At 38.3% G+C, this 71251-nt stretch overlaps 6 protein-coding genes across 15 annotated transcripts; 4 read left to right on the forward strand and 2 right to left on the reverse strand.

Annotated features, from left to right (window-relative positions):
• Positions 1-3216: 3216 nt before the first annotated feature.
• LOC138873985 (uncharacterized) lies at positions 3217-4006 on the forward strand. Its single transcript, XM_070152483.1, has 3 exons — positions 3217-3342; positions 3432-3590; positions 3839-4006. Exons 1-3 carry the CDS (start codon positions 3217-3219, stop codon positions 4004-4006), a joined length of 453 nt encoding a protein of 150 aa, XP_070008584.1.
• A 21361-nt stretch (positions 4007-25367) lies between these two features.
• Positions 25368-35362, reverse strand: LOC104224558 (diaminopimelate epimerase, chloroplastic-like). Of its 2 annotated transcripts, XM_009776238.2 has the most exons (10): positions 35001-35362; positions 34257-34424; positions 30551-30621; positions 28499-28556; positions 28057-28236; positions 26735-26819; positions 25995-26054; positions 25815-25888; positions 25546-25672; positions 25368-25464 (listed from the first exon to the last, which is right to left on the reverse strand). In XM_009776238.2, the coding sequence occupies exons 1-9, from the start codon at positions 35289-35291 to the stop codon at positions 25556-25558; spliced, it is 1104 nt and encodes a 367-aa protein (XP_009774540.1). In that variant the 5' UTR covers positions 35292-35362; the 3' UTR covers positions 25368-25464; positions 25546-25555. The 2 variants fall into 2 exon arrangements, with proteins under 2 accessions (XP_009774540.1, XP_009774539.1); XM_009776237.2 differs by having other exon boundaries at positions 25405-25672.
• Positions 35363-37240: 1878 nt separating this feature from the next.
• LOC104230032 (pentatricopeptide repeat-containing protein At5g42450, mitochondrial-like) lies at positions 37241-37908 on the forward strand. Its single transcript, XM_009782763.1, has 2 exons — positions 37241-37534; positions 37615-37908. The coding sequence occupies exons 1-2, from the start codon at positions 37241-37243 to the stop codon at positions 37906-37908; spliced, it is 588 nt and encodes a 195-aa protein (XP_009781065.1).
• A 7840-nt stretch (positions 37909-45748) lies between these two features.
• LOC138872591 (diaminopimelate epimerase, chloroplastic-like) lies at positions 45749-50027 on the reverse strand. 9 transcript variants are annotated; one of them, XR_011401033.1, is made up of 4 exons: positions 49624-49985; positions 48880-49047; positions 47370-47543; positions 45749-45871 (listed from the first exon to the last, which is right to left on the reverse strand). XR_011401033.1 is itself a non-coding variant. In XM_070150882.1 (3 exons), exons 1-3 carry the CDS (start codon positions 49912-49914, stop codon positions 45854-45856), a joined length of 477 nt encoding a protein of 158 aa, XP_070006983.1. In that variant the 5' UTR covers positions 49915-49985; the 3' UTR covers positions 45749-45853. The 9 variants fall into 9 exon arrangements, 8 of the variants coding, with proteins under 8 accessions (XP_070006983.1, XP_070006982.1, XP_070006984.1 ...); XM_070150882.1 differs by lacking the exon at positions 47370-47543; XM_070150881.1 differs by lacking the exons at positions 45749-45871; positions 47370-47543 and adding an exon at positions 46434-46543.
• Positions 50028-51910: 1883 nt separating this feature from the next.
• LOC138873986 (pentatricopeptide repeat-containing protein At5g42450, mitochondrial-like) lies at positions 51911-52578 on the forward strand. Its single transcript, XM_070152484.1, has 2 exons — positions 51911-52204; positions 52285-52578. The coding sequence occupies exons 1-2, from the start codon at positions 51911-51913 to the stop codon at positions 52576-52578; spliced, it is 588 nt and encodes a 195-aa protein (XP_070008585.1).
• Positions 52579-69223: 16645 nt separating this feature from the next.
• LOC138873987 (uncharacterized) lies at positions 69224-70870 on the forward strand. The gene is made up of 3 exons (XM_070152485.1): positions 69224-69589; positions 69827-70405; positions 70622-70870. Exons 1-3 carry the CDS (start codon positions 69224-69226, stop codon positions 70868-70870), a joined length of 1194 nt encoding a protein of 397 aa, XP_070008586.1.
• Positions 70871-71251: the final 381 nt, after the last annotated feature.

The raw sequence follows: 71251 nt of genomic DNA on the forward strand, positions 1-71251 counted from the left end.
CTATATTATATTTAGAGTTGATTTAGTTTATAAATAATTTAAATGTTAAAATATTTTATTAATTTCTTATAATAGGTTTAGTAGTAATATTTTGGGAAGTAGGCTTGCCTTGTAACACGATAGGCGTCATCACGATCATGATTAGATTTTGGGTCGTGACATATAAGTTGAATCCTTCAAATTTATTTATGAGTCACTGTAAGTTCTTTAAATGATGCAAATATTGATATAGAATCACATTATTAACGTCAAAGTCAGTACCATAAGCTGAAATTCGATTTTCATAATTAAATTGTGGAAACAGGCTGCAGTTAATCTTATAATTCTCTAACTAACAATAGAATATTCCAATCTATGAGGTAAAGAGACCGGCCTATTGTGTTAGGTGAAAAATGAAAATATCTCTTGATTTTTTCTCTAACTTACACCTGTCAAAGGACCTAATAATTCAAGAAAATCAATTACCTCTCCCACATAGGGATGTACAAACCGAACTGAAAAATCACGCCAAATCGAAAAGTCAAACCAAATCAATAAAAAAATCCGACTAGGTTTGGTTTGGTTTGATTTGGTATTGAGTAAAAAAATTCGAACCAAATCGGCATATAAAGATATAATTTTTATATATATTTTTAAGATTTTATATAGAACTTTCTTTAGAAAGTGTCTAGAAATATATGGGATTCTCTTGCGGCATATAATATTTAATAATATATGAAGTGCTCCATATTTATTAACCTTAAATAATGGGTTATATGATCACTTTCTCATCAAGTTGTTTACCTCGAAAATACGAGTAACAATTAAATTTGATCAGTGGTTTTAAAGATATGTGATTTAGTTCAATACCAATTAATGATCAAGAAATGTGAAGTAGAAATGAAAGATAGAAGTGAATCAAACCATCGTTACTCAGCAGCAGTGACCTCGAGCTTAGTGACCTCGAGGTGGCTTAAGGCAGTAAGAACAATTAAGTATGAAAAAGCAAAGTAAGAACAATGAGGCTAAATGATAATTCTGATGAACAGTAGGCAAAAAGTAGAGAGTATATTCTAAGCTCAATGATTAGATGATGTTACAAATGATTGGGGTCCCTTTTATATAATAGGGGAACCCTAAATAGGGAATATTTCTATTTACAGTAAGGAATATTCTTGGTACAACTATCTAACCGCCTAGTATGGAATCGTACAATCCTATTCCGGGATTTGCGCCATGACTTTGGGGACGTGGCAGGAATCTAGCTCATTCTGGTACAAAACCATAACGGTACTATTTCGGGGCCGAGCACACTTGGCCCCGGTATTCCTCGAAGTTCCATTCCAGAGCATTGCACTCTGTCTTCGAGCTCGAGCATGGTCTACTGGTCTCGAACTCGACCACCCCGGACTTGATCTTAGAACGGGCCGTCGAGCCTTAAATCGGAGGTACATGATTTTGACCATATATACATAGTCCCCTCATTTCTTAGAATTATATGATAAGAAATGACTTGAACCTCGATCCTCCGGAGTCTATAACGATGATGTCACTCTCGTGACGTAGGCGCTCGAAGTGACTGAAATGTCTCGTCAATTCGCTTCCCCAAAACATTAAATGCACGCTAGTGTTGGTCGGCCACCAGCGTTGCTGAACCGTCGCCGCACATCTATAAATATAAGGTCCTACCTTTAAGAAAGCTTTACTTCAATTTTCAAGCATCACTGAACCTCATCCATACCCCTCTCTCTTACTCTATTCCCTTGTGTTTTCTGCTACTACCGTCTTCTTAGTACCAGAAACAACCAGGCCTTGCCGTCTTTTGTAACCCAAAACCATGGCGAAACTTCTAAAACAGTCCCTCAAAAGGAAATAGCGTCGTCTTCTTCTACCTCCCGACCAGCCAAACCGGTGGCGCCGCCAACTCTTGAGGAAATCACCTCCGGTCCTTGTATAGTTAAGAAGGGCTTTAGTATTGAAAATATCCCCGACGTCCCAAGCTAATATGAGCATGCATCTCGATATCTTAGCTTGATATCGAAGAAGCACCTTAAGGAAGTGAAGAAGGAATGTGGTTGGGGAGATGAGGTCGTGATTCAGATCCCGAACCCCGAGGAAAACGTTACTACCCACGTGGAGGGATTTTTAAGTGTTTATACTTACCCCTTCACATTGGGTCCTCTTGATCCGGCGGTAATTGATTTATGCAAAACATACGAAATCACCCTCGGCCAGATTCACCCCTCCTTTTGTCACATCGTGATCATGTTGTGCTATTTTTTTGAAAAGCTCGAGTGGTTGGAATTCACCCTCAACCACCTAATTCGATTGTATCGCCCCCAACTGTTTCGAGGGCTTGTCAAGTTGCAACGTCGTACGAATAAAGCCTTCTTTTCCAGCAGCGACGAAGCCAAGGATCGGGGTTGGATGAGCCAGTTCGTTAGGGTAAGGACATCGGATGTCATTCCTCGGGACAAAATGTTGTTCCCGGAGTGATGGAATTACAATCGTAAGTGGAGTCCTTCTTCCTAATATCTTTGGACAACTCTTGCTATCTGCGATCTCAAGGACTGGGTCCAAAAGTTGGCTGCGACCTTCTCATATGATGAGCGCAAATGGCGCAAATTATCGAAGGGCCAGTGGGAGGCCAAGAACCATGGTAAGTGCCTTTCTAACGTTTCAAATACTTTTCATATGTTTGTGGCATCAACTTATCCAAGTTTACTTGTGCAGGCCTCAGAGATGTATCCGAGATGAGGCCGACCCCGCCCGGGAAAGGGACCAAGTTTTCAATCCGGAAGTCTGATAAGGACAACAAAAGAAAAAGGGTTGCGAAGCCTGAAGACCCTCAAGACAAGAAGACCCCTGCTCGAAGGCTGCGGAAAAGAATTGCTCATGCGGGCGCAGATTCGGCCCATGATTCCCCGGATGAAGAAAATAATGGCGAAGAGTCGGCGTTGGTACCTCGAACCAGGAAACCAATCGAGGCTGCCAAGCCTTCCGAACTAGAAACCTCATCCCGTGGTGAGGGAATCTCAAAAAAATGCGGGCAAGGCCCCCGTGGAGGTTGAGATCGTTCCTCCTCCTCCAACAAATATACCTGAAGGGGAAAATGCGGAGACCCCCGAAGCCAATGAGAACGCCCCGAGTGAAGAGCTCGGGGCCGCGACAACGGGTCATTCCCTTCCTTTTCCAACTTATTCTGATGGGGAAATCGAAGAAGCTAACACTCTGCATATGCCCGATCCGAGCAAAGTCCTCGAGGAAGATCCCTTTCAGGGTTGCTTTGCTGGGGTTGAGGATTCCACTGACCTTAACGACGCATCCACCATCTTAGAAGAGGCTCAATATCTCCTATCTCGGGTAAATACTTACTTTTGTTATTGTAATTTTCTCTTTCCTCCTTTTCTTTGACTGATATATCTTCATTTCCTGTATAGGCCATCGTCTAGTTTAGAGCTGAGCTGAGCCAATGTGAGGCCGAGCTTAGGAGAGTTTCAGATGAAGAGAAGGCCCTGAGGCTCCTTTGTAGCAAAAAGGAAGAGGAGCTTAAAGATCTCCGGGCCGAATTGGACAAAGCTCGGAAAAACGAGTCCGAGCTAGATGAGCAGGTAACTGTGATTTTAATAGAGTACAACCTTCTTGGCCCTACTTTAGAGGCTAACACTTCGATATCTCAGCTGCAGCAAAATCTGGATATGATTGGCAGCTCCGAGGCGAGGTTGATCAAGTCAAAACTAATTGTCATCGATGGAAGGAGAATATGGATCAGCTTGCTGCCAATAAGGAAGCCACCACAGCCCAACTGGCCTTGGCAGAAACTCAACTCTAAGGCATTAAAGCGAAGGGTCTGGATCAGTCCAAGAAAATTGAGGAGTTGGAGGTAGAGCTAGCTAGAGCCCGGGCTGAAGCTGTACAGGCTAAGGCTGAAGCTGAGAAGACAAAGGTTGCGGCTGATAAATCCATTGCCATATACTTAAGGGATGTCGCGGCCGTTCAAGGTGAGTTGAGGAAGGCCTCTGACTGATAAAAGCGTAGCAATGATTTGTCCAAGTGCCAGGCCCGGAGGGAGACTCTCGAAGAAATCCAAGCCAGAGGGTTTGACCTTGCCGAGGACATAGCCGAGGCAAAAACGCGAGAAATCGAAGCCAGGTTTCTCGTCTTTTCCGATGATGAGGGTGTAGCGAGTGGATCTGGGGATGGGGAAGGTGAAGAAGATGTTATCTAGGGAGAGGAGGCTCCCGAAGATAGAGCTGCCAAAGATGCAGCTCCCGAGGACGACACTCCCGAGGATATGAACCCAAAAATAGATTAGGTTCTCTTTTCTTTTCTATGCAAGGGCCCCTTGCAGGCATTGTAAATATGTTTTGTAAAACTTTCCTTATGAATATATAGTATTTTTTTCTATCCTTGACTTGTGTTGAATTTTATTTTGTTCTCATTTGTGGAAATCAGCTCGAGTATTGGTTCAGACTCAGAGCGTAATAAACCCTTAGGTTTTTATTTGATCGATATAATACCCCATTAGGGGTTTGTTAATCCTTGAGCTAAATTTAAACCAATTTGATGTGAGCTCAGGACGTCAAAATTCTCGAATCTGAGTTGAGTGAGAACGGGATCTCGACCTCTATATGTTTTGGCCCTTAGGCTTTTTTAAGTTGGCCCTTAGGCTCTTATATATCGGCCCTTAGGATCTTTAAGTTGGGCCGTTTTGGCCTTTAAAATGGCTATAATATTTCCCTCTTTAGGCTAAAAGACTTGGTGAAATTTTAGTTATGCCTTAGCATGTGTTTTTGTACCCGTTGAAATTTTTGAAGGTTCGATGTATCAGAACCTTATTAGTAATTTGTTTGTGTAAACATAATCGAACACCTCTTGACGTTTTTCCGAAAGCTGATGTTATCGAAGCCTTTGGATTATTCGAGGGCTGAATTTATCGAAGCCCTTAGATTTTTCGGGGGGCTGAATTTATCGAAGCCCTTTATATTTTGCTTTTGCCGAGGGTAGCCTGATTTAACCGGATTTTTGATGTTTGAAGGCCTTTAATTTATAGTGGAAGTCGGACGTTTCTAAACCGCATTATTTTGGCCATAGCCTTTAGTTTGGCCATAGCCTTCGGGTTTGTCACTTGGACTTGTTTCCCGATAACTTTCCAAATTTGTTCGAAAAGGTTAGTCCCCGAGTATATTGGCCTTGGTCTTTGTTTAGAAGGGGTGCCTCTTTGAGGTCTTATGAGTCCAAGTTTTTGATGACTCGGATATACTGACTGTCGATGACAGTCCCCGAGTATTCGGGGGTGCTTTTATGCTTTGGCTCTTGAGCCGTTTCCCGTAGGATTATAAGTGTAGAGCTCATATAATAGTAGACTTCTTTGAGACACAAGGTGTTTTTGATATTAATAGAACCCTTATTCAAATAATCGATACATGCATACATGCTTTGCCGTCGGGGCTCGACTATTCTAAATGGACACGGTTCATCTGACCGTTTGGCCCATTATAAAGTTTTCCTATCGAGGCCCTCTTAGGCATGAAGTATTATCCTTGAAAATATAACCTCCGAGGGTGATGCCCCCCAGTATTCGAGGTTGATTAAAAAAAATCCTTGGATACTGTTGAGTTCTCCTATGGTAGCACATAGTTGTTGCCTCATTAAAAACCTTGTCGGTAAAACCCATTTGGGGCAAAATCTGATCTAAGGGAACAAGAGTGCAACACATGCTTTAAAACCTAAGGCCTTCGTATAAAAAGGGTGTCTTCGAGATCGCGTGCCTTCGATAGCTTCGACCGAAAATCTGTAACAAGTTAGTTTTAAACTCAAATGTACAAAAAAATAAAGTCATACCTTAGCAGTAGTATCGTTTGAGCAATGATATGTTCCAATTGTTTGGCAGTTCTTCACCTTCCATCGTGCTAATTTTGTAAGATCCTTTACCGACGACTCCGATGACTCGGTACGGTCCTTCCCGATTCAGGCCTGGTTTCCCTTCATTTGGGTCGCGAGTGTGAGGGATATTTTTCATAGAACTAAGTCCTTGATTCCAAAATGTCGAAGGTTGGTTCTTTATTGTAGTATATTTCGATCCATTGCTTTTGCGAGGCCATCCGAACAAGCATTGCTTATCGCTTTTCATCTAATAACTCGAGGCTAGAATTCATGGCCTCATGATTTGACTTCTCTGATGCATGTCTAAACCTGGCACTGGGTTCTCCAACCTCGATAGGGATGAGTGCCTCAGAGCCATATACTAGAGAAAACGGGGTGGCCCCTGTGCTAGACTTCGATGTCGTCCGATATGCCCAAAGGACCTCGGGTAAAACTTCTCTCCATTTCCCTTTTGCGTCGTCCAGTCTTTTCTTCAAGTTTTGAATGATAGTCTTATTTGTTGACTCGGCCTATCCGTTTCCGATTGGGTAGTATGTTGTCGACAAAATTCTCTTTATTTTATGTGCTTCGAGGAACTCTGTTACCTTGTCGCCGATGAATTACTTTCCATTGTCACATACAATCTCGACGGGTATCCCGAATTAACATATGATGTGGTCCCAGATAAAGTCAATAACTTCTTTTTCTCGGACCTTCTCAAAGGCCTATGCTTCCACCCACTGAGAAAAATAATCAGTCATAAACAAAATGAATTTAGCTTTACCTGGGGCCGTTGGTAGAGGTCCGACTATATCTATTCCCCATTTCATGAAAGGCCATGGGGATAAGACTGAATGGAGTTGTTTTTCGGACTGATGGATCATCGGTGTAAATCGTTGACACTTATCGCATTTTTTTGACAAATTCCTTAGTATCTTTTTCCATGTTATCCCAATAGTATCATGCTCTGATAATTTTGCGGACCAAAGATTCGGCACCAGAATGGTTCCCGCAAGTGCCTTCGTGGATTTCTCGTAGAACATAATCGGTGTCCCTTGGCCCCAAGCATACCGCCAATGGTCCATCGAATTTTTTCGATACAATGTTTCATCTTTATCTAATGCAAACCTAGCAGCCTTGGCTAGTAGGGCCCTCGATTCTTTGTGGTTCGATGGGAGTTTTTCATTCTTCAAATAGTCGATATACTTATTTCTCAAGTCCCATATTAAACTTGTTGAATTTATCTTGGCATGGCCCTCTTCAACCACAGAATTTGATAGTTGGACGATAGTCCCCGAGACGATGTCATCTTCTTCGATCGAAGATCCTAGATTAGCAAGTGCATCAACCTCGCTATTTTTTTCTCGAGGTACGTGATCCAGAGTCCACTCCGTGAAGCGGTGCAAAGTTACCTGTAGCTTATCCAGGTACCGCTGCATTCTATCATCTCGAACCTCGAAACCTCTTATTTACCTCATTTACCACCAACAGAGAATCACACTTGGCCTCGATGACTTCTTCTCCCAAGATTTTGGCTAGCTCGAGACCTGCAATCATGGCCTCATACTCAGCCTCATTGTTAGTTAATCTAGGAGTTTTGATAGATTGCCTAATGGTATCACCCGTGGGCGGTTTTAAAATAATGCCGATCCCGAACCCCTTCACATTCGAGGCGCTATCCATGAACAGGATCATACCCCCGATGTTGTACTCGAGCTTAGCAGGAGTTATTTCTTCACTTTGGGTACAAGGGTCGACATAAAATCGGCCACAAAGTCCGCTAGGATTTGAGACTTGATGGCCATTCGGGGTTGATATTTGATATCGTACCCGCTAAGTTCGATGGCCAATTAGGCCAATAGTCCCGATAGCTCGGGCTTATGCAAAACATTCGAAGGGGGTAGGTGGTTAGTACACATATAGGATGACATTGAAAATATGGTTTTAACTTTCGAGATGCGTTTATCAATGCAAGTGCTAATTTTTCTAAGTGAGGGTACCTAGTTTTAGCATCTCCTAGAGTTCGACTTACATAATAAATAGGAAATTACGTACCTTGCTCTTCTCTAACTAGTACCCTATTTACTGCTATCTCGGACACTACCAAGTATAGATAAAGTTTTTCATCTACCTTGTGGGTGTGAAGCAAATGTGGGCTCGATAGATATCACTTTAATTCTTCTAAGGTTTGTTGACATTCCGGGGTCCATGCGAAATCCTTTTTCTTTTGAGAAAGGAAAAGAACTAGTGACTCTGATATGATGACCTCGAAATGAATCGACCTAGAACAGCTATTCGACCTGTTAACCTTTGCATGTCCTTCACACTATCCACGACTGTGATGTCCTTGATGGCCTTGATTTTATCGGGGTTAATTTCAATGCCCCTATTCGACACCATGAAATCGAGGAACTTACCCGAGCCGAATTTGAAGGAACATTTCTTCGGGTTGAGCTTCATGTTGTATTTTCTCAAGATTTTGAATGTTTCCTGCAAATGAGTCAAATGGTCCTCTGCGTAGGGACTTAACCAATATCTCATCAATGTAAACTTCCATTATTTTACCTATTTGTTCTTCAAACATTTTGTTAACTAGGTGTTGGTATGTGGCTCCTGCATTTTTTAGCCCGAAGGTCATTACATTATAACAATAAGTCCCAAATTTTGTAATAAATAAAGTCTTTTCCTGGCCCTCCGGGTTCATCTGAATCTGATTATACCCGGAGTAGGCGTCGAGAAAAGTTAGGATCTCATGGTCGGCCATGGCATCGATCATACGATCGATGTGGGGCAGTGGAAAAGAATCTTTCGGACATGCTTTGTTCAAGTCCTTATAATCTACGCACATTCTAAGTTTGTTCCCTTTTTAGGAACTACAACTACGTTGGCTAGCAACTCGGGGTACTTTACCTCCCAAATAGATCCTATTTTAAGGAGTTTGGTTACCTCGTCCTTTATGAAAGCATGTTTTACTTCGGACTGAGGCCTCCTTTTTTGCTTTACCGCTTTGAACCTAGGATCGGTGCTTAGCCGATGCGTCGTGATCTCCCATGGAATCTCTGTCATATCTAAATGGGACCAAGCAAAGCAATCCATATTATCAATAAGAAATTGAATGAGTTTTTTTCTGAGTTCAGTCAATCCCGTTCCTAGGTATACATTTTTCTCGGTCATGTATTCAATCAAAATGTCCTGCTCCAGATCCTCGATAGTTGATTCGGTAGCATCATATTCTTCGGGAACGACGAGGGTTCGGGGAGTAAGGAAATCCTCATCTTCGTCTTAGATTACCTGTTGCTTCGATTATGTCGAGGCTGGAGGCGGTAATTGCTATTTGGCCTCCTATTTACCTCCGATGCTCGATTTCTCCGAGGTCGAAGGCTCTAGTATCGGTACCACCTCCTCGATCGTGAACATTTCTTTTGAGGCATGTTGCTTTCTGTAGACTATTTTCACTCCTTCCTCTATTGGGAACTTCATCATTTAGTGAAGAGTTGAAGGAAATGCCCTCATATTGTGTATCCATGGTCTCCCGAGGAGTGCGCTATATGTCATATCACCTTTGATGATATGGAACTTCATATCTTGTATGGTCCCCGCTATGTTTATTGGCAAGATAATCTCTCCCTTTGTTGTTTCGCTTGCCATGTTGAAGCCATTCAAGATCCGGGGCGCAGGTATAATCTAATCTTGTAGGCCGAGTTGTTCCATGACCCTCGATCTAATTATGTTTGCTGAGCTACCTGGATCCACTAAAACACATTTAATTTGAATTTTATTCAAAAGGATAGAGATTACTAGGGCGTCGTTGTGAGGCTGAGATATGCCTTCTACTTCTTCGTCACAGAATGATAAGACGTCCTCAGGCACATAACTCTGAGTCCGTTTTTCCTTGGTGATTGATACCTTGGTGCGCTTGAACACATGTCATTGAGGGACATCAACTCCGCCAATGATCATATGGATTACATGTTGTGGTTCTTCTTGTTCATTTTTCCTCGCATTTCTCTCGTAGGTGATTTTTAGCACGATCACTTAGGAATTCTCGAAGTTGGCCCTCGTTGAATAAACGAGCCACTTTTTCCCTTAGCTGTCTGCAATCTTCTGTTCGATGACCATGTGTTCCATGATACTTGCACATCAAATTCAGGTTCCTTTGAGAAGGATCAGAGTGTATTGGTCTGGGCCACTTGGTGTCTTTGATTCTTCTAATAACCAAGACAATCCTGATGCATCTATGCTAAAGTTGTATTCTGATAACCGAGGGGCCTCGGGCGGGCCGGTGTGCTTATCAAACCCACTTTTATTCTTGAGTCCCCGAGAACTTTGACTTCCATCGATGATCGCTCCGAGGAGTGTTGCTGTTCGAGTCGCTGTTCCTTCGATCGACATATTGCAAATATTGTTCTTTGTTGAATCTCTACTCCCGATCGGTGTCCCTCGGGGGCTTCGCTGCAAACTTGTTAGGATGATTGTACCCGAGGAGGCTCCCAACTGGTTGTCCTCGACCCTAATCTTTGACTGATAACGATTGTGCACATCTGACCATGTCATAACTGGATATTCCATCAAGTTCTGCTTCAACTGTCGAGACGCGACCGAGCTCCTTTCATTCAGACCCTGCATAAAGGCCTGTACTTCCCAGTCATCGGAGACCGGTGGTAATTCCATTCATTCCATCTGAAACTGGGACACGAACTCCCTTAGCACCTCATCGTTCCTTTGCTTTATCTTGAAGACGTCCGATTTTCTTGTGGTTACCTTTATGGCCCCGGCGTGTGCTTTTACGAAGGTATCTGCTACCATAGCAAATGAATCAATAGATTTAGGAGCTAAGTTGTGATACCGAATCATGGCTCCCTTTGATAGTGTTTCCCCAAAAAATTCAACAAAACTGACTCGATTTCATCGTCATTCAAGTCATTTGCTTAGATCCCACAAGTGTATGAAGTTATATGCTCGTTAGGGTCGTTTGTCCCGTTATATTTGGGTATATCGGGCATGCAAAACTTGTTGGGAATGGGCATTGAAGCCGCGCTCGGGGGGAATGTTTTTTCTATGAACTTTTTGGCGTCTAGACCTTTCAAAACTGGAGGTGCCCCCGGTATCTAGTCTACCCAGGAGTTATAAGTTTCTACCTTCTTATCATTGTCTTCAATTTTCTTTTCTCTAGACTCGACCCTCTTAGTTAGTTCCTCGAGCATTCTCATAATCGTGGGGTCAGTCCTCGAGTATTTACTAGTGCAGGTTCAGTACGCCGAGTATTTACTGGTTCAGCTATGTTTGGAGTTCTATTCTGAATCTGAAGTTGAGCGATGGCGATTTGCTGAGCTTGCAGCATCTCGAATATCACTGGGAGACTGACTCCCCCTTCTTCCATTTTTGGTGTCCTTCGGCCGTCGGGCCAGGCTTCCCTGCATATATCTCCTTCTGGATCCGTGCCTAGATCTGCATTTAAAGCAATGTGTGAACTAACATCAACAGGTTCCATATTTGGCACTTCCCCTAGGTTTATCGGTGGTACACCGACTCCTGTGTTGCTATTTTTTCAAGACCTTCATTGTCTTGAATGAGTACGTTTTGTGAGCTAGACATGTTTCAGTCTGAGAATCAAAAAATTTTGACAAGAAAAAGTGTAAAAGCAACGTGTGTAATGAAAATTAGTAAAGAAATAATCATTGTTATCTTTATCCCCACGGTGGGCGCCAAACTGTTTACCTCGAAAATATGAGTAACAATTAAATTTGATCAGTGGTTTTAAAGATATGTGATTTAGTTCAATACCAATTAATGATCAAGAAATGTGAAGTAAAAATGAAAGATATAAGTGAATCAAACAATGTTACTTAGCAGTAGTGACCTCGAGCTTAGTGACCTCGAGTGGCTTAAGGCAGTGAGAACAATTAAGTATAAAAGCAAAGCAAGAACAATGAGGCTAAAGGACAATTCTGATGAACAGTAGGCAAAAAGTAAAGAGTATATTCTATGCTTAATGATTAAATGATGTTACAAATGATTGAGATCCCCTTTATATAATAGGGGAACCCTAAATAAGGAATATTTCTATTTACAGTAAGGAATATTCTTGGTACAGCTATCTAACCGCCTAGTACGGAATCGTACAATCCTATCCTGTGATTTGCGCCATGACTTTAAGGACGTGGCAGGAATCTAGCTCATTCTCGTACAAATTCATAACGGTACTATTTCGGGGTCGAGCATACTTGGCCCCGGTATTCTTCGAACTTCCATTCCAGAGCATTGCACTCTGTCTTCGAGCTCAAGCATGGTCCACTGGTATCGAACTCGACCTCCCCCGGACTTGGGCTTAGAACGGACCGTCGAGCCTTAAATCGGAGGTACATGATGTTGACCGTATACACAAGTGTTACTGAAATGTGTCAATCTTTTTGTTCTTCCATATTCATATCATATGTTAAGATCTATTAAATTCACATATCTTTTTCGAATGTGAAATGTTTATTATATTTAGGTATCATATTGATTTTTATGTTTAATTACTAAATTCGGTTAACCTTGAATATGTACATCAACGAAAAATTATTGTCAGACTGCTAAAAAAAATAACTATTATGTGTTACTAAGAAAATTCTCCCATAAGAATATTTTAATAGATAATATGTTTGTTAATTTTTTATATTTTTACTACACATATATATATATATATATATTTATAAAAAATTTAACAAAGTAAGATTGAAATAATATTTAAGTAACAAAAAAACAGAAAAATTCGAAAAACCCGATAAAACAGAACCAATCCAAACCGATATAGTTTGTTTGGTTTGGTTTTGATAAAAATCGAACTAACTCGGTCCACGTACACCCCTAACCACATTAAATTTTTAATTAAGAGATAGGGTGCAACTTGGGATTTTTTGTGGCGGTCCAAGATAATTAATTATATAATATACTACCATTATATTGTTAAGTACTTGACAAATATCATGAGTTTTAATCGTTACAAAGGATAATTGGTTATGTATATGTATATGATTGCCTGTTGAATTGCACATTGACTTCTGCATTCTTTTACAATTGATAAAGAATGAGGGGGTGCAAATTTTCTAAAAAGTAAGGTACTATATACGTACAATTATCCTATTAAAAGAATTGGCTGAAGTTGAAAAGAGGAGGAATAATTATAATTTCTGATGTACTCTTCCTGAAATATAAGAAAAAAATATTTATAAGCCAAAAAAAAAAGATAAAGATTTGTTTCACCAACGGCCAAATATGTTAAAAGCCCAAAAAAGATGAATACAAAAGATTGGGGGCAAAGATCACTTTTTAACTCGTGGTCTAAACTATTTATATTCGGTAACCGCAAAAGTTTATAAAATTTGTATATTTTTGACATATAACATATAAAAATGTATATTTACACAAAAAATATATATGGTTCAGCTGTTATTTTGAAAACGGCCGTATAATATCATTTTTCCAAAGATCTTCAACGGGGTGATCCACGTCCTTTGTCTCTTTAACATTCTTACTTGATTTTTCGTCATGGTTAAAGTAACTTAATATCATTGTTAACTTCATATATGTTGATGTGAGATATGCACTTTAAGTCGAGGGTCTATCAGAAATAGTTTTTCTATTTCTTCAAAGTTGGAGTAAAGTCCACATAGAAATTATCGTTCCTAGACTCGATTACACTAGATTTATTGTTTTCAGAGGTGATGTTACATGCACTCTAGCTTATGTCAATGAATTATGACTTTTTTTATTCTTATTGCTAGACTTTAATTTACTCATGAGATTGTAATACTAACTCATTGATTTTAATGTTTTAATTTATCTGCCCTATTCTATGTTTGCCACTGACTTGTTTTTACAATTAATTCTCTAGCAATCTCAGTTAGTTGAGCCACCCATTTTGTAGTGATTTGACGGTACTAGGTGATTATTAGTTATTTAAGGGAATTTATTAGATATAGGACAGATTTGTCTACCCTATACTCCTTGATTTAATGCTAACAAGTCTTATCATGGAGTTTGATTATTATCATTTCCCACTTTTTGAAGCAAAACATTCCACGTTCCTTAAGTTGAAGTTTGTGCTTGAAAGTCAAAGCATGAAAGTGACGGTAGAAATTAAGCTAAAACTACATTAACATAATTAGTAGCAGATCCAAGAAAATAATTAGGGATTCAAAAAACACTATACTAAAAGTTTTCTTTGTATATGTATTTACCTTTAAAAATTGGATAACAATTAAACTTATAATGTGGTTTTAAGGATATACGATTTCACCTGATATCAATTGATGAATATGAAGATTAGTAATAGAAATTATTGAATACCCTCGAACTGATTGGTGTAAGAACGATTAAAAATATAAGCAAGCTAATGAACAAGAATATAAATTAAAGAGAGAGTGTTTTATTGCTTTGATATGTCCGAATCTCAGTCCTTTACAAATGATTGTAACTCCTCTTTATATAGTAAAGGAATCCTAATTATGATATAACTCTAATTACAGAAGAAAATCCCATGATTAGCTAATTAACCGTCCTTGATTTGATCCGTTCTGAGATTTCTGCCATGATCTTCGACCAGTCACGGATATCTCGCCTTTATGTTATTATGCTATCTTCGAGTCTCATTTGGTCTCAATCACTACTGGCCTCGATCTTGACAGGTACCTCGATTCTCGAACTCGATACCTTGTCCTCGTGTCTTGGTCCGATCTATTACGGGATCTATCTTCGATCCTTCACACTAACCTCGATAAATCAGTAAAATAAGGTGAGCCTGATTTTAACCGTATACAATATAAAATATTCGACAAGTTTTATGTGTGTATATATATATCAATGCGGGGATTAAACTATTTTTTAAGAGATAAAAATACCCTTAAAATAAGTAGTTCTTTGAGAACAATAATAACTTTATTATTAGTTATTGCGTAATAATCATTGCATATTAATTACTGCATAAGTAATCCGTTCATTACTAATCATCATATAAGTAATTCTTATATTACTAATTTTTATATTATTAATTCATGCATTACTGTTTAAAATCTTTTTGCCAGAGATTAAACCCTCAATAATAGATCTTTTTTTAAAAAAAATTAACATCATGCAACTTCGAGCTTGTTGATTTAAGATTAGTACAGAAAAGAAATTAATTGTTAAACATTAATCATGTAGCACAAATGTTTTCCAAATAGCCATTAAGATAGAAGTGGTCACTCGCTAAGCTTTCACAAAGAATAATAAAATCCCATTTAGAAACATCCACTTGTGCCAAACTAACCATTAATTGCATGCTCTAACCATGTGCTCACATGACATGGCCAAGCAATTTACAAATTTATTTTTCGGCTAAAATAATAAAAAAGAAAATATGGTTAATTGTTTAATATATAAACTGTACCAAAAAACACAAGGTGCCAAGAATTTGGCATGTTAATCTTATTGCACTTATTAATATGCTCCTTTTAGGGTTGTATTGATTCCCAAATGCTACCGTCTTAAGAGTGAGAGGAAGAGCGTGAAGCCTCGATACGGTGGCGGCTGCGGAAGGAATTCAAAGAATCCTATTCATTAAAAAATTATATTGTGTAAATAAGATAAAAATAATTTTCTTATATACGGGACAGGTGCTATATATTATATAAAAGTTCAGACAAACTCAATAATTTTTGCTTATATCTTATATTTGTATTGAATATTGATTAAATATGTATAAATATTTAGTTACCTATGCAGTAACTCAAACGAGCTATGAATTAGTCATGACAAATTTTCCTAATTTTTAAACTTTACCTTTAATAAAATAACTAGACGGGCTATGAGTTCAAAGAAAAATTTTCCTAAATTTAAAACTCTGTCTCTGATTCAATTTGTGTATATATAAACTTGGCATAATAAACTGTAATTCAAAATTTACAGTCACAGCTATAATTAGATCTTCAGTGCTTGGGATTATAAAGTCCAGATCCCCTGAGAACTTAATTAATAATATGTTTGGCCAAGCTTTTGGGAGGTCAAAGATAATTTTTTTTGTCCAAAAAAATACTTTTTTAAAATTAGACGTGTTTGGCCAACACGAAAAAGTATTTTTGAGCAGCAGGAAAAGCAATTATTCTACTTTTGTGAAGAAACTATAAATTCTAGATTTTTCCTAATTTGGCATTCAAAAGTACTTTTAGAAAAATCGGTCAAGCATAATTTGCTTATCAAATACTGCAAAAAGCATATCTCAAATGAAATGGCCAAACAAAAATTGTTACTTTCCAAAATTACTTTTTCGAAAAGTAATTTTTAAACTAAGTAATTTTTGACAACTCGGTCAAACAAGCTCTAAGTCAAGATCACTTTTCATAATTTGGCTAAGTGTAGGAGCGGGCGGAGCCATGGGATGTAACAGGGTTCATCCGAACCCCTTGTGCTGAAAAACTATGTTATATATATAAGATCAAAATTATTATTTATTATACATAGTGGATACGAAACTCATTTTAAGTTGTGCATGTCCATCAATTATTAGAGCTGTACTTGATTTAATGATGAAGTACATGTGACCTAATTATTTGGAAAATGAGTTACTACTACGACAACAACAATAACAACCCAGTATAATCTCATTTAGTGGGGTCTGGGGAGGGTAGTGTGTACGCAGACCTTACCCCTACTCTGGGGTAGAGAGGCTGTTTCCAAATAGGACCCCGGCATTCTTCCCTCCAAGAACATCCCACCTTGCTCTTGGGGAGACTCGAACTCACAACCTCTTGGTTGGAAGTGGAGTTACTACTACGACATTAAGTATAATTATGCCCCAATGAAAAGGAATATTCATCATAATGAGAAAGGGAGAGTACTCTTTCAATTGGAAGAATATCCACCTGAAAAGCCATATATACTTTCATCTCTTAACTATGAGTTGCACATTCATAATTAAATTAAATTTTATTTTTCCACAATATAGCCATATGGGGTTTGAGAGTCGTGTTTAAGAGAAGAACTTTACGGGACAAGTGTTAGCGTGTCACTTGTGTTTGCCTTTTTGTGAGGTTGTTCTCTCGATATTTTGTACACCCTTCATATAGTGGATTGTTCATCTCCGCTATGGATATAGGTCTGTTGACCGAACTATGTTAAATATTTGTGTCTCTTTTGGTATATTTCTCTTTTGTTGTCGGACTTATCGTCGTTCAAGGTTTTCTTTGCTAGATTCCGCATGACACCTGATTTTTTCGGTCCTAACAAAGTTTCCTCTCCTTTTATTCAAGTATATGATGTGTCAGCTTCACGATTTCGATTTTTAATTTTTTTTTTTAAAAAAAAAATTAACGGTTTACTTTGAAGCAGAAAATTGCAAGAATTAGCTAAGCCATGACACTCATAGCACATTTAATTTGCTAAATTCCTTTTATTTGTAGTGGGGTATGAAAACATGTTTCATGTGATCAAACTTCAGTATTTTTATTATGTAACTACAGAATGCACAACTAAAATCTAGTGCAAGTGATTTATTTTCTAATGCTTTGGCTCTAACAAAGCTTTCACAACACTACCAAAAACTTTAAGAAACTTTCATAATTTGTATAATTAATAGGCATTCACTTCTCGTGGTGGTGAGGCGTTTTTGACACGGGGAAGGACATAAAATCTTACCTCCATCATCTGATGAGGATCAATCTAGTCGAGTCTCGCTAAATCCTTGAGCTTTAATACATTATGTTTAAACTTTTAACTAAGTTTTGGAGTGAGACTAGACTTGAGAGTTGAGATTATATTCACCGTATGAAAAAGACAACAAAGTTTTAAATACAAAATGAGTAAAAGAACAGATATTTCTAATTTTTCAATGTAAAGATAATTTAGAAACAGAGTTGGATAAATGTTTTATTTCTTAATTTGACAGATAAAATAAAATAAAAAGGGCCACCATTTAATTATTCTCTTCATGGAAAAATTAAAGGAGTGGTATTATATACAAAACATACCACGTTTAGCGGCAAATTAAAAACTTGGAATAGTCTGGATAGAAGTGCAATTATCGCATCCACTTTCACCCATATACTTCCTCGGTTTCTATTTATGTGATGTATAATTTAATGAATTTTTTTTATAGCCTCCATATTAAGATCACAAATTTAAAAGTTTTTTTTTTTTTCTCAAACTTCATACGAGTCAAATTACATTACATGAATTAAAATAGAGGGAGTCAATGGCCGAGCCATCTTATCCCATTTGTCCGAAAAACACTGTGTAGCCAGGTTAAAAATTATAATGACATATTATTACATATGTTGGTTCTCCTTGATTTCTTCGTAATATTTTGGCATGCCTTAGTAAAAATCACGACTCTAGCACTGAAAGGAGTACTACTTTTAATAACTAGTCCAACTACTTCAAATCGCAGAAAGCATAACAAACTATTCCATTGATCATAGTTTTGCAGATTGCAATCATCGTTCTCAGAATGATTAGATGGAAGAGCCATAATCATTTCTCACAATATTACAAAAAAAGTATAGAAAATGAAGGCTCAAGTACAATATATGTCCTTTCTTTTGTAGCTTAATCTCAACTTGATTTCGAAACAACAATGAGACCACCACCACTACAAAAAAAAAAAAAAAAAAAAAAAAAAAACTGAAATTAGCTACGAAACGTTGTTGCTAATCTGTCGCTAAAATGCTCGTAGCTAGCAGAATATTTTGATAATCCGTCGCTAATCGGATTTTTCTGTTTAGCTACAGAATTTGTTTGTCGTTAAAACCTGATTTTCCCTAAAACTATATGGGCCCTTTTAGAATATGATTGTATAATTTTTGTTCTTTCCTGAAAAGGTTAGTTTGCACTCTGTACAGAAAGAGAAGAAAAAATCATTGAAATATATGAAACATTGTCCTAGCTGCTAGATTTCTTATTCCTTTTAACCGTTTTCTTGTTTATGAATACTTAAACCATATATATTGTAAATGTAATATTGCTACTAAAGGATATTTACAGGTTTCTCTTTTGCGTAAGCGAATCATCTGCAACAACCTGACTCGAATTACTGATCGTTGGTAATCCTCACACAGCGGATAGACACTTTTTTGTTTTCACAACCTAGCTATCCCTAATTAATGATGCAAAAACCAAACCTAATCGTTCTCTCTGTAGTGGTGTTTATATAGACTTCAGGGTTAGACCTAATGGGCCGACTAATAAGCTAGCACCCCTTATGAGTGTATCAGGCTCAGAAAACTATTTTTTTTTTGCTCAAACGGTCATATTAGCATGATATCAGAAAAATATAAAATCTACTTTTTTTAAAAATTCTTTCGGTCCCAAGTAAACTTGTTTTATTTTTCTAATTGATCTGGCTAATTAAAGAGGAAAGTAAATTTGCCAATTATTATTTCTTGCATGAACTTCAGTACTTCACATGTTATCGGTGTGGCTTTGCTGTAGGCTTCAAGTCAAAGACAAGTTGCAATACTCACTAAATACATATATAACCAATAAAATAAAATAAAAAGACATTCATTTACGTTTTTCCCTCTCTCTGTACCCACTTGTACGTGGGATCTTTCATGTTTTTCCACATATAAATAACTAGGTATCAATCAACTAGTCTTTCAATTTACTACGTGAGTGGCTCGACTAATTAACACGGCTGCTAATTAAAGTGTTAAATTTACCATATATAAATTCAACTATGTGTTGAAGTGCACTTCACTATATTTTTCGGTCATTGATATAGAGTGATGCTGATATAATTAACGTTAGCAAATTATCTCGTATTTTTCTTCGATTTGACTTAATGGAGCTAAGTGTAGACTAATGGACTATGAACCAGCTAGGTTGAAATCTTAATAGTAAATCCCACGTGTCAGAATACCTCAAAATTTATTCAAGTTTACCCCTCTAATAATTTTGACTATTATTTTATAATTACCCGAAATACTTCGATTTAAATTTATCTTTTATTTTTTTAAGCTAATTTTGGACCCTAAACTGAGAGCTATATGGTTGGTAATTGACCAATTAGCCTTTGCAATAATTAAAATCCATGACAACTGATAAATCAGCAGCCATAATATAATACTATATATAGATTAATTTGGACTTAGGAATCTAACACTGCAACCGAAATCTTAAGATATATACTCTTTGAAAAACTTATATGTGACAAATGTAACATAAGTTTTCTTGAAATTCTTAGGTTTCGTGACAAATGTACGTAAACAAATAATCACCAGGTATTTTTATTGCTCACCTATAAGAATAGGCCGGTGAACTATAATTGATAATTGAGATATTGTTAATTATAGATTTATAAGATTAACCTTATCCACATGTTAATTAGTCGCATAACACATGCTCCTGTTTCCTCTGATTATAACATCAGATTTCAGTTTGTGATACTGATTCGACATTAATAAATTATTCTATAATCAACAGTTTAAAAAACTTACGGCGACTCATAAATAATTAAATACAGAAATACCTAGTAAAGAAATTACAGAGTCATGGTGCTATGGTATTCTGCCAAAATTATGATGCGGCGGAGGAAAGTATTTAGATAAGCGTTTGGATATAAATCGGATGATATTTGAAAAAATGTAATAATATTTGAAGTTAAGTTGAAAATAGGTATTTAGAAGTTGAAATTCTTATTAATTTGGTTGTTAATATTTATAAATACAAAACTCCAACATTTGAAATACAGATGAAATATTGAAAAACTTATTTGTAGAGTATTTTAAATAAAATTATATTTTTGTTGCAAATTGTAAATTAATATACTATTTTAAAAAAAAAGGACAGTCTATTGCACTAAACTCCCGCTATGTGCGGGTTCCGGGGAAGGGCCGGACCACAAAGGTCTATTGTATGCAGTTTTACCTTATTTCTGCAAAAGGTGTTTCGACGGCTCGAACCCGTGACCTCCTGGTCACATGGCAGCAACTTACCAGTTAATATAACTAACTTTCAAAAAAAATAAAAAATTCAACTTTAAATGCTTTTTTTTCAATATAATAAAATATCGTCCAAAACCCTATTACTGGGAACTTGGAAACAAGACAAGATTGAGAAACATTGACAGGAATATATAGCAGAGCCAATAGTCTGTCCCCAAAAAGTTGACAATAAATAGAATTTCCAATAAACTCTCACCTAAAATGGATTTTAGTTCTTTGTCAAAGACAGAAACATGTGGTTTAGATCATTCTAAATAGTTGACCTTTCCCCTATTGGCAAATAATTAGAGACAATCAATATTGTGGCCATCGTAATACATAAATTCAGAAATATGACTTATATTATGAGCAACGTTGGTCTTTTGCATGTCACAGAATTCAACGTTCACTATTATGCATGGAACACAAATAATTATTTCTTTAATTTAGAAATACCTTATAAAAAGGAAAGAAAAAAATACAGATTATATTATACATATACTATTATATATTTGTCTATTAGTTTTAGTTTAAGCAGTTAAAAAAGCGACTATTTAAGTTAATTCTTTTTTTAAATACCAGATGACTAAACAAACAAAAAAAATAAGTGGGATTGAGAAAAAGAGTAGAATGTATATTCACGGATTCATGAGAAAACGTGATGGGGATTAACTGTTGTGTTATTTAATTAACCGGAAGACACTTGTTAAGATTACTGATTAAACGTTAATTTAAATTGAAAAAGTGCTATGAGTGATCAGAATGATAATGAACCCTTGCAGTAATCAAGTTAAACATATAGTAATAATTAAAATTAAAAGACACTTTCGAGCTTGTCCAATTGACCATCTAATTGAACGTGGCATATATATAGAACTAACGCACCGTTGAATTTTAATCAGGATAAATTTAACTATTAAAAGAGCTAGAAGTGATTAAGCTAATGACAACTACATTGTTAATCTCCAGCTTACGTTTAATAAAATTAGTAACGTGCAACTATTTTCTATGTGGCAACTGTCAAGACATTATTTTTGTTTAATACTTAATTCTTTTTACATTTTTAGGTAGAATGTCTTAATTAATTTCGTAGTCTTAGAATTCTCGTAAACTAATCCATATGATATCAAAATGTACATGTGTTAGATTTTGAAATGTTTTGGTGGAAGTGTAGATTTGTTTCAGTTTACTATCTCTTGGTTCCTTTAAGGATACACTTATGTCATGTCTCATACTCCAAGTACAAGAAAAGCAATTTATATATCAAATAAGAAAAGGAATGTGACAACCCAAAATGACTTATTTTTTGAGTAATTTGACTATATATATATAGTTATTTATTTGAACTCATAATATTGTGATTCAAATAGTGATGTCTTTACCACTAAATTGTCATCGCGAAGAGACCACATATATATGGTTGAATATGTCAAATTATGGAGAAAATGATCTGGCCATTTATAATTTGAATAGAAAAAAATGACCTTTTCAGATCTCTTGTGTGTTACTTTTAGATCTCTTATATGTAAAAATAAAGATCTCTTATATAATAAAAAAATATTAAACTATAAAGGATTACAAAATCAATTATTTTGATTCAAGTTACGGATAAGATTAGCAAATGGCTTGTTCCCAATGAGCTGACAATTAATATTTCTTTTTTCTTTTTTTAAAGAAATGGGCTGACATTTTAAGAGTTACCTAAAATGAATTTTGGTTTGAGTCAAAACTCAAAAGACAGAAACATGTGGTTTAGATCATTCTAAATAGTTGACCTTTCCTCTAATGGAGACAGTCACTGTGGCAATCTTAACTTAACGCATTAAGTCAGAGCCGTTTGACTTTAATTTATTATGAGCAAATTAATTTTAGTCATTTGCATGTCCTAGCAGATCAAATAATTCTGCCATTTTCGAAGTAAAAGTCAAGAAAAGATTAATACACTATATCCCCCATTCAGATGTGGAAACAACAAATACTACAACTACTTAGTATTAGTTATTCCTGTTCAGATCTATATGCAATATATCTATTTATTAGTTTTTAACTTTTATTTTTTATTTATATTGTTATCTGTTTTTGGCCAAAAAGGAACTAGAGAGACTAAAAGCCGAGAGTGGTTATTCGATATATTATTATATTTATTAGGTTAGATAAGGACGCAAATAAATAGAAAAATATATAATTACTACTGCATGGCTTATTATTAAAGTGGAGAAATCATTATGCTTTGAGTTGGCCACCTTCCAAGCATTTGGATGCACACACTCACAAAGTGCATTAATTTATCTTTTTGAATAAGTAAAGGTTTGTTTAAGTAGCTGCATGTCCATAATTCATTAGAACTATATTGACATATTGGCGTTAATGATTGAATTAATCATGTGAATAAGAGTGTTCCAAGTTGAATACAGTCAGGCCCAGATAAAAGGAAGGAATATGATTAAAGTACATACCCTGAATATAGTATTCTTTTCTTTTTTTACATAAATATTTCAGCGATTAGCGATCTTGGTCTTAAAAATCTGTCTTCAGATGATCATGAAGTTACTCCGTGCCTTTACTTTTAATACAATAACAACTACGTCTCAATCTCAAACAAGTTTGGAGAACTAACAAGTTTTATGTTGGTTGACAACTTACCACGACGACTTTCTTCTTTTATTCGAACTTGAAACCGGTAATATAAGCAAGCTCCCACCGGCAGAGTTGCCTTTACTTATAAATAAAAGCCATATTCTCATCTTAATCTCTTAGTTGCCCATTAATAATCAGAGCGAGGGAGAACATATTAAAATGCTTCATGCATGTCTTCGCCACTACAAATTGAAATCATAAGCATGAAAAGTTCCTTCTCCTTTTAGTGTTGTTTGATCTGTCAACTTCACAGTTTTAAATAGAAAACTGAAAGAACTAGCTAAACAATGACGCAGATCAGACCTCATTAATTAGATTCCTTTATATTCCCCAATGTAGTATGAAAATAATATGTTCCATATGATCAAGCTCGAAATTTTTTGTTTAATGGAAGTGATTTATTTGTCAAATGTAATGTAGCTATTCTGCTTTGACTCTAACTCAGCTTTAACAGATCTACTAAAAACAAGTTTCACAAACTTTTTTTTTCAACATCCGCCGAACCATTGTCCAAATGCCTACAAAGATAATTGGTTACACTCCAAATTAAATGAAGTCAAGCGTTTGACTAAAAAAAACAGGATCCAGAAAAGCCTTCCCAATTTATTTGACAAGATGAGAAAGGAATCTTCAATCTGCTTCAATAATTTTCTCTTGTTCTTTGTTTTTAATGAGAAAAATAAGAACTTTATCATATGCAATATAGAGTTGCTCTAAACAACCAATTCAAAAGTAAAACCTTAGTCAATTGATGCACAATCGGGTAAGTCTTACTGAGAGCTACATTTTAATTTACACAAAAAAATTGAAGAACCCATCTTCAAGACTTGAGAATGAGATAAAACTCCAAACTCGAAGAGATCATTGAACCATGAATGCTCTGGTATAGAGTTGATTACTTGTTCAGTAATCAATCGTGACTCTGAAGTGAACCATCATCTAAATTAAAGTCCTTCCACCAATAATATATTTGAATCACATATTAGACAACTTTGGTAAGTTACTAGAATGTTAATCCGATTGCTACTTCTTGAATTTGAGATATACCTTCAGTCTCTTCTATTTTTTATTCTCTCTTCAATCGATTGAAGTTGTAATCACTGCCAGCACTCAAGTGCGTAGCTTAAACTAAGTACCATACGAAGTATATGGCAAAGTGCACTTTCTAAAAAGTTATGGATGACAAAGCTTAAGGATATAGCAAAATGCACTTTCTAAAAAGATATATGGATGAAAAAACTTTGAAAGAGGTCTTGTTTCCCTCAAGTCTCTATTTTCCTCTTTTTTTCCAGAAGAACATTTGTCCTTTGAGCTTTGAAACTATCAGTTATAGGACTCAAAAATGAAAACCACCCACAACCAAAAATTTAAAGCTCTTACTTAGTCCCTAAACATATGCTGATTGTTGGTACTTTTAACAAGTCTGAAAAAATATAAAGCTCTTACACAAATTACATTTTATTTTTACTAATAGAGTGAAAAAAATTGTACGGGTATGAACATATGTAATGTATCTGAAATTTTCATTATTAGGAAGGTGAACACTATTTCAACACAAAATCACAAACTAAAAACTAAAGGTAAGATATTCATTATCTACACATAGCCCTTATGTCTATATATTTCCATCAACATGTACTCTCTGTGCTCTGTGGAACACCGAATAATTACATAATATAAAAAGCCTCTTAATTCAACTAATTACTTTACACGTTAGCACTTGATGGCGTAAACTAGGTATGTCAATGGCTCGGGTAGATCTTGTACATGGTATGTACAGGTCTATGCCTAATGTAATTTCTCTAAGCTCAACACAACCCATTAATTCTATGAGCGATAGTGTGAGCAGCCTGCTCCTTCACTAATGATACTTATACAACTTCGAGAAGTCAATACGAAACTAACACAAAGAGTAACAGTTTACATCTTTGAGAAATCGCCGCAAAAGGAGATAGGAAAGAAGAAAAAGCTCAATTTAAGGCAACAATTAAAGTAATCTGGTTATCCAAGATCCATTCTTCTGCATTTCTTTCATCTTCTAACAAAACTGGCAAACATTTGGAGCTTACTTATGAATTCTAAAAGATTTAAATAGCTTACAGAATGTATGAAGTTAAAATAAACTTACATTCAAGGGCTTAAAGAGGAACTGACCCATAGAAAACTACCTCTGCTGGCCCCGTCATGTAGATATGGTTGTCTTTCTCACTCCACTCAATATCCAGAGGCCCGCCAGGCAAATCAACAGTACACCGCTGTTACCAGAATGGGAAAGGGCAATGATCAAAAAGGAGTAATCAATAACGAAAATAAATATATGGGACAGACACAGATAGACATACTTGACATGATTTTCGTTTTTACAACATTAACCTATAAAGGTTATCAACTTCTTACCCTTGCAGCACGATCCTCGAGCACTGCTGCAACAACAACGGCACAAGCTCCTGTCCCACAGGCTAGTGTCGCACCTATACTCGTCAAGGTTAAATATAAAGTTATATTTCATAGATAACTTGGCCTATCTAATACATCAAATATTTGTGGGTTAAAGTTATTTGTGTTCAGAAAACAAACCTGCACCACGCTCCCAGACACGCATCTTAAGGTGTGTTGGGGAGAAGACTTGTACAAATTCTGCAAATCAAACAAATATGTCATATTTAAATAAAATTGCAGGGAAAATTCTGATCAAACGGTCATAACGTGCACGTAATATTACTTGAGAAAATTCTGATCAAACGGTCATAAAGCTACAGTGCACTCTCAATTTGGGAGCTACATCTTGAACATAAATGACAAACTTGAAAATTACTTGAGTTCATTTCCACTTAATGTGCAGATCCCACCCAAGAAAGTGCTAACAGAAACGGATGATGCATGCAGAATGACAACTACTCAGTCACTTTAGATCGTAAATGATAATCGAGTTCAATAACCATGAATGGCTTGCCAAAGTAGTACAGAGAACCAAACTGATTAACCAAAAACAGAATCTCAGGTATTTTTGCTTGCATTCAATCTTCATTTCTTTCCAATGCCACATTATACACGAGAAACCAATTCTGCTACATTTAGTTAAAAGGAGAAGAACAATAATGTTAAAAAACCAGGGTCCATAACCCCTAGATTTAGGAGATTCCAAATGAAAAATCGTGCTAATACAACCGAGATAGAGATGAGATAGAGACACCAAAATTTCTTGTTATGAGGTTCAAAATCTTTTTGTAACGAGAAAATAATAAGGATGTTGTGAAGATCATACTCCTGCATCGTTAAAACGATTAAAGTTCCCAAACTGATAGATTTAAACTGACCTGTGTTAGTGCGGGCAGGGAACATCACATGATGTTCAAACTTTGGACCAATGTCTGCTAAATTCAATTCATCTACTTGCAAATCCTGTTGTATGATAAGCAGTAAAATGGAAAGCAATCAAGCCTGGTAAATGAGAGGGAGACGCAAGATTGTGAATTGTTTCTGTTTTCTATTTCTGCACATGCAGAAGCATACTGTCAATTAACGAAATAATATATCAGGTAATCTAAATTCTTAGAATAGGAAAATGATATGACTAGTTTTCATGGGGGGGGGGGGGCATGAAATTAATATCCAAAGAATATTTACTTCGGTTCGGCTAAAGAAAATAACAAAACAATTGACTTGATTTCTTAGATAAAACATGAGATGTCTAAGAAGCTGATTTACAGAGTGAAAAGCTTGGTACAATGTTTAGCGCAACAATCTTCAGTTGGTCTTTTCATAGAATACTAATAATAATTAGCCAACTCCTACAATTTACTTTCACTTGGTATATCCTTGTATATACTAACAAGAATCCAAACTCACCGGGTAAATCATACTATAACTTTACGAATAACCGTAATCCTCCGAGTTCATATGGATCAACTACGACACGTTCTAACGTAAAAGATATGGGTTTTTACAAGAAGATTCCTCGGGCAGCACTGTTTGAATGGATGCTAGAAGAGAAGTGGAAGATCAAACCTCAAGACCAAGAAGAAAAGAAAGAAAGTCACTAAAGAAAAATCTCTATTGAAGTAGTTCATATAAGCAGATTCCATCCCGAAGATCTGATACAAACCTGGCCATTCATTTAGTCCCATTTTTTGTCGGCTGAGCTTCGTTTTACTGGTACACATTTACTACTTGGCACACTTTTCTTAAATGAGTTCACATTTGATCTAACATACTGATGTTTTAGGAGGCAGTAATTGATGATAAATAATTTCATATAACATATATTTTTGTTGTTAGCGGAGGAAATTAAATGGAGTTGAATTACTGATTTGTTTAGTGAAATGAACTTCTTGTCAACTGCACTCGGAAAATGGGGTCATTTGTGTTTTGATAATTCGTGAGTTATCACAGGCCACCATTTGTATTTTGAACTACATGGTTATCTATCCTCTATTGCGGTTGTGTGGATATCGTTGCAAGCTTGTCTTGGAGAAATTGACATCTTCATATGGATAGGCTTTTGGTGAGGATATCAGCAATTTGATCTATAAGGATACCAGAAAATTTTACTTATAACAACTTATGAAATCAATGGTATTACTATCAGCCTTTGGTCCACACAAATGGTACCAAATAGAATTATTTCAAAGAAGAATACCTGGCTTTGTTCTGTACCAAAAGTGACACAATGAGGATTTCCCATGCTGACACAGGTCACGTTCCATGCACTTCCATCAACATCTAGTCTTGCTTTAACAACAGATTGATCTCTATTAGGCGGTAGTTTCGTGGGCACATCTGATGCCTTCAGAATGGGTTCACCCATGTCAACCCTAACCTGAAACAAGAAGCAAATATTAAATCTGAACAAAAAGGCAAACCACATGATTGCTTTACTATTTAATGCAAAATAATCTGAAATATCTTCAAAGGAAGAATAAAACATCAGTACTGAAAGCTTATAGTGTGCAGTCGTTCCTACAATCAGTTAATCAACTATCCCCAAACTAGTTGGGTCAGCTATGTGATCTTACGCATCCGATCTGCTCAGCACAATAGTGCCTTAGCCTAGTTAAATTGGCTGAAAAAAATGAATTTACCTTTCCATCTTCTTGAATCTCAGGAACAATAAGTCCAGCCCCTGTATGTATGGTGAAACTACAAGTTTAAAAAGACATGATTGTCAATCAGAATCCACACCATATAAGGAAACCATATTCATCAGATGCAACCAAATGCCATTATCAAATTTAGGCATATAACAGGATAAGTGAGCTATAACAATCACACTGACAATTAATTCAATCAATCCTATCAGTCATCAGAATCTGATTGAGCACACTGAAAACAAGATGCAATCAATCTTATCACTTTTTCTTATAACTGTGGTGTCCGAGCCAGCTTGCGCGAACCTCGACTAGTTCCAAGGGATACCTGCTACCTCCCACCATCATAGGTACCAGGTAACTCTCTCCACCAAAGCTTGGAAAGATGGGAAGATGAAATCACCCCGTGTTTTGCTCCGTTAGGATTTGAACCTAAAACCAGATAGTTCTCAACCCACTTCCTCGACCACTAGGCCAAATGCTTGGGTGCTTTATCGCTTTTAATTTATGCAGAAACTTGTTAGGGATCGTGGTCATATTTATGCAACTGGTAAAATTACAGCTTCCCAGAGATACATTTATTTTCTGACTATGGACAGACGCATCAACCATCCAAGCCACTAGAATATATTCAGGTATACAGTCATTGAGGCATTAACCGAAATATCATCTGGTGTTCAGGAGTTTTACATACAGCATTGATGATACTACTTCAATAGACAAGTACCGCAAATATTCTATTAATAGTAAACCTTAAACAGAAGAATAATTTTTGAAAATTTTCCATAATAGCTTTCAGAATCCCAAAATCTGAAGTATAACATAGCGATAATATCGTGATACATAACAGATATGATGTCAACATAAGAAATACGCTCACATGTATTCTCACCAAAACCCAAGAGAATATGTAAAGACAGTAGAAATTGTGCACTAAGCAACAAGTAGAGATTCATACGATGACCATGGTACAATCACTACCTCTCTCTAGCATCAGCTCTAGGCATGGTTTAGCTAACATGACTAGGTTTTATTGGTCATTGGTGACCAATAAACCTTTACTTTCTCCTCGTCAGCTTACTTAATGGGCCCGATAATATTTCACAGTTCCCTTTGACAGTGAACAACGACCAAGAAGAAAAAGTGAAACCATCACTTTCTAATATAACTATTGCACATAAAGAATATCTGCTTCAATCACCCAATCGGCTCTTGTTTCGAAGTTTGTTAAAAGTCCATGATGTCACCCTCCCACCGTGTCAAAGCCTGATTGTCACATACCCATATCTCATAGGGTAACCAGGTTTCTGAGCCTAAAATCATGACTAACTAGAACGATCCCACCACCCCATCCATTCAAAGCCTCACCAAGTGAGTCAATTGTCTCAATATCCAGATGGCTGGTTGGCTCATCTAACAGAAGCATGTGAGGTTGCCTATAAGCCAACCAAGCAAAAATCACCCGACAAGTTGACCATCTGACAAACTCTTTGTGAGGATTACTAGAGCTTTACCTGTGAGGCCAAACTTCTCAATTGCAGCCCTCATCCTCTCTTCCTATTTCCCAGGATGCTCCTTCATCTTGTACTAAAGAGCTGACATTTCCATGTCTAGCATCTCAGCCTAGTACAGGTGTACTGCGCAATTTTAAGGTGATTATGCTGCGTAACCATTTCATCAGTAAGAATTAAATCCCCTATCATCAGCTTAAGCAGTATGATATTTCCAGCTCCATTAGCCCCCCCCCCCCACAAGTGCTATCGTGGAGTCAAGATCTACACCAAAATCAAGGTTCTTGTAGATGAGGTTATCAGGTCATGGTTTTCGAGTTTCCTTATGGTCTAGCTAACATGAATAGGTCTACCCCTGTTTCTAGAACCAAATAAGCAAGTTTAAAGAAGCTTCAATTTCACCGGGAGTTTTCAATACAAAGAAACAAGTAAAAGAAAGTAATTTCTAAAACATAAACCAGGAAATATTTGGCAGATATACAAGGCTCAATAAAATAGATTACTGTACATATAGAAAGAAATAGAATGTAGAGACCTTCGCTTTCCACGGGAGTTCTCAAGCTCAGCTATAAATTTGGCAAGGCATCGAATTCCATTGCCACACATCTGTATTTACAAAAAGGATATACTGTTAACAAGCACAAATTTCAACTCAAATGGAGTGAAAGAAATAAAAAAAAAAACTAAACAAAAAGGCACTTTTTGTTGCTGTGGTGTAGATGAAGATAAGAATGGTGTATCATGCTTCCTTTCATTCTATATCACAGAACGGAAAGGAAAAGAACATGGACAAAGAAGGAATGACCTAACTACATATCCAAGTGATTTTCTGCTTCATGAAAATAAAGTCACTCAATTATGTTTATATACTCCATCAGAAAAGGGTCATATTTTGCCGCAAACAGAATCTTCCAATCTTTTAAAATCTTTTTCTTTTCACTTGCCAAACAAAGAAAGCGATACTGGAAAGAAACACAGGCTGAATCCAAGTTCTCATAAGATGAACAATGAAATGGACAGAAGACCAGATTCAACACAGATGTGTATATAATGTCTTAGAAATCACGGCAAGAATTGAGGAACAAACCAAAGTAAAGTTGAACAATAACATGCATACAAGGCACTATTGCAGGTTTTATCTTCCAGTATGAGCTTAGGAAAAGAAAATGTAACAAAACAACTTCCACAATTGCCTTCTGAACAACTATTTCTCCTTCAGAAAATAGCCACATGCTGCAGGTATGATACACATGAGTAAGACAAGAATCATGAGCTAATACCCAGCAAAAGCAAGAGACTTTAAAAAGAGTGTTTGATCTCCAGATTAAATTCCAAGACCTTTAGGAAAAAAATCAAAAACATGCTTTTTCTCTACTAAAAATTTTGTAATAAGATCGTACAGTAAATCTGCCATTTTCGTTGATCTATTTACATCCTGTCCTCCTCTGTTAACTTAAATCCCTGATGCACATCCTTTAGCAGGTCATACAGCCTATCTGTTTCCGGTAAAAACAGTCTCTTCTTATTCTCAAACCAACCATTTCTGTTATGACTTGAGTTTTTGTGGTTTCACTTTTATTTGACATACTGAGTAAATCAGGATATCTAACTTCAAGTGGAGAATGACCTATCCAGGAATCATGCCAAAACTCACTATCCATCCTCCCATCTCCAACTTTAATAACATCTGTCACTGAACTCTAACAAATTTTCAGACTCCTGCACCATGAGGTCTACTCACAACTGTTGTACTCCACCAATCCTTTTCTCTGTACTTCTTCTGAATTACCCTTTTCCATAATCTATTTTCCACTGAAGAATATCTCCGTAGCCACTTTGTAAGAAGGCTCTCATTATGTATTTTAAGTCTCTTAACCCCCTTCAGCCAAAACCTCCTCCCAGAATCTGTATGTGATAGTTAGGAAAGGAAACAGAACGAACCATTTCCCAAAAGGTTCATTGCTTGTAAGCACAAAACAATAACATAATCCCTTATCCTAACAGATGTCATTACTTTTTTTAATAGGTAAACAGATGTCGGTTCTACTGACTGCACTGTTCATAAAAACAAAAACAATGCATTGTAAAAGCCCTTGCAAGAATTTTCAGAACTATACCTTAATCCCAAGCTAGCTGGGGTCGGCTACAAGCATATTCAGGAAAAAGGTAGAAAACATTATTACATGTGCCACTACAATAAGAAACCCAGCTGCACATTTTTTAAGTATTCATTAAGTGCAATTTTGAGCCAGCCAAACCAAATTCTTAATTGTTATGACCAGATTTTCAAGTAACAAAAATTCTATCAATCACAGCATCCAGTGGATGCTATATATTAAAAAGTCTTGTAAACTCCTACAAAAACCTTAACTGGCAAATGAAGTCAAAAAAAGTTGATTTGCATCATTTAGATCACAAGGACTGTTCCAACAAAACAATTTAAACATTATGGAAGGAATGCCAAGTGAAACTCCCCTCAAAGGATCTCTGGGTCCTTTCCTTACATAACGTCCAAAAAGATAGTTTTAGACAGGAATCAATCTTGTACCACCGTCTAATTATATCACTTCGTATGCCCTTCAACCAATGAACCCAATTATTCTTTTTTTAATGAACAGGTACTTAAGCAGCTTTCAACTTCACTTAATTTGGGCAACGCCATAAATATGTATAGGATAGGTCAAAATACTTGGCCTGTATTTATTATAACCAATGCATATGGCAGCACTACCTTATTAGGCCCGCAGGAAGAACATAGTCAAGACCTCACTCGATGTTGGCTTGGTTAAAGGTCAAGCGAGCTATGATGAGACATAACCAAGGCTTGTCAGAGGAGCAAACCTTGCAAATGCTAAACTTATGTATAAGTCAATACCATTCGAATATGTCACAGCTGCTTGAGATCCTACTAAAAAAAATCATCAGATCATCCAGAAAGCCAATCTCAAATAAGCATATGCAATGCAATAATCAGTCATTGATGCGTCAAAGTATCTGGGAAATAGCTAAACATTAAAACAAACAATCTAACTGGATGTTAGGCAGTACATAATATTCAACCAATATCTCATTCATATGACGATTCTCCCTGGAAAAGGGCCCGTTTGACCAATCATGAGTGTGACAAAGTACATGTTAATTGTTAAATGAAGTAAATCAGCACAGAAGTAGCACTTAATTGAATAAGCGCCTAAAGGAAAAATGACTCTAATGGAAACGCACACTAGGAAATAAATGTTGCATGAGACAGGCTTTCAAAGAGGTTACAACCATGGATCTCAACTTCAACATAGCAAAGAGTTCCAGCACTTGAGCCGAGTAGTGGTAAAAACAAAATTGAACCAAGCCTGACTAGTTCATGAACCAACCAACCTCAGATAGCTGGCACTGTTCAACAAAATGAGTAAAATGCCTAAGTTTTGATACTTCTCTTCTTTACATAAAATAAGTATGCCCAGAAAGCACCTGCATTAAACTAGGCATAAGCAATAAAGTAATTTCAATACATGTGGTTCAGGCCCAGGCAAGAATGTATTGCAAATACGGTCCTAGAAAATGAAGACTTCACAAGTCTTCACAGTGTAATGTTATGTCAACACACAGTCACTCCAACCCTATTAAAGAGTCCAGGAAGCATATACCATTTTCACAGAAGACACATACAGAACAAAATAAAATAAGTATGCCCAGAAAGCACCTGTATCAAACTGGGAATAAACGATAAAGCAAATTGTAGCTCAGGCAAGAATCTATTGCATATAGGGTCTCAGAAATAAAGTCTTCAAATATTCCAGTGGACTCAACTATGGGAAGGAACAATCAGAAAGAAACAGAAGTTGGTATGAACTATACAAATAAATTTGAGGACTACTAGATATACGCAAACTTAGTAGACAATTATACTGGTCATCTGATTACATGTCACAGCATTCTAATACTGTACCTAAGGATTGCTATAAGCATAATACTTTTCGATCTTTCACACAATAGCTACGTAAACCAAGATCCAACAACAGCTGACAGAAAATTGGCAAAGAGAAAAGAAGATAAGAAACATAGAAGATAGAGAGAGACTGGATGAAAAGCGAGATAGTTTCAACCACAATTCTCTCCTTTCATCAAGAAAAAATTTGCACAAATGTACACAAACATGCAACTTCTAGACGTAAAAGATAAGTCAAACTAATCCTCCAGAGACAGAGATGCAATCAATTCTAAATTTCAGAAATAAGCAATATTACCTCTGGCTCACTTCCATCTGAATTGAAGATCCTCATGGTATAATCAGTGCCATTGACACCCGGCATTGCAAATATCACGCCATCAGCACCAATCCCGAAGTTTCTGTCACATAGTTTCACAGCTTGATCAGGACTGACCTTAGGTTCTGTTGTATCTCTATTGTCAACCTGCTCAAACAATCATGGATAAGATGAGCATCTAATCAAACACCCAAAATAAAAGATTAAAGACCAAAGAATTAAGCAAATCATGATTATTTTCCTCTGAGTTCATGCTTCTACACGTACTTCTCCAAACACTAAAACATCACAGTCATGGACAGCTAGTCATGATTCACAAACATAGGATTATTTTCTTAAAAGTGTAAGTATCACGAGCATAGGATTTTCTCTCCAAATCTTAAAATGTGAGCTCATTCAAATAAGAAAACATACTTTCAGCATTTTTAAAATGTCCACTGTTATTTATATAAAGCCACATTTATTGAGGCAATAATCTAGTAAAAAGACTCAAAATTTTGAGTCCCAAACCAAAATACAGGATTTAAAAATCCCAAAATCGTGACAGAGGAAGGACGATACTTCAAAAATGTGAAACATTATAACTCTGCATCACAAAATAGATGCAGTTGACCAAGATAACGGGAAACAACTGCGGCATGTCTTTTACTTTGACAGCACATATCCAAATTCCTCGGAAAAATAGAAAAAATAATATTCAAATATTGAGCAGTGCATTATTACTAATATGAAGTCGTTGCCGAGGCCGTGATACTTGACGAAGTGAAGAATTCCGCTTTCTTTACGATCAAGGAAAGAATCTGGAGAGCCTTTCTCCGGAGCTTCGATTCTCATTGAAGATGTCGCACAAATGCGGAAACTAGGGCACTGTGTTCCGCTACCGGCGGCGAATTTGAGATTTTTTGGTTGTGGAGTTAGCGGAGAGGAAAATCGAACGAAATTAGCGGAAGTAGAAGAAAGAGAACGACGGGTTGGAGCTGTAAGAGGCAGTGTAATGGCGGCGGCTATCGCCATTGGAGGAGTTGGTCAGTGAGGAGCTACAAGGAGAGTCAAAAATGACTTCTGTGGGAACTTTCAGGGTTTCTTTTTCTCTTTAAAAAATTCCTGGGACTGCAATTGTAATTCACACGTGGAAGTGCACGAATAGCCTTTTTTAGTGACCTTTTTAAAGAATAGTCAAAATTTACAAAGTTTTTAAAATTTAACCATTTAAAATCGGGTCTAAAGTTAATTTCTGTTAAAGCCTATGAAATTTGAGGGGAAGTGCACGGTTAGCCACTAATAACACATGTATTTACTCTTAAGCTATTGTTTAAAATATCTTTAGTCTTTAGCCACTGCTTTATTAAACTTTAATTGCCTGGACGAAAATACCCTTCTGCTCATGTCCTTAACTTTTGAACTTAGAACTCTAAGTTCAGGACTTCAGGACTACATGTCCTTAACTTTTGAACTTGGAACTCTAAGTTCAGGACTTCAGGACTATATGTCCTTAACTTTTGAACTTAACTTCAGGATTTCAGGACTACATGTCATTAACTTTTGAACTTGGAACTCAAACTTAAAGACTAAACGTCCTTAGCTTTTGAACTTGTAAGTCAAAGTTAAGAACCTATTGCCCTTAACTTTTGATCTTGTAACTGTAAGTTAAGGACTGCATGTCCTTAACTTTTGAACTTGTTAGTCTAAGTTCAGGACCAAATGTCCTTAATTTTTGAACTTGTAAGTCTAAGTTCAGGACCAAATGTCCTTAACTTTTGAACTTGGAATTCAAAGTTAAGGACTAAGTGTCCTTAACTTTTGGAACTTGTAAGTCAAAGTTCAGGACCAAATGTCCTTAACTTTTAAACTTGGAACTCAAAGTTAAGGACCAAGTGTCCTTAACTTTTGAACTTGAAACTTGAAATTCGGGACCAAGTGTCCTTAACTTTTTAACTTGTAACTCAAAGTTAAGGACCAAGTGTCCTTAACTTTTGAACTTGGAATTCAAAGTTAAGGACCTATTATCCTTAACTTTTGAACTTGGAACTCAAACTTCAGGATCTACTGTCCTTAACTTTTGAACTTGTAACTGTAAGTTGAGGACCTATAGTCCTTAACTTTTGAGCTTGTTAGTCTAAGTTCAGGACCAAGTGTCCTTAACTTTTGAACTTGTAACTCTAAGTTAAGGATTGTCTGTCCTTAATTTCTATGCATGTAACTCTAAGTTAAGGACCAAATATCCTTAATTTTAGAACTTCCAACTCTAAGTTCAGGACCCACATAAATAAAAAGAGAATTTGATTCATTGAAATATGAAAACTCAATTGATATTCTGGCAACTGATCTTCTACTTCCAAAAAACAGCCTAAGACCGTTAATTCACTCCACAAACTGTATTCAAAATCTCTTTCAACAAATACCCCATTTGCACTAATTTTTGTTTGTGAATATCTCAAACAGAGAAAAGAGAAACACTTGTTTGTGTTTTTCTTTTCCTTTTCTTGTATTTTTCAGCTAAAAATTCCAGATTAAATGAACTAACTTCCTCTTCAAGAGCCACGCCCAGCTTGTTTAGTTCTTAATCAAGAAATCAGAGCCCATGTATTCGATGCAGAGTGAGAAGCGAGGGTTTGAGAAGAAAATCAATGGGAGAAAGGGTAAAAATGTCTTTTTATATTAATTTTAATAGAGTAGTGGCTATTTTTATTCATTAGAATTGCTGGATAAAAAATAAATACCACCTTAAATAGTGGCTACCCATGCCATTTTTACGAAATTTGAATGCAGTTCAACAAAAAAATCATAGAGTGGATCATTGACGGGACAAAAAATTGTGAGTTTGTTTAAACCAAGTGAAGAAACAAAGACCAATTGTTAGTTTGTGAATTGTGACACACCCAATAATTCCCTTAAATTTGTTGGATTTTTATGAATTCTCTGTATCTGTTCCATTCCATTCTACTCGATTATCTTTTACATATATGCGAGTATGTATAAGAGCCCGAAGTTCAATTTGTAGACTCCTCAGCCAAGCCCCAAATGCTCGAGAACATTTGCACAACCTTGGAGTTCCAACCATTGAGCCTAGCATTCTTATTTCTCAATGTGGAAAAAGTGCAGATTCCATGTTCGATGAATTGCCTAAATGTGATGTAGTATCTGCTACAGCTTTGGTTAGCCGTTTTACTAGACTGAATCATCACAAGAAAGCAATAACAATCTTCTCAAGAATGTTTGAGTATGATGTTAGACCAAATGAGTTCACTTTAGGCACTGTAACTCACTCTTCTGTTGTTCTTAAAGACCTTAATTCAGGAAAGCAATTTCATGTCATTTCAATAAACTTGGCCTTCAGTCAAATGTTTACGTGGGTAGTGCACTTTTGGATCTTTATGTAAAGCTAAGCAGCATTGAGGAAGCTCAACTTGTTTTTGAGGATACCCATGTGCCAAATGTGGTTTCTTACACAACTTTAGTATGTGGGTATCTCAAAGAAGAGAAGTTTGATGAAGCTATGGAAATCTTTCGGATAATCCTTGAGAGAAATGTTGTGATTAGAGGGTATAGTCAGAAAGGACGTAACGAGGATGTTGTTAATCTTTTTGTTGAGATGTTGAGACAACGTGTTGTACCTGATCAATCGACGTAAAAAAAGAATATACTATTCTGTATTTCCAAATAATCTAATTTTAAGCTTTTTATTTTACTCATTTTATATTTAATTAATGAATTTTTTATAGCCTCATATTATGATCACAAATTATAACAATTTTCATTTTTTTCTCAAATTTCATGTAACTCATACTACATCACATGAATTAAAATAAAGGGAGTCAATTGCGGAGCCACTTTATCCGAAGAGGGTGTCAAATAATTGACCACCTTTTGTCTGAAAAATTATATTGTGTAGTTAGATTAAAAATAACCTAATGACATATTATTACTATATGTTGGTTCTTCTTGATTCTTTTCGTGTATTTTTTTTATATATTTTGACACGACCTAATAAAAATTATGGGTATGTCTGAGTACTACTTTTAATAACAAACCATTCCATTGATCATAAGTTCTGCATATTACAATCATTGTACTCAAATGATTAGATAGAAGAGCCATAATCATTTCTCACATTGCAAAAAAATTATAGAAAATGAAGGCTCAAGTACAATATATATATATATATATATATATATATATATATATATATATATATATATATATATATTTGTATTGAAAAAAATTACATTTATATATGTAAGTGACATATTGAGACATGTGGACTGGTCAAATAGTCAAAGAATTATAATTAGTCAAGAGGCACGGGCAGCAATAGAAACGAGCAAAGGCAAAGTAAGAGGCATGGGAGGACATTCGAAGGATTCAGCGCTCGTACCTATTTAAGTCATTTATCAAAAGGAAGGGATCTGACCATAATAAAGAGCGCAGATACGGAATTCGACAGGCATTAGATATTAGATACGTTAGAGAATTTGTACTGATTACAATGATTGTGTAACGTAGCATTTAATGTCTTTAATTATTCATAATAGCCTCATTATGATTTGGGGAAAATGCATATCTTCAAGATATCTATAAAAGGGGGGTATCTGATCACTTGTAAACACAAGATATAATTGAAATATACTTTGATTCACTTGTTTTTCTCCTGATTACACTCTGGTTACCCCAAATTACTTTCTTCTACATATTTTTTTGATTATCAGTAACCCGCGTTCTTCTAAATTCTAGCTTTGACTAAAATTCTCTTTTTTGGTTAAACAAATTGGTTCCGTTACCGGAAATCTGATAATCTATTTTTTTTCACTTGACCTTCCTTGTTGCATCAATTATGTCAAATAACAATGACAAACCCCAGGAAACCAAGAGAACCAACAAAGCCAGGGAGGTCCACATAATATTAACATTCAAGTTCCTACTCCGCAGGACTTTCCACGGCAATCTCGTGAGGGTACTCCTAATGGATCCCAAATAAACGAGTATGCTCAATTTGAAAATGCTGAAGCTGTTTATGAGGTAAGCAATAATTTGAGAATACTCCTCCTTAATACAAAATGATGATATGTAGATAATGTAAATACGCATAATGCTTTGTGTAGACTTGTGAAACCATATGTTGGGCTTAATTACTTGCAAGTTTTGCTAGTGACCATTTTATAGGGGAAAATTGATCGGAAATTTCCATTGGAATCCACGATGATTTAAACTCCCCATAAACCCTTACATTCGAGGACGAATGTTCCTAAGGGGGGGAGGGTGTTACAACCCATATCCACATGTGTTAGTTCATGCCATATATTAGTTAACATAAATCCAAGAAGGAATTATCTTTTAGATGATAAGAAGTCAATCCTATTGGTCTTAAGTGATACAAGAGTGTATAAGGGTGATTAACCAGTATTAGAAGTTAAACGAATCAAGGATGTTGTAACTCGTATTTTCAGGTAATCTAGCGGTGCTTAATACACTCAAGAGGTCATTTATTAAGTTATTTTAATCATATAATATCCGTATCATAAGTCTTGAAGTCAAACGAGTTATGAAACAAAAGTCGACAAAAGTTGTCGCAACTTAGGTTCATAATTTTACTTAAACATTGGGTCAAATGTTTCTAATCTTTTCTCATAATTTACAAGGAATTACGGGGTGATCTACCAACCAAATTAAAGATCTATGAGTCTAGTTTCCAACGCATTAAACCGTTCATCGATACGATCTCGTAGTAGAGAGATATTCGCGTTTTCGCGAGACTGCGCCAAGCACCTCTATGGGGCCCACTAAGTCGGTTTAAGATATTTGGACCTATATAGGATGCCTCCAACCCGTTTTAAGTCATTTCTTCTCACTATTTTCAGACCTTAGAACCCTAGGAACATCCTCTCAAGGTTCTCTCAAGATTCAAGACCCAAAAAAGGGCAAACAACACAAATCAAGTGTCGGGAATTCCGTGGCGCTAGTAAGTCTCTTGTTCTTCTTGTTGTTGCTCATTTTTGTGTCGTTCCAGCTCGTGTGGGAGGTTGTTTTAAAGGGTTTATGTTCTGTAAATACTACCTCATGTTCTTAATATCAATCCTAGGTGATTTCAAGCCTTCTAAAGTGATTCTAGTGCCGAAAAACACTAATTGATCGCTAGTTTCGCTTTTTGTTGTTGTGGCAGCATTGGAGGGATATTTCATGGAAATTTAAGGTCAAATTGGATTTGTTCTTTCTGTATAAAGGTAAGGAACCTCTTACTCTATATGTATTTAAGATTATTCAAGTTGCGGCTAAGCCATTGAAGCTAGAACTTGTGAGATATATATCGAAAGGCTTGGTAGTAATGTTATTGTTTTGTGGACTGTTTTGCGTTGTTGTTGGGCTGCGTATTTTACTACTATCTTGTGGAGTTTTGGAGGAGGAAGGGTGTGGAGAAACACCATATATATGTAGGGTTATGGGCTGATAGTTATTCGTAACATTTCCAGGTTGTTTGACACGACTACGGTGGTCGTCGTATGTATGGAGTGATTAGGCTGTGTGTGGACTATTTTGGGAGGCTCAATATGTTTATTATTGATGTTGTTTGGGCTGTTTGGTGACTGTTTTGAATGGTGTGAGGTCATATATATAGGGGAGGTGCTGTCCGTTTCATCGTAAAATAGGTTGTGGTCGATACATAATAGTTATGACGCTTAAATGATAACGATAGTATCGTTTCTCTTATTGTAGACTAAGGAGTTTTGACAATTGCATAGCTTGATATTGGGGCAGTATATACAAGGTATGTGAGGCTATCCCTTTCCTTCTTTTGCACGACTCCGATTGTACATAATGTAATGAACGAGCTTCCAAGATACTCTACTCTTAGAAGCTAGCAGTACTTACATTGTTTTCCCTCTTATGGAACGATTGATGTTAATGTTGCTTCTCTTATTCTTATGTTATCAATGTTGTTGGTACTTCCTGATTCTTATAAGGTTCATAGTGAAGAGTTAGTCCTAATAACGTGTACAGAGGATACCGACCTTACGTCACTCCGAAAGGTTTAGAATGTGATTCCATGAGTCGAGCATGCATTATATATATGTATCTATTTTACTCTACCGAGCCACGCTATAGTTGGCCGGGTACGGCACCTATTGTGCAACCACTGATCAGTTGGGTTTTACCGAGCTCCACGTGGCCGGGTACGATTCTACCGAGCCTATTATGGCCGGGTACGATATGATGATGATGATGCCCACAGAGGCGAATGCTTTAAAGGTTTATGTATTTATACATATGTATCATGCATTTCATGTAAGTAGCCCTCAGAGGTACTAAGATGTTACAGGTTGTATATTCTCTATCCTTGCTTACATTACTGATCGTATTTATGGTTCCTTGCCTTACATACTCAGTACTTTATTCGTACTGACGTCCTTTTATTTGTGGACGCTGCATGTCGTGCTGCAGGTCCTGATAGACAGGCAGGTGCAGCTCCCCCACCACAGTAGACTGTCCAGTTCAGCGGTGATTGGTGAGATCCCTTCTCCGGACTTGCCTTGGTCTTGGTATGCAATTTTTGTTATAGACATTATGGGTATGTCGGGGCCCTGTTCCGGCTATGTTGCAACACTTATGTTCTTTTAGAGGCTCATAGACAAGTGTCGGCTCATGTATAGTTTGGTATGCCTTGTCGGCTAGTTTTTGTTGTATAGTCTTTCATAGTAGCGTGGTAGCTCATACCTTATATGTAGTTTCTTGATTGTCTGGTCATCCCCTGCTATGTATGTTCATGCCGTCATATTTTATTGCTGGTTGTCCATGATCTAGGTCTACCATTTATATTGATCTCGTCAGCCTTAAAAGATAATAATGAAGGTTAGATGAAATGTACGTTGGTGCTCGGCAAGTGTGGTCGGGTGCTAGTCATGGCCCTTCAGTTTGGGTCGTGACAAACTTGGTATCAGAGCAAGTCTGTCCTAGGGGTTGTCTATGAGCCGTGTCTAGTAGAGTCTTGATTATGGATGTGTAGCGCGCCACATTTATAATCAGGAGGCTACATGACATCTAGGGTTGTTACCTTCTTCCTGAATCTAGATCGTGCGTAGAGTTGAGTCGTAAGTGTTTGTCTCTAATATTCACCTTGTTTTTTTTCAGTGATGCCTTCGACTAGGAAGCAAACGATTAGTAGACGGCTTGATACAGCAGCGGGAGAGGGTACCAGTCAGGTGCCCCAAGTCAGAGCAGGACAAAGTGAGGCTCAAAGTGAGATGCCCTCTCATACCTCATCTACTCCATCTCCTCCAGAGGATATTAGAAGGCACCCAGCGCCTCCAGTTCCTCCGTCTGGCACTCCAGACCAGGATATGCGGAGTGCTTTGCAGATATTGACTAGCTTGGTAGTTGCTCAGGCTCAGAGGCATAATACAGGTGCTACTGAGAAACCAGTTAGTACAAGAGTTCGTGATTTTATTAATTTAGACCCTCCAGTGTTTACCGAATCAGACCCCAAAGAGGACCCACAGACTTTTATTGACCAGGTTCATCGTACACTTCGGGTTATGCATGTTAGTGATACAGAGGCAGTAGAGTTGGCTTCTTATCGGCTATGGGATTTAGCGGTTCTCTGGTATGATAGTTGGGAGAGATCCAGGGGTCCGAACCCTCCTCCAGCTGTGTGGAAGGAATTTTCTGAGGCCTTTCTTCGTCACTACTTGCCAGTTGAGATACGACGAGCTAGAGCTGATAAGTTCTTGAACCTTAGACAAGGTAATATGAGTGTGCGAGAGTACAGTATGCAGTTTGATTCTTTGGCAAGGTATGCTCCCCATATGGTGGCCGAGATGAGTGATAGGGTGCATATGTTCGTGAATGGGTTGGGACCACATCTGATAAATGAGTGTACGACAGCCTCCTTGGTGGAGGGCATGGATATTTCCCGTATTCAAGCTTATGCCCAGACCCTAGAGGATCGTAAGCGCCAGCAGAGGGCAGTTAGGGAGCAGGATAGAGGCCAGCATAAGAGGGCGAGATTTGCAGGGTATTCTGATGACTTCAGAGGCCGCATCAGGCCACAGTTTTCGAGGAGTTCGGCGCCACCTGTAGCTAGTGCTCCTCCACAGTTTCAGAGGCCTCGATATGATCGATCCTATTCTGGTCCAGGTCAGAGTTCGCGGGCATCTGGCTCGCAACATCACAGGGATACTAGTCAGATGAGACCCCCAACACCACATTGTGATCAGTGCGGCAAGGCCCACTTTGGACTGTGTCGTCGAGGTTCTGATGCATGCTATTCGTGCGGGCAGCCTGGCCATATGATGCGGGATTGTCCTAATAGAGGAGGTGATGGTATGGCTCAGCCGACTGGATCTGTGTCTGGTTCTTCCTCATCAGTTCGACCTCCAGCACGGGGTTTTCAGCAGTCGACAGGTCGTGGTAGGGGTAGAGGTGCAGTGCCGAGTTCGAGTGGTGCTCAAAATCGAACCTATGCTCTAGTAGGTCGACAGGATCTCGAGTCGTCTCCAGATGTTGTTACAGGTATTATATCTGTGTTTTCTTATGATGTATATGCGCTGATTGATCCGGGATCTACATTATCATATGTTACACCCTTTGTGGCTAATAAGTTTGGCATTGAACCTGAATTGATAAGTAAACCCCTCGCGGTATCTACTCCGATAGGAGATTCTGTGATTGCTAGAAGGGTATATAGAGGTTGCACTGTGATGATTTGTAGTCGTCAAACCTCGGCAAATTTATTTGAGTTAGAAATGGTTGATTTTGATGTGATAATGGGAATGGACTGGTTGGCCTCATGCTATGCAAATGTTGACTGTCGTACGAAGATGGTTAGGTTCCAATTTCCGGGTGAACCCGTCATTGAATGGAAAGGGAACATTGCTACACCGAAAGGTAGGTTTATTTCCTATCTTAAGGCAAGGAAAATGATCTCAAAAGGTTACATTTATCATCTCGTTCGCGTTAGGGATGCGGAGGCGAAACCGCCTACTTTACAATCAATCCCTGTGGTCAACGAATTCCCAGATGTTTTCCCAGATGAACTCCCAGGCCTTCCTCCTGAAAGGGAGATTGAGTTTAGCATTGATGTGTTGCCTGACACTCAACCGATCTCTATTCCTCCATACAGAATGGCCCCGGCAGAGTTGCGAGAGTTGAAGGTGCAGTTGAAGGACTTGCTGGATAAGGGCTTTATTAGGCCTAGCACTTCACCTTGGGGTGCACCAGTCCTATTCGTGCGGAAGAAAGACGGGTCGTTACGGATGTGTATCGACTATCGACAGTTGAATAAGTCTACTATAAAGAACAAGTATCCACTTCCAAGAATTGATGACCTGTTTGACCAACTCCAGGGTGCCAAGTATTTCTCTAAGATTGATTTACGTTCAGGGTATCATCAGGTGAGGGTTAGGGAGAAAGATATTCCAAAGACGGCCTTCCGGACAAGATATGGGCACTTTGAGTTCTTGGTGATGTCGTTCGGGCTAACAAATGCCCCAGCAGCTTTTATGGATCTCATGAATACTATATTCAGGCCCTATCTTGATGTGTTCGTGATTGTATTCATTGATGACATTCTAGTGTATTCTCGTTCGGAGGCGGAACATGCGGGCCACTTGCGGATAGTATTACAGACGCTTCAGGATCGTAAGTTATATGCTAAGCTCTCCAAATGTGAATTCTGGCTGAACTCAGTAGCATTCCTTGGCCATGTGATATCTGATGAGGGTATTAGTGTCGACACTCAGAAGATCGATGCAGTAAAGAATTGGACGAGACCTACAACACCATCAGAAGTCCGCAGCTTCCTAGGGCTAGCAGGATATTATAGGCGGTTTGTAGAAGGATTTTCCTCTATATCATCACCATTGACTAAGTTAACACAAAAGGCTACCAAATTCCAGTGGTCTGACACTTGTGAACGTAGTTTTCAGGAGCTGAAGAATCGATTGACATTTGCACCAGTGCTCACTCTTCCTGAAGGAACAGAAGGTTATGTGGTATATTGTGATGCCTCAGGTATAGGTTTGGGGTGCGTATTGATGCAGCGTGGGAATGTGATTGCTTATGCATCAAGACAATTGAAGAAGCATGAAAAGAATTATCCAACCCATGATTTGGAATTGGCTGCAGTAATATATGCTTTGAAGATATGGCGGCACTACTTATACGGCGTCCATGTTGACATCTACACAGATCACAAGAGTTTACAATACATCTTCAAGCAGAAAGAGTTGAATTTGAGGCAGCGTAGGTGGCTTGAATTATTGAAAGACTACGACGTCGAGATATTGTATCATCCCGGTAAAGCCAATGTTGTGGCAGATGCTCTCAGCCGTAAATCAATGGGAAGCTTAGTACATATTGAGGCAGGTAGATGGGGGTTGATTAAAGAGCTTCATCAGCTAGCCAATATGAGAATCAGATTGTTAGACTCTGATGACGGAGGTGTTACTGTACAGAATACATCAGAATCATGAACAATAACATGCATACAAGGCACTATTGCAGGTTTTATCTTCCAGTATGAGCTTAGGAAAAGAAAATGTAACAAAACAACTTCCACAATTGCCTTCTGAACAACTATTTCTCCTTCAGAAAATAGCCACATGCTGCAGGTATGATACACATGAGTAAGACAAGAATCATGAGCTAATACCCAGCAAAAGCAAGAGACTTTAAAAAGAGTGTTTGATCTCCAGATTAAATTCCAAGACCTTTAGGAAAAAAATCAAAAACATGCTTTTTCTCTACTAAAAATTTTGTAATAAGATCGTACAGTAAATCTGCCATTTTCGTTGATCTATTTACATCCTGTCCTCCTCTGTTAACTTAAATCCCTGATGCACATCCTTTAGCAGGTCATACAGCCTATCTGTTTCCGGTAAAAACAGTCTCTTCTTATTCTCAAACCAACCATTTCTGTTATGACTTGAGTTTTTGTGGTTTCACTTTTATTTGACATACTGAGTAAATCAGGATATCTAACTTCAAGTGGAGAATGACCTATCCAGGAATCATGCCAAAACTCACTATCCATCCTCCCATCTCCAACTTTAATAACATCTGTCACTGAACTCTAACAAATTTTCAGACTCCTGCACCATGAGGTCTACTCACAACTGTTGTACTCCACCAATCCTTTTCTCTGTACTTCTTCTGAATTACCCTTTTCCATAATCTATTTTCCACTGAAGAATATCTCCGTAGCCACTTTGTAAGAAGGCTCTCATTATGTATTTTAAGTCTCTTAACCCCCTTCAGCCAAAACCTCCTCCCAGAATCTGTATGTGATAGTTAGGAAAGGAAACAGAACGAACCATTTCCCAAAAGGTTCATTGCTTGTAAGCACAAAACAATAACATAATCCCTTATCCTAACAGATGTCATTACTTTTTTTAATAGGTAAACAGATGTCGGTTCTACTGACTGCACTGTTCATAAAAACAAAAACAATGCATTGTAAAAGCCCTTGCAAGAATTTTCAGAACTATACCTTAATCCCAAGCTAGCTGGGGTCGGCTACAAGCATATTCAGGAAAAAGGTAGAAAACATTATTACATGTGCCACTACAATAAGAAACCCAGCTGCACATTTTTTAAGTATTCATTAAGTGCAATTTTGAGCCAGCCAAACCAAATTCTTAATTGTTATGACCAGATTTTCAAGTAACAAAAATTCTATCAATCACAGCATCCAGTGGATGCTATATATTAAAAAGTCTTGTAAACTCCTACAAAAACCTTAACTGGCAAATGAAGTCAAAAAAAGTTGATTTGCATCATTTAGATCACAAGGACTGTTCCAACAAAACAATTTAAACATTATGGAAGGAATGCCAAGTGAAACTCCCCTCAAAGGATCTCTGGGTCCTTTCCTTACATAACGTCCAAAAAGATAGTTTTAGACAGGAATCAATCTTGTACCACCGTCTAATTATATCACTTCGTATGCCCTTCAACCAATGAACCCAATTATTCTTTTTTTAATGAACAGGTACTTAAGCAGCTTTCAACTTCACTTAATTTGGGCAACGCCATAAATATGTATAGGATAGGTCAAAATACTTGGCCTGTATTTATTATAACCAATGCATATGGCAGCACTACCTTATTAGGCCCGCAGGAAGAACATAGTCAAGACCTCACTCGATGTTGGCTTGGTTAAAGGTCAAGCGAGCTATGATGAGACATAACCAAGGCTTGTCAGAGGAGCAAACCTTGCAAATGCTAAACTTATGTATAAGTCAATACCATTCGAATATGTCACAGCTGCTTGAGATCCTACTAAAAAAAATCATCAGATCATCCAGAAAGCCAATCTCAAATAAGCATATGCAATGCAATAATCAGTCATTGATGCGTCAAAGTATCTGGGAAATAGCTAAACATTAAAACAAACAATCTAACTGGATGTTAGGCAGTACATAATATTCAACCAATATCTCATTCATATGACGATTCTCCCTGGAAAAGGGCCCGTTTGACCAATCATGAGTGTGACAAAGTACATGTTAATTGTTAAATGAAGTAAATCAGCACAGAAGTAGCACTTAATTGAATAAGCGCCTAAAGGAAAAATGACTCTAATGGAAACGCACACTAGGAAATAAATGTTGCATGAGACAGGCTTTCAAAGAGGTTACAACCATGGATCTCAACTTCAACATAGCAAAGAGTTCCAGCACTTGAGCCGAGTAGTGGTAAAAACAAAATTGAACCAAGCCTGACTAGTTCATGAACCAACCAACCTCAGATAGCTGGCACTGTTCAACAAAATGAGTAAAATGCCTAAGTTTTGATACTTCTCTTCTTTACATAAAATAAGTATGCCCAGAAAGCACCTGCATTAAACTAGGCATAAGCAATAAAGTAATTTCAATACATGTGGTTCAGGCCCAGGCAAGAATGTATTGCAAATACGGTCCTAGAAAATGAAGACTTCACAAGTCTTCACAGTGTAATGTTATGTCAACACCCAGTCACTCCAACCCTATTAAAGAGTCCAGGAAGCATATACCATTTTCACAGAAGACACATACAGAACAAAATAAAATAAGTATGCCCAGAAAGCACCTGTATCAAACTGGGAATAAACGATAAAGCAAATTGTAGCTCAGGCAAGAATCTATTGCATATAGGGTCTCAGAAATAAAGTCTTCAAATATTCCAGTGGACTCAACTATGGGAAGGAACAATCAGAAAGAAACAGAAGTTGGTATGAACTATACAAATAAATTTGAGGACTACTAGATATACGCAAACTTAGTAGACAATTATACTGGTCATCTGATTACATGTCACAGCATTCTAATACTGTACCTAAGGATTGCTATAAGCATAATACTTTTCGATCTTTCACACAATAGCTACGTAAACCAAGATCCAACAACAGCTGACAGAAAATTGGCAAAGAGAAAAGAAGATAAGAAACATAGAAGATAGAGAGAGACTGGATGAAAAGCGAGATAGTTTCAACCACAATTCTCTCCTTTCATCAAGAAAAAATTTGCACAAATGTACACAAACATGCAACTTCTAGACGTAAAAGATAAGTCAAACTAATCCTCCAGAGACAGAGATGCAATCAATTCTAAATTTCAGAAATAAGCAATATTACCTCTGGCTCACTTCCATCTGAATTGAAGATCCTCATGGTATAATCAGTGCCATTGACACCCGGCATTGCAAATATCACGCCATCAGCACCAATCCCGAAGTTTCTGTCACATAGTTTCACAGCTTGATCAGGACTGACCTTAGGTTCTGTTGTATCTCTATTGTCAACCTGCTCAAACAATCATGGATAAGATGAGCATCTAATCAAACACCCAAAATAAAAGATTAAAGACCAAAGAATTAAGCAAATCATGATTATTTTCCTCTGAGTTCATGCTTCTACACGTACTTCTCCAAACACTAAAACATCACAGTCATGGACAGCTAGTCATGATTCACAAACATAGGATTATTTTCTTAAAAGTGTAAGTATCACAAGCATAGGATTTTCTCTCCAAATCTTAAAATGTGAGCTCATTCAAATAAGAAAACATACTTTCAGCATTTTTAAAATGTCCACTGTTATTTATATAAAGCCACATTTATTGAGGCAATAATCTAGTAAAAAGACTCAAAATTTTGAGTCCCAAACCAAAATACAGGATTTAAAAATCCCAAAATCGTGACAGAGGAAGGACGATACTTCAAAAATGTGAAACATTATAACTCTGCATCACAAAATAGATGCAGTTGACCAAGATAACGGGAAACAACTGCGGCATGTCTTTTACTTTGACAGCACATATCCAAATTCCTCGGAAAAATAGAAAAAATAATATTCAAATATTGAGCAGTGCATTATTACTAATATGAAGTCGTTGCCGAGGCCGTGATACTTGACGAAGTGAAGAATTCCGCTTTCTTTACGATCAAGGAAAGAATCTGGAGAGCCTTTCTCCGGAGCTTCGATTCTCATTGAAGATGTCGCACAAATGCGGAAACTAGGGCACTGTGTTCCGCTACCGGCGGCGAATTTGAGATTTTTTGGTTGTGGAGTTAGCGGAGAGGAAAATCGAACGAAATTAGCGGAAGTAGAAGAAAGAGAACGACGGGTTGGAGCTGTAAGAGGCAGTGTAATGGCGGCGGCTATCGCCATTGGAGGAGTTGGTCAGTGAGGAGCTACAAGGAGAGTCAAAAATGACTTCTGTGGGAACTTTCAGGGTTTCTTTTTCTCTTTAAAAAATTCCTGGGACTGCAATTGTAATTCACACGTGGAAGTGCACGAATAGCCTTTTTTAGTGACCTTTTTAAAGAATAGTCAAAATTTACAAAGTTTTTAAAATTTACAAAGTTTTTAAAGAATAGTCAAAATTTACAAAGTTTTTAAAATTTAACCATTTAAAATCGGGTCTAAAGTTAATTTCTGTTAAAGCCTATGAAATTTGAGGGGAAGTGCACGGTTAGCCACTAATAACACATGTATTTACTCTTAAGTTATTGTTTAAAATATCTTTAGTCTTTAGCCACTGCTTTATTAAACTTTAATTGCCTGGACGAAAATACTCTTCTGCTCATGTCCTTAACTTTTGAACTTAGAACTCTAAGTTCAGGACTTCAGGACTACATGTCCTTAACTTTTGAACTTGGAACTCTAAGTTCAGGACTTTAGGACTATATGTCCTTAACTTTTGAACTTAACTTCAGGATTTCAGGACTACATGTCATTAACTTTTGAACTTGGAACTCAAACTTAAAGACTAAACGTCCTTAGCTTTTGAACTTGTAAGTCAAAGTTAAGAACCTATTGCCCTTAACTTTTGATCTTGTAACTGTAAGTTAAGGACTGCATGTCCTTAACTTTTGAACTTGTTAGTCTAAGTTCAGGACCAAATGTCCTTAATTTTTGAACTTGTAAGTCTAAGTTCAGGACCAAATGTCCTTAACTTTTGAACTTGGAATTCAAAGTTAAGGACTAAGTGTCCTTAACTTTTGGAACTTGTAAGTCAAAGTTCAGGACCAAATGTCCTTAATTTTTAAACTTGGAACTCAAAGTTAAGGACCAAGTGTCCTTAACTTTTGAACTTGAAACTTGAAATTCGGGACCAAGTGTCCTTAACTTTTTAACTTGTAACTCAAAGTTAAGGACCAAGTGTCCTTAACTTTTGAACTTGGAATTCAAAGTTAAGGACCTATTATCCTTAACTTTTGAACTTGGAACTCAAACTTCAGGATCTACTGTCCTTAACTTTTGAACTTGTAACTGTAAGTTGAGGACCTATAGTCCTTAACTTTTGAGCTTGTTAGTCTAAGTTCAGGACCAAGTGTCCTTAACTTTTGAACTTGTAACTCTAAGTTAAGGATTGTCTGTCCTTAATTTCTATGCATGTAACTCTAAGTTAAGGACCAAATATCCTTAATTTTAGAACTTCCAACTCTAAGTTCAGGACCCACATAAATAAAAAGAGAATTTGATTCATTGAAATATGAAAACTCAATTGATATTCTGGCAACTGATCTTCTACTTCCAAAAAACAGCCTAATACCGTTAATTCACTCCACAAACTGTATTCAAAATCTCTTTCAACAAATACCCCATTTGCACTAATTTTTGTTTGTGAATATCTCAAACAGAGAAAAGAGAAACACTTGTTTGTGTTTTTCTTTTCCTTTTCTTGTATTTTTCAGCTAAAAATTCCAGATTAAATGAACTAACTTCCTCTTCAAGAGCCACGCCCAGCTTGTTTAGTTCTTAATCAAGAAATCAGAGCCCATGTATTCGATGCAGAGTGAGAAGCGAGGGTTTGAGAAGAAAATCAATGGGAGAAAGGGTAAAAATATCTTTTTATATTAATTTTAATAGAGTAGTGGCTATTTTTATTCATTAGAATTGCTGGATAAAAAATAAATACCACCTTAAATAGTGGCTACCCATGCCATTTTTACGAAATTTGAATGCAGTTCAACAAAAAAATCATAGAGTGGATCATTGACGGGACAAAAAATTGTGAGTTTGTTTAAACCAAGTGAAGAAACAAAGACCAATTGTTAGTTTGTGAATTGTGACACACCCAATAATTCCCTTAAATTTGTTGGATTTTTATGAATTCTCTGTATCTGTTCCATTCCATTCTACTCGATTATCTTTTACATATATGCGAGTATGTATAAGAGCCCGAAGTTCAATTTGTAGACTCCTCAGCCAAGCCCCAAATGCTCGAGAACATTTGCACAACCTTGGAGTTCCAACCATTGAGCCTAGCATTCTTATTTCTCAATGTGGAAAAAGTGCAGATTCCATGTTCGATGAATTGCCTAAATGTGATGTAGTATCTGCTACAGCTTTGGTTAGCCGTTTTACTAGACTGAATCATCACAAGAAAGCAATAACAATCTTCTCAAGAATGTTTGAGTATGATGTTAGACCAAATGAGTTCACTTTAGGCACTGTAACTCACTCTTCTGTTGTTCTTAAAGACCTTAATTCAGGAAAGCAATTTCATGTCATTTCAATAAACTTGGCCTTCAGTCAAATGTTTACGTGGGTAGTGCACTTTTGGATCTTTATGTAAAGCTAAGCAGCATTGAGGAAGCTCAACTTGTTTTTGAGGATACCCATGTGCCAAATGTGGTTTCTTACACAACTTTAGTATGTGGGTATCTCAAAGAAGAGAAGTTTGATGAAGCTATGGAAATCTTTCGGATAATCCTTGAGAGAAATGTTGTGATTAGAGGGTATAGTCAGAAAGGACGTAACGAGGATGTTGTTAATCTTTTTGTTGAGATGTTGAGACAACGTGTTGTACCTGATCAATCGACGTAAAAAAAGAATATACTATTCTGTATTTCCAAATAATCTAATTTTAAGCTTTTTATTTTACTCATTTTATATTTAATTAATGAATTTTTTATAGCCTCATATTATGATCACAAATTATAACAATTTTCATTTTTTTCTCAAATTTCATGTAACTCATACTACATCACATGAATTAAAATAAAGGGAGTCAATTGCGGAGCCACTTTATCCGAAGAGGGTGTCAAATAATTGACCACCTTTTGTCTGAAAAATTATATTGTGTAGTTAGATTAAAAATAACCTAATGACATATTATTACTATATGTTGGTTCTTCTTGATTCTTTTCGTGTATTTTTTTTATATATTTTGACACGACCTAATAAAAATTATGGGTATGTCTGAGTACTACTTTTAATAACAAACCATTCCATTGATCATAAGTTCTGCATATTACAATCATTGTACTCAAATGATTAGATAGAAGAGCCATAATCATTTCTCACATTGCAAAAAAATTATAGAAAATGAAGGCTCAAGTACAATATATATATATATATATATATATATATATATATATATATATATATATATATATATATATATATTTGTATTGAAAAAAATTACATTTATATATGTAAGTGACATATTGAGACATGTGGACTGGTCAAATAGTCAAAGAATTATAATTAGTCAAGAGGCACGGGCAGCAATAGAAACGAGCAAAGGCAAAGTAAGAGGCATGGGAGGACATTCGAAGGATTCAGCGCTCGTACCTATTTAAGTCATTTATCAAAAGGAAGGGATCTGACCATAATAAAGAGCGCAGATACGGAATTCGACAGGCATTAGATATTAGATACGTTAGAGAATTTGTATTGATTACAATGATTGTGTAACGTAGCATTTAATGTCTTTAATTATTCATAATAGCCTCATTATGATTTGGGGAAAATGCATATCTTCAAGATATCTATAAAAGGGGGGTATCTGATCACTTGTAAACACAAGATATAATTGAAATATACTTTGATTCACTTGTTTTTCTCCTGATTACACTCTGGTTACCCCAAATTACTTTCTTCTACATATTTTTTTGATTATCAGTAACCCGCGTTCTTCTAAATTCTAGCTTTGACTAAAATTCTCTTTTTTGGTTAAACAAATTGGTTCCGTTACCGGAAATCTGATAATCTATTTTTTTTCACTTGACCTTCCTTGTTGCATCAATTATGTCAAATAACAATGACAAACCCCAGGAAACCAAGAGAACCAACAAAGCCAGGGAGGTCCACATAATATTAACATTCAAGTTCCTACTCCGCAGGACTTTCCACGGCAATCTCGTGAGGGTACTCCTAATGGATCCCAAATAAACGAGTATGCTCAATTTGAAAATGCTGAAGCTGTTGATGAAGCTTTGCATAAATTAATTACTGCTCAGGTCAACAAAGTTGTTGAGGCGCTAGTTAACCAGTTACCTGTTGCAACACCCACACCTACTCCAAATAATAACACTATAGAAAACCCTCGTTCCGGGCTTGTTAACTCAGACAGCGGTGGAACTCCCAGTAAACCGCAGGAGAGAGAACCAGGTAATGTAATTAATTCTGATTTACAAAATTTAGTACTAACCTTGCAGAAACAGCTCAAGGAGCAAAGTGAACGTATAGAGCAGATACCCGGGGTACCGCCCTGTTACAACCCATATCCACATGTGTTAGTTCATGCCATATATTAGTTAACATAAATCCAAGAAAGAATTATCTTTTAGATGATAAGAAGTCAATCATATTGGTCTTAAGTGATACAAGAGTGTATAAGGGTGATTAACCAGTATTAGAAGTTAAACGAATCAAGGATGTTGTAACTCGTATTTTCAGGTAATCTAGCGGTGCTTAATACACTCAAGAGGTCATTTATTAATGTATTTTAATCATATAATATCCGTATCATAAGTCTTGAAGTCAAACGAGTTATGAAACAAAAGTCGACAAAAGTTGTCGCAACTTAGGTTCATAATTTTACTTAAACATTGGGTCAAATGTTTCTAATATTTTCTCATAATTTACAAGGAATTACGGGGTGATCTACCAACAAAATTAAAGATCTATGAGTCTAGTTTCCAACACATTAAACCGTTCATCGATACGATCTCGTAGTAGAGAGATATTCGCGTTTTTGCGAGACTGCGCCAAGCACCTCTATGGGGCCCACTAAGTCGGTTTAAGATATTTGGACCTATATAGGATGCCTCCAACCCGTTTTAAGTCATTTCTTCTCACTATTTTCAGACCTTAGAACCCTAGGAACATCCTCTCAAGGTTCTCTCAAGATTCAAGACCCAAAAAAGGGCAAACAACACAAATCAAGTGTCGGGAATTCCGTGGCGCTAGTAAGTCTCTTGTTCTTCTTGTTGTTGCTCATTTTTGTGTCGTTCCAGCTCGTGTGGGAGGTTGTTTTAAAGGGTTTATGTTCTGTAAATACTACCTCATGTTCTTAATATCAATCCTAGGTGATTTCAAGCCTTCTAAAGTGATTCTAGTGCCGAAAAACACTAATTGATCGCTAGTTTCGCTTTTTTGTTGTTGTGGCAGCATTGGAGGGATATTTCATGGAAATTTAAGGTCAAATTGGAGTTGTTCTTTCTGTATAAAGGTAAGGAACCTCTTACTCTATATGTATTTAAGATTATCCAAGTTGCGGCTAAGCCATTGAAGCTAGAACTTGTGAGATATATATCGAAAGGCTTGGTAGTAATGTTATTGTTTTGTGGACTGTTTTGCGTTGTTGTTGGGCTGCGTATTTTACTACTATCTTGTGGAGTTTTGGAGGAGGAAGGGTGTGGAGAAACACCATATATATGTAGGGTTATGGGCTGATAGTTATTCGTAACATTTCCAGGTTGTTTGACACGACTACGGTGGTCGTCGTATGTATGGAGTGATTAGGCTGTGTGTGGACTATTTTGGGAGGCTCAATATGTTTATTATTGATGTTGTTTGGGCTGTTTGGTGACTGTTTTGAATGGTGTGAGGTCATATATATAGGGGAGGTGCTGTCCGTTTCATCGTAAAATAGGTTGTGGTCGATACATAATAGTTATGACGCTTAAATGATAACGATAGTATCGTTTCTCTTATTGTAGACTAAGGAGTTTTGACAATTGCATAGCTTGAGATTGGGGCAGTATATACAAGGTATGTGAGGCTATCCCTTTCCTTCTTTTGCACGACTCCGATTGTACATAATGTAATGAACGAGCTTCCAAGATACTCTACTCTTAGAAGCTAGCAGTACTTACATTGTTTTCCCTCTTATGGAACGATTGATGTTAATGTTGCTTCTCTTATTCTTATGTTATCAATGTTGTTGGTACTTCCTGATTCTTATAAGGTTCATAGTGAAGAGTTAGTCCTAATAACGTGTACAGAGGATACCGACCTTACGTCACTCCGAAAGGTTTAGAATGTGATTCCATGAGTCGAGCATGCATTATATATATGTATCTATTTTACTCTACCGAGCCACGCTATAGTTGGCCGGGTACGGCACCTATTGTGCAACCACTGATCAGTTGGGTTTTACCGAGCTCCACGTGGCCGGGTACGATTCTACCGAGCCTATTATGGCCGGGTACGATATGATGATGATGATGCCCACAGAGGCGAATGCTTTAAAGGTTTATGTATTTATACATATGTATCATGCATTTCATGTAAGTAGCCCTCAGAGGTACTAAGATGTTACAGGTTGTATATTCTCTATCCTTGCTTACATTACTGATCGTATTTATGGTTCCTTGCCTTACATACTCAGTACTTTATTCGTACTGACGTCCTTTTATTTGTGGACGCTGCATGTCGTGCTGCAGGTCCTGATAGACAGGCAGGTGCAGCTCCCCCACCACAGTAGACTGTCCAGTTCAGCGGTGATTGGTGAGATCCCTTCTCCGGACTTGCCTTGGTCTTGGTATGCAATTTTTGTTATAGACATTATGGGTATGTCGGGGCCCTGTTCCGGCTATGTTGCAACACTTATGTTCTTTTAGAGGCTCATAGACAAGTGTCGGCTCATGTATAGTTTGGTATGCCTTGTCGGCTAGTTTTTGTTGTATAGTCTTTCATAGTAGCGTGGTAGCTCATACCTTATATGTAGTTTCTTGATTGTCTGGTCATCCCCTGCTATGTATGTTCATGCCGTCATATTTTATTGCTGGTTGTCCATGATCTAGGTCTACCATTTATATTGATCTCGTCAGCCTTAAAAGATAATAATGAAGGTTAGATGAAATGTACGTTGGTGCTCGGCAAGTGTGGTCGGGTGCTAGTCATGGCCCTTCAGTTTGGGTCGTGACAAACTTGGTATCAGAGCAAGTCTGTCCTAGGGGTTGTCTATGAGCCGTGTCTAGTAGAGTCTTGATTATGGATGTGTAGCGCGCCACATTTATAATCAGGAGGCTACATGACATCTAGGGTTGTTACCTTCTTCCTGAATCTAGATCGTGCGTAGAGTTGAGTCGTAAGTGTTTGTCTCTAATATTCACCTTGTTTTTTTTCAGTGATGCCTTCGACTAGGAAGCAAACGATTAGTAGACGGCTTGATACAGCAGCGGGAGAGGGTACCAGTCAGGTGCCCCAAGTCAGAGCAGGACAAAGTGAGGCTCAAAGTGAGATGCCCTCTCATACCTCATCTACTCCATCTCCTCCAGAGGATATTAGAAGGCACCCAGCGCCTCCAGTTCCTCCGTCTGGCACTCCAGACCAGGATATGCGGAGTGCTTTGCAGTTATTGACTAGCTTGGTAGTTGCTCAGGCTCAGAGGCATAATACAGGTGCTACTGAGAAACCAGTTAGTACAAGAGTTCGTGATTTTATTAATTTAGACCCTCCAGTGTTTACCGAATCAGACCCCAAAGAGGACCCACAGACTTTTATTGACCAGGTTCATCGTACACTTCGGGTTATGCATGTTAGTGATACAGAGGCAGTAGAGTTGGCTTCTTATCGGCTATGGGATTTAGCGGTTCTCTGGTATGATAGTTGGGAGAGATCCAGGGGTCCGAACCCTCCTCCAGCTGTGTGGAAGGAATTTTCTGAGGCCTTTCTTCGTCACTACTTGCCAGTTGAGATACGACGAGCTAGAGCTGATAAGTTCTTGAACCTTAGACAAGGTAATATGAGTGTGCGAGAGTACAGTATGCAGTTTGATTCTTTGGCAAGGTATGCTCCCCATATGGTGGCCGAGATGAGTGATAGGGTGCATATGTTCGTGAATGGGTTGGGACCACATCTGATAAATGAGTGTACGACAGCCTCCTTGGTGGAGGGCATGGATATTTCCCGTATTCAAGCTTATGCCCAGACCCTAGAGGATCGTAAGCGCCAGCAGAGGGCAGTTAGGGAGCAGGATAGAGGCCAGCATAAGAGGGCGAGATTTGCAGGGTATTCTGATGACTTCAGAGGCCGCATCAGGCCACAGTTTTCGAGGAGTTCGGCGCCACCTGTAGCTAGTGCTCCTCCACAGTTTCAGAGGCCTCGATATGATCGATCCTATTCTGGTCCAGGTCAGAGTTCGCGGGCATCTGGCTCGCAACATCACAGGGATACTAGTCAGATGAGACCCCCAACACCACATTGTGATCAGTGCGGCAAGGCCCACTTTGGACTGTGTCGTCGAGGTTCTGATGCATGCTATTCGTGCGGGCAGCCTGGCCATATGATGCGGGATTGTCCTAATAGAGGAGGTGATGGTATGGCTCAGCCGACTGGATCTGTGTCTGGTTCTTCCTCATCAGTTCGACCTCCAGCACGGGGTTTTCAGCAGTCGACAGGTCGTGGTAGGGGTAGAGGTGCAGTGCCGAGTTCGAGTGGTGCTCAAAATCGAACCTATGCTCTAGTAGGTCGACAGGATCTCGAGTCGTCTCCAGATGTTGTTACAGGTATTATATCTGTGTTTTCTTATGATGTATATGCGCTGATTGATCCGGGATCTACATTATCATATGTTACACCCTTTGTGGCTAATAAGTTTGGCATTGAACCTGAATTGATAAGTAAACCCCTCGCGGTATCTACTCCGATAGGAGATTCTGTGATTGCTAGAAGGGTATATAGAGGTTGCACTGTGATGATTTGTAGTCGTCAAACCTCGGCAAATTTATTTGAGTTAGAAATGGTTGATTTTGATGTGATAATGGGAATGGACTGGTTGGCCTCATGCTATGCAAATGTTGACTGTCGTACGAAGATGGTTAGGTTCCAATTTCCGGGTGAACCCGTCATTGAATGGAAAGGGAACATTGCTACACCGAAAGGTAGGTTTATTTCCTATCTTAAGGCAAGGAAAATGATCTCAAAAGGTTACATTTATCATCTCGTTCGCGTTAGGGATGCGGAGGCGAAACCGCCTACTTTACAATCAATCCCTGTGGTCAACGAATTCCCAGATGTTTTCCCAGATGAACTCCCAGGCCTTCCTCCTGAAAGGGAGATTGAGTTTAGCATTGATGTGTTGCCTGACACTCAACCGATCTCTATTCCTCCATACAGAATGGCCCCGGCAGAGTTGCGAGAGTTGAAGGTGCAGTTGAAGGACTTGCTGGATAAGGGCTTTATTAGGCCTAGCACTTCACCTTGGGGTGCACCAGTCCTATTCGTGCGGAAGAAAGACGGGTCGTTACGGATGTGTATCGACTATCGACAGTTGAATAAGTCTACTATAAAGAACAAGTATCCACTTCCAAGAATTGATGACCTGTTTGACCAACTCCAGGGTGCCAAGTATTTCTCTAAGATTGATTTACGTTCAGGGTATCATCAGGTGAGGGTTAGGGAGAAGGATATTCCAAAGACGGCCTTCCGGACAAGATATGGGCACTTTGAGTTCTTGGTGATGTCGTTCGGGCTAACAAATGCCCCAGCAGCTTTTATGGATCTCATGAATACTATATTCAGGCCCTATCTTGATGTGTTCGTGATTGTATTCATTGATGACATTCTAGTGTATTCTCGTTCGGAGGCGGAACATGCGGGCCACTTGCGGATAGTATTACAGACGCTTCAGGATCGTAAGTTATATGCTAAGCTCTCCAAATGTGAATTCTGGCTGAACTCAGTAGCATTCCTTGGCCATGTGATATCTGATGAGGGTATTAGTGTCGACACTCAGAAGATCGATGCAGTAAAGAATTGGACGAGACCTACAACACCATCAGAAGTCCGCAGCTTCCTAGGGCTAGCAGGATATTATAGGCGGTTTGTAGAAGGATTTTCCTCTATATCATCACCATTGACTAAGTTAACACAAAAGGCTACCAAATTCCAGTGGTCTGACACTTGTGAACGTAGTTTTCAGGAGCTGAAGAATCGATTGACATTTGCACCAGTGCTCACTCTTCCTGAAGGAACAGAAGGTTATGTGGTATATTGTGATGCCTCAGGTATAGGTTTGGGGTGCGTATTGATGCAGCGTGGGAATGTGATTGCTTATGCATCAAGACAATTGAAGAAGCATGAAAAGAATTATCCAACCCATGATTTGGAATTGGCTGCAGTAATATATGCTTTGAAGATATGGCGGCACTACTTATACGGCGTCCATGTTGACATCTACACAGATCACAAGAGTTTACAATACATCTTCAAGCAGAAAGAGTTGAATTTGAGGCAGCGTAGGTGGCTTGAATTATTGAAAGACTACGACGTCGAGATATTGTATCATCCCGGTAAAGCCAATGTTGTGGCAGATGCTCTCAGCCGTAAATCAATGGGAAGCTTAGTACATATTGAGGCAGGTAGATGGGGGTTGATTAAAGAGCTTCATCAGCTAGCCAATATGAGAATCAGATTGTTAGACTCTGATGATGGAGGTGTTACTGTACAGAATACATCAGAATCATCTTTGGTAGCCGAGGTAAAAGCACGACAATATGAAGATCCTATCTTAGTACGATTAAGAGAAAGCATTCAACAGTGTAAAAGTATGGCTTTTGGGATCGGAAAAGACGGGGCACTGAGATACCAGAGCCGATTGTGTGTGCCTAATGTGGCAGGGTTGCGAGAGAAGATTATGAATGAGATTCATCAATCCCGATATTCCATCCATCCCGGCTCGACAAAGATGTATCATGATGTCAAGGAGCAGTATTGGTGGGATAATATGAAGAAGTCTATTGCAGAATTTGTAGCCCAGTGTCCCAATTGTCAACAAGTAAAGATAGAACATCAGAAACCCGGTGGATTGCTTCAAAATATAGAGATTCCGACCTGGAAGTGGGAGGTGATTAATATGGACTTCATTATTGGATTACCTCGCTCTTATCATAAGTTTGACTCCATCTGGGTGATAATTGATCGACTTACAAAATGTGCCCATTTTCTGCCAGTGAAGACAACTTACACGGCTGAAGATTATGCAAAGTTGTATATCAAGGAGATTGTTAGGCTTCATGGTGTGCCCATATCTATTATATCAGACCGAGGAGCTCAATTTACGGCTAACTTTTGGAGGTCTTTCCAGAAGGGTTTAGGCACACAAGTAAATCTCAGCACTGCATTTCATCCGCAGACTGACGGACAGGCTGAACGTACCATTCAGACACTGGAAGATATGCTACGAGCATGTGTTCTAGATTTTAAGGGGAATTGGGATGATCATCTTCCACTCATAGAATTCGCCTATAACAATAGCTACCATTCCAGTATTAAAATGGCCCCATACGAGGCACTATACGGGAGGAGATGTAGATCACCAGTTGGATGGTTCGAAGTCGGTGAAACAGAATTATATGGGCCAGATTTGATTCACCAAGCTATTGAGAAGGTGAAAGTGATACAGGAGCGATTGAGGACGGCACAAAGCAGGCAAAAATCTTATTCTGATGTCCGACATCGTGATCTAGAGTTTGAGGTTGGTGATTGGGTTTTCCTGAGGATCTCACCAATGAAGGGTATTATGCGTTTTGGGAAGAAAGGTAAGCTGAGTCCAAGGTATATCGGGCCGTATAAAATTCTTCGACGGATTGGACAGGTTGCTTATGAGTTAGAATTGCCATCCGAATTGGAATTTGTCCACCCGGTATTCCATGTATCTATGTTGAGAAAATGTATTGGAGACCCTTCTCGAGTCGTCCCTATCAAAGATGTACAAGTTACAGAGGACCTATCATATGAAGAAGTGCCAGTGGCGATATTAGATCGGCAAGTCCGCAAGCTGAGAACAAAAGATGTAGCTTCCGTCAAAGTATTGTGGAGGAACAAAAATATGGAAGAAATGACATGGGAAGCAGAAGAGGAGATGAAGTCTAAATACCCTTACTTATTCCAGAATGAAGATAACAAGGATGCTGGTGGAAGACAGGATACATTGGAAGGTGAAACGGCTCTATGAGGTAAGCAATAATTTGAGAATACTCCTCCTTAATACAAAATGGTGATATGTAGATAATGTAAATACGCATAATGCTTTGTGTAGCCTTGTGAAGCCATATGTTGGGCTTAATTACATGCAAGTTTTGCTAGTGACCATTTTATAGGGGAAAATTGATCGGAAATTTCCATTGGAATCCACGATGATTTAAACTCCCCATAAACCCTTACATTCGAGGACGAATGTTCCTAAAGGGGGGGAGGGTGTTACAACCCATATCCACATGTGTTAGTTCATGCCATATATTAGTTAACATAAATCCAAGAAGGAATTATCTTTTAGATGATAAGAAGTCAATCCTATTGGTCTTAAGTGATACAAGAGTGTATAAGGGTGATTAACCAGTATTAGAAGTTAAACGAATCAAGGATGTTGTAACTCGTATTTTCAGGTAATCTAGCGGTGCTTAATACACTCAAGAGGTCATTTATTAAGGTATTTTAATCATATAATATCTGTATCATAAGTCTTGAAGTCAAACGAGTTATGAAACAAAAGTCGACAAAAGTTGTCGCAACTTAGGTTCATAATTTTACTTAAACATTGGGTCAAATGTTTCTAATCTTTTCTCATAATTTACAAGGAATTACGGGGTGATCTACCAACCAAATTAAAGATCTATGAGTCTAGTTTCCAACGCATTAAACCGTTCATCGATACGATCTCGGAGTAGAGAGATATTCGCGTTTTCGCGAGACTGCGCCAAGCACCTCTCTATGGGGCCCACTAAGTCGGTTTAAGATATTTGGACCTATATAGGATGCCTCCAACCCGTTTTAAGTCATTTATTTTCACTATTTTCAGACCTTAGAACCCTAGGAACATCCTCTCAAGGTTCTCTCAAGATTCAAGACCCAAAAAAGGGCAAACAACACAAATCAAGTGTCGGGAATTCCGTGGCGCTAGTAAGTCTCTTGTTCTTCTTGTTGTTGCTCATTTTTGTGTCGTTCCAGCTCGTGTGGGAGGTTGTTTTAAAGGGTTTATGTTCTGTAAATACTACCTCATGTTCTTAATATCAATCCTAGGTGATTTCAAGCCTTCTAAAGTGATTCTAGTGCCGAAAAACACTAATTGATCGCTAGTTTCGCTTTTTTGTTGTTGTGGCAGCATTGGAGGGATATTTCATGGAAATTTAAGGTCAAATTGGAGTTGTTCTTTCTGTATAAAGGTAAGGAACCTCTTACTCTATATGTATTTAAGATTATCCAAGTTGCGGCTAAGCCATTGAAGCTAGAACTTGTGAGATATATATCGAAAGGCTTGGTAGTAATGTTATTGTTTTGTGGACTGTTTTGCGTTGTTGTTGGGCTGCATATTTTACTACTATCTTGTGGAGTTTTGGAGGAGGAAGGGTGTGGAGAAACACCATATATATGTAGGGTTATGGGCTGATAGTTATTTGTAACATTTCCAGGTTGTTTGACACGACTACGGTGGTCGTCGTATGTATGGAGTGATTAGGCTGTGTGTGGACTATTTTGGGAGGCTCAATATGTTTATTATTGATGTTGTTTGGGCTGTTTGGTGACTGTTTTGAATGGTGTGAGGTCATATATATAGGGGAGGTGCTGTCCGTTTCATCGTAAAATAGGTTGTGGTCGATACATAATAGTTATGACGCTTAAATGATAACGATAGTATCGTTTCTCTTATTGTAGACTAAGGAGTTTTGACAATTGCATAGCTTGAGATTGGGGCAGTATATACAAGGTATGTGAGGCTATCCCTTTCCTTCTTTTGCACGACTCCGATTGTACATAATGTAATGAACGAGCTTCCAAGATACTCTACTCTTAGAAGCTAGCAGTACTTACATTGTTTTCCCTCTTATGGAACGATTGATGTTAATGTTGCTTCTCTTATTCTTATGTTATCAATGTTGTTGGTACTTCCTGATTCTTATAAGGTTCATAGTGAAGAGTTAGTCCTAATAACGTGTACAGAGGATACCAACCTTACGTCACTCCGAAAGGTTTAGAATGTGATTCCATGAGTCGAGCATGCATTATATATATGTATCTATTTTACTCTATCGAGCCACGCTATTTTACTCTACCGAGCCACGCTATAGTTGGCCGGGTACGGCACCTATTGTGCAACCACTGATCAGTTGGGTTTTACCGAGCTCCACGTGGCCGGGTACGATTCTACCGAGCCTATTATGGCCGGGTACGATATGATGATGATGATGCCCACAGAGGCGAATGCTTTAAAGGTTTATGTATTTATACATATGTATCATGCATTTCATGTAAGTAGCCCTCAGAGGTACTAAGATGTTACAGGTTGTATATTCTCTATCCTTGCTTACATTACTGATCGTATTTATGGTTCCTTGCCTTACATACTCAGTACTTTATTCGTACTGACGTCCTTTTATTTGTGGACGCTGCATGTCGTGCTGCAGGTCCTGATAGACAGGCAGGTGCAGCTCCCCCACCACAGTAGACTGTCCAGTTCAGCGGTGATTGGCGAGATCCCTTCTCCGGACTTGCCTTGGTCTTGGTATGCAATTTTTGTTATAGACATTATGGGTATGTCGGGGCCCTGTTCCGGCTATGTTGCAACACTTATGTTCTTTTAGAGGCTCATAGACAAGTGTCGGCTCATGTATAGTTTGGTATGCCTTGTCGGCTAGTTTTTGTTGTATAGTCTTTCATAGTAGCGTGGTAGCTCATACCTTATATGTAGTTTCTTGATTGTCTGGTCATCCCCTGCTATGTATGTTCATGCCGTCATATTTTATTGCTGGTTGTCCATGATCTAGGTCTACCATTTATATTGATCTCGTCAGCCTTAAAAGATAATAATGAAGGTTAGATGAAATGTACGTTGGTGCTCGGCAAGTGTGGTCGGGTGCTAGTCATGGCCCTTCAGTTTGGGTCGTGACACGCCCATAATCAAAGGGGTAGACATGAACAGATATTCGCAACAACCCTGGAAGCCAAGTACTGCCCCACTCCCAATTCCAAAAAAGTTCAAAATGCCTGATATTCCAAAGTATGATGGAACAACAGACCCACGAGACCACGTGACTGCATTCAAAACGGGCGTAAAAGGCAATAATTTGACTAAGCAGGAGATTGAATCGGTATTAGTCAAGAAATTTGGTGAAACACTCACCAAAGGAGCACTAACATGGTATTCCCTTTTACCTTGAAATTCTATAAATTCTTTTGCTGAGCTTGCAGATTCTTTCATCAAAGCACACTCGGGATCCCAAAAAGTGGAAAAAAGAATGGAGGATATTTTCAAAATCAAGCAAGGAGATTCAGAATTGCTTAGAAAATTCGTGGACAGATTTCAACGTGAAAGAATGACATTGCCGCGTGTACCTGATAACTGGGCAGCTATAGCTTTTACAAGCAATTTGAATGAAAAAAGCTCGGAAGCTATGAGGAGACTCAAGGAAAGCCTTTGAGAATTCCCAGCCACAACGTGGAATGATGTTTACAATAGGTATAGCACGAAGTTGAGGATTAAGGAAGATTGTGACGACCCGACCCGTCGTCTCATGAGTTACCGCTCTTTTTCCTCCATTTTCAGCTTCTTTATGCTTCATTATCCATATCTTGTGTGATCGAGTTGATTTGGAGTGGTTTTAGTAGGAAATGAGACACTTAGTCTCTTTTTTTAGGAAGCTTAAGTTGGAAAAGTCAACCGGATGTTGACTTATGTATTAGAGGGCTCGGATGTGAGTTCTGATGATTCGATTAGCTTCGGGAGGTGATTTATGACTTAAGAGCTTGATCAGAAGGAGTTTTGGAGGCTCGTAGTAGATTTAGGCTTGAATTGGCGAAATTGATATTTTGGCATTTTCCGGTTGATAGGTGAGATTTTGATATAGGGGTCAGAATGGAATTCCGAGAGTTGCAGTAGTTACATTGTGTCATTTGGGATGTGTGTACAAAATTTCATATCATTCGGACGTGGTTTGGTTGGATTTTTGATCAAAAGAGTAATTTAGAAGATTTTGAAATTCTTAGGCTTGAATCCGATGCGAATTTGGTGTTGTGATATTGTTTTGAGCATTCCGAAGGTTGGAACAAGTTTGAATGATGTTATGGTATATTTTTGAATGTTTGGTTGATGTCCCAGTGGCCTCGGGTGAGTTTTGGGTGGTTAAACGGACTATTTCATCTTTGGAAAAGTTGCAGATTTTTTTTAGCTTCAGCTGTGCACGAGAAAATTTCTGGTGCGAGGAGTCTAGTTTGGAAGCTCATATCTTGAAATATATAACGAATCAGAAAAAATGCAAAACATGAAAGTTTTATCCCTTGCATTCTAGTTTCCAGAAAGTTAAACCATTCATGATTTGGATATTTTATCAGAAAGTTATGATGAAGCGAATATGGCTGGTGGATCAGTTTTGACAAAATTTTCTGATGCACTTTAGAAGCTCATATCTCGGAATATATAAAGAGTTATATGGTGTACAACCTATCAAATGAAAGATCTTAGAGTCTAGTTTTTAAATATTCAAACCGTTTTCATTTTAATATTTTCACAAGGAGTTATAGGCGTTTTAACAGAAGGTGTACAACAGAAAAAATGGTAAGAGGATGTACAACCTGCACAACGCAAGGTACCCCTCGATGAAGCCTGGGCAGAATGTTTTTAAGCCCTCTTGTCCGCGATTTGGGTACATTTTTCAGCCATAGTTGATCATTTTGAAAGCTTTTTGAAGGAGATTGAAGAGGGATTCAAGGAGAAACGTTTGGAGGTAAGAATTTCGGACCTAAAACTCATTTATATTGTGAAATTCACCTAGAAAATCATTGAATTCTTGCTAAAAATGGAAGAAGTAGGTCTTGGGATTTTGAAATTTTGATTGGGGATTTGGAGGACCATTTGGGGTCGGATTTGAGAACTTTTGATATGTATGAACTCGTGGGGAGATAAGGAACCCGTTGATGTAAAAATTTCTGAATTTCGAGAAGTGGGCCCGGGGCTCGGGTTTTGCTAATTTTGGGAGTTTTGATATTTTTTTATTGTTTTCGATTGGGTTTTGTTCCCTTAGCATATTGTGACGTATTCATTCTGGTTTTGGTCAGATTCGACGTGCGGGGAGGCTGATTTGAGAGGCAAGGGCATAGCGAGCTAGAGCTTTGGCCGCTTTGAGGTGAGTAATGATTTTAAATGATATCCTGAGGGTTTGAAACCCCGGATTTTGCACAACGTAGTGCTATACTGAGATGAGACACATATTGCGTGATGACCATGGGGTTCATTGCTACTGAGGATTGTGACTTGGTCCATCCCAATTGATATTTTCACTACATTTTTACTGAGACTTATGTATTGTCATCATGACTTGGGCTAGTTGCCATGTTTGGGGTCTTGTGTCGACCTGTAGAACCCTTATGGTATTTTTGACTGGTTTTCCTCACCTATTTGCTAAAAATCATATCCTCAATCATGTTTCTAATTGTTTAAAAATGATATGAACCGGGTTATGAAATGTTAATCATAAATGAAAGAAATATGTGGGCTGAGATCCCTACCTTATATTATTGTGCCCGAGAGGCTGTGATTATAATGACTGAGAGGGGTTGAGGACCCAATAGTGAGGATATTATATATGATATTGGATTGCGCTGCACGCCGCAGCAAATACTTATATGGACTGGGCTGCATGCCGCAGCAAATATGTAAATATATAAATATATATATATATATATATAGATCGGGTTGCACGCCGCAACAATATAGCGCTTGGGATGTAGGAGCCCCTCCGGAGTCTGCACACCCCCAATGAGCTTAGTTGACTATTATTATTATGGATCGGGCTGTGCGCCACAGCGATATACGGATCGGGTTGCATGCCGCAGCGGTATATATATATGTTTCGATTTCGATTATTGTGAGAAGTATATGAATTGAGTATTGAGGGTAAGAAATAAGTAAATGAACAGAAATGCTCGAGGAGCGAATTTATACTGGATTAATGCCTGTCAAACTACCTGTTTTCACCTGGTTCAAAGAGTTTCATTCAATTTTCTTTACTACTTGCTCTTTAAATGGTTTTACTACTTTGATATAGAACTGCTTAGTGCCTTTACGTGATTTCATACCGTCAGCCATTATTTATTGTTATTACTCACTGGGTCGGAGTACTCACATTACTCCCTGCACCGTGTGTGCAGGCACAGGTGTCCCTGAGGTGTAGAGCGAGCTTTCCTGCCGTTCAGTTTTTCATCAGAGTTATCGAGGTAGCTGCATGGCGTCCGCAGACCCGATTTCTCCCTCTATCTTTCTTTACTATTCCGTATTTTAGACATATTTCTACATTAGGCTATTGAAACCTTGTATTAGAGGCTCAGACTTGTGACACCAGATCATTAGGCATTTTTAGAGATTTCGTTATGGCTTTTCCCATATTTCAATCTTTTATTTCAGACTTCTACTTATATTAAATTGGTATCTATTTCTAAAAATTGGTAATGAATTCTAATAAGAAGGGATTGTGAGTGGTAATTGGTCGGGCTTGCCTAGTATCGTGTTGGGCGTCATCACGACCGGGATTGGGGTTGTGACAAGTTGGTATCAGAGCCTAGGTTACTTGGTCTCGCGAGTCATGAGCCGTTTTAGTAGAGTCTCGCGGATCGGTACGGAGACGTCTGTATTTATCCTCGAGAGGCTGTAGAACCTTTAGGAAAAACTTCATATTCTTGAAATTCTTGTCGCGCAAACTTGTTGATTTGAGTACTAAACTTCTATTCTTCTATTCTCTCACAGATGGTGAGGACACGAGCTACCGGACGAGGTGAACGACCACCAGTGCCACCATCTACGACCACCAGAGGTCGAGGACGCTGTCATGGTCGTGGTAGAGGCAGGGCAGCGAGAGCAGTACCTATTGATCCACCAGCTGCCCCAGCCCAGGATCAGGCACCAGTTGTGCCCATTGTGATTCTGAGTCTTCAGGAGGCCTTGGCACATATCTTATCAGTTTGCACTGGCCTGGCTCAGGCGATTTCAGCCACTACAGCCGCAGCTACTTCACAGGCCAGGAAAGGCACCCAGACTTTCGTTGCTCGCACACCTGAGCAGGTAGTGCAGGGACTTTAGACGTCGGAGGCACCTCCAGCCCAGCCAGTTGCACCAGCTCAGGAGTTTATAGTACCAGTTATGCCAGATGATGAGCAACGTCGACTTGAGAGGTTTGGTAGGCTCCAGCCTCCGTCATTCAGTAGTGCTGAGGGCGAGGATGCCCAGGGTTTTCTTGACAAGTGTCAACGGATGCTCTGTACAGCAGGGATCCTCGAGACTAGTGGTGTAGCATTTACCACCTTCCAGTTTACTGGGGCTGCCTTCACTTGGTGCGAGGCGTATGAGAGGCGTAGGCCTGTTGGTGCAGTGCCCCTTACTTGGCAGGAGTTCTCCACTCTCTTCTTGAAGAAGTACGTACCGCAATCCCGCAGGGAGGAGCTGCGTAGACAGTTTGAGTGGCTGAAACAAGGAGATATGACTGTGTCACAATATGAGGCGAGGTATTATGAATTGGATCGTCATACTGGGTGGATGGTTTCGACAGATCATGAGAGGATCAGGAGATTTGTTGATGGCCTTAACTACCATCTCCGTATCTTGATGACTAGAGAAAGAGTATTGGGTGTTACATTTTAGGAGGTGGTTGATATCGCTCGTGAGATTGAGATGGCTCGCCGTCAGGATAGAGAAGAGAGGGAGGCCAAGAGGCCTATAAGTTTTGGTAGTTTCAGTGGTGCTCTGTTTAGGGGCCAGTTTTAGCATGGTAGAGGTCGTTCTTTCAGGCCCGCTCAGTCGGCCCGTCCAGAGTATCGCGGGGGATCTTTAGGTCGTGGTTATCATGGTTCTCAGCAGGGTCAGCCTTCACTAAGCGCCCTCTCAATTCAGAGTTCATCTCGTGCTTCATTAGTAAAGGGTTATTCAGTGGCAAGTCCTTCTACTGGTCCTTCTAGTGCCAGAGGTTCCCTTCAGTCCCTACCTCCAGCACCGGGTAGTTGTTACGAGTGCGGAAAGTTTAGGCATATGAGGAGACAGTGTCCTCGACTTCATGATGTTCAGTATCAGCAGAGGGGTCAGCCCTCGACTTCTGCTCCAGTTATTTCACCACCTGTCCAGCCAGCTAGGGGTAGAGGTCAGGAAGTCAAGGGTCGCCCTAGAGGGAGAGGTCGATCAGGCGGTAGTCAAGCCCGTTTTTATGCTATTCCAGGCCGGACAGCTGCCATTGCTTCAGATACTGTCATCACAGGTATTGTCTCAGTCTGCCACAGAGATGCTGCTGTATTATTTGATCCCGGTTCCACCTATTCATATGTGTCTTCATATTTTGCTCGTTATTTGGGTACGCCCCAAGATTCTCTTTCTTTACCTGTTCATGTGTCTACCCCGGTGGGCGATACTGTGATTGTAGACCGTGTGTATCTGTCATCTGTTATGGTTATTGGGGGTCTAGAGACTCGAGTTGATTTATTGCTATTGAGCATGGTGGACTTTGATGTTATTCTGGGCATAGATTGGCTATCTCCGTGTCATGCTATTCTAGATTGTCATGCTAAGATAGTCACTTTGGCTATGCCGGGTGTTTCGAGGATCGAGTGGCGTGGTATGCCTGATTATGTTCCTAGCAAAGTGATTTCTTTCTTGAAAGCCCAGCGTATGGTTGGGAAGGGTTGTCTGTCATATCTAGATTTTGTGCGAGATGTTGGAGTCGAGGCTCCTAGTATTGATTCTGTCCCAGTTGCGAGGGATTTTACCGATGTATTTCCTGCAGACCTATCGGGCATGCCGCTGGCTAGGGATATTGATTTTGGTATTGACCTGGTGCTGGGCACTCAGCCTATCTCTATTGCGCCGTATCGTATGGCACTGGCAGAGTTGAAAGAATTGAAGGAGCAGCTTTAGGAGCTCCTAGAAAAGGGGTTCATTCGGCCTAGTATGTCACCTTGGGGTGCACCGGTTCTGTTTATGAAGAAGAAGGATGGCACAATGAGAATGTGCATTGATTACATGCAATTGAATAAAGTAACAGTGAATAACAAGTATCCTTTGCCTCGCATTGATGATTTATTTGATCAGCTTCAGGGAGCGAGTGTGTTCTCTAAGATTGATCTCCATTTAGGCTATCACCAGTTGAAGATCAGGGATTCAGATATTCTTAAGACTGCTTTCAGGACCAGATATGGTCATTATGAGTTTCTTGTCATGTCTTTCGGGCTGACCAATGCCCCAGCAGCGTTCATGCATATGATGAACAGTGTATTTCGGCCTTATCTCGATTCATTT

The sequence above is a fragment of the Nicotiana sylvestris genome, chromosome 7 (genome assembly GCF_000393655.2).
Source record: "Nicotiana sylvestris chromosome 7, ASM39365v2, whole genome shotgun sequence".
NCBI classification, from domain to species: Eukaryota; Viridiplantae; Streptophyta; class Magnoliopsida; order Solanales; family Solanaceae; genus Nicotiana; species Nicotiana sylvestris.

Coding starts and splice junctions, on each gene's coding strand:
- LOC104230032 (XM_009782763.1), top strand. CDS start 37,241: ATGCGAGTATGTATAAGAGCCCGAAGTTCAATTTGTAGACTCCTCAGC. Junction 37,535..37,614: donor ATGAGTTCACTTTAGGCACT/GTAACTCACTCT, acceptor CTTGGCCTTCAG/TCAAATGTTTACGTGGGTAG.
- LOC138872591 (XM_070150877.1), bottom strand. CDS start 49,914: ATGGCGATAGCCGCCGCCATTACACTGCCTCTTACAGCTCCAACCCGT. Junction 49,048..49,623: donor TCGGCAACGACTTCATATTA/GTAATAATGCAC, acceptor TTGTTTGAGCAG/GTTGACAATAGAGATACAAC. Junction 48,114..48,879: donor CAGATGGAAGTGAGCCAGAG/GTAATATTGCTT, acceptor GCTTATGCCTAG/TTTAATGCAGGTGCTTTCTG.
- LOC138873986 (XM_070152484.1), top strand. CDS start 51,911: ATGCGAGTATGTATAAGAGCCCGAAGTTCAATTTGTAGACTCCTCAGC. Junction 52,205..52,284: donor ATGAGTTCACTTTAGGCACT/GTAACTCACTCT, acceptor CTTGGCCTTCAG/TCAAATGTTTACGTGGGTAG.
- LOC138873985 (XM_070152483.1), top strand. CDS start 3,217: ATGCCCGATCCGAGCAAAGTCCTCGAGGAAGATCCCTTTCAGGGTTGC. Junction 3,343..3,431: donor CTCAATATCTCCTATCTCGG/GTAAATACTTAC, acceptor GCCATCGTCTAG/TTTAGAGCTGAGCTGAGCCA. Junction 3,591..3,838: donor AGTCCGAGCTAGATGAGCAG/GTAACTGTGATT, acceptor GGTCTGGATCAG/TCCAAGAAAATTGAGGAGTT.
- LOC138873987 (XM_070152485.1), top strand. CDS start 69,224: ATGCTCTGTACAGCAGGGATCCTCGAGACTAGTGGTGTAGCATTTACC. Junction 69,590..69,826: donor TCTTGATGACTAGAGAAAGA/GTATTGGGTGTT, acceptor GGTTCTCAGCAG/GGTCAGCCTTCACTAAGCGC. Junction 70,406..70,621: donor TGTATCTGTCATCTGTTATG/GTTATTGGGGGT, acceptor TTGAAAGCCCAG/CGTATGGTTGGGAAGGGTTG.
- LOC104224558 (XM_009776238.2), bottom strand. CDS start 35,291: ATGGCGATAGCCGCCGCCATTACACTGCCTCTTACAGCTCCAACCCGT. Junction 28,557..30,550: donor AACTCCCGTGGAAAGCGAAG/GTCTCTACATTC, acceptor TTAAACTTGTAG/TTTCACCATACATACAGGGG. Junction 26,055..26,734: donor CCCTGCCCGCACTAACACAG/GTCAGTTTAAAT, acceptor TTTGATTTGCAG/AATTTGTACAAGTCTTCTCC.